General features: G+C 45.5%; 2 protein-coding genes across 2 annotated transcripts; one reads left to right on the forward strand and one right to left on the reverse strand.

Moving 5' to 3' along the window:
* The first annotated feature begins 31,041 nt into the window (after nt 1-31,041).
* LOC124675911 (telomerase reverse transcriptase-like) lies at nt 31,042-41,144 on the forward strand. The gene is made up of 12 exons (XM_047211992.1): nt 31,042-31,362; nt 31,509-31,589; nt 31,930-31,995; nt 32,083-32,262; nt 32,571-33,101; nt 34,480-34,606; nt 35,773-35,902; nt 36,489-36,588; nt 37,332-38,426; nt 39,138-39,640; nt 40,180-40,446; nt 40,743-41,144. Exons 1-12 carry the CDS (start codon nt 31,042-31,044, stop codon nt 41,014-41,016), a joined length of 3,675 nt encoding a protein of 1,224 aa, XP_047067948.1. The 3' UTR covers nt 41,017-41,144.
* Nucleotides 41,145-41,736: 592 nt separating this feature from the next.
* LOC124647502 lies at nt 41,737-42,684 on the reverse strand. The gene is made up of 2 exons (XM_047187441.1): nt 42,062-42,684; nt 41,737-41,962 (listed from the first exon to the last, which is right to left on the reverse strand). Exons 1-2 carry the CDS (start codon nt 42,682-42,684, stop codon nt 41,737-41,739), a joined length of 849 nt encoding a protein of 282 aa, XP_047043397.1.
* Between the last annotated feature and the right edge of the window lie 24,760 nt (nt 42,685-67,444).

Raw genomic sequence — 67,444 nt, forward strand, 5'->3', positions numbered from 1 at the left:
ACCTGAACACCATATAACCTTCTCACAGCAATTGTAACCAAATATGAGCACCTGCAATGATTTGGTGTCAATCTTCTTGAAGGTCAGGAGGTATCCTACCTTCAAGTCATGTGCTTTGACAAACTCCGGCCATCCTGCGTCCATTAAAACATTGCCATCTTGTTGCTTCGGGTCCACAATCCAGGTGCATGCGGTGGACATCTTCGGAGTTGATGGACTCGGACACCCACCGTAAAACCGGGGTAGAACACGGTCGGGGATGGTAATCACCTCTAACTCCGATGTACATAGTACCTTGCGGAAGGCGTCGGCGGTATTCTCCTCATCGATGCGCCTAAACACCTTGCACACTCGGGGCTGGCTCTACGGATGTCTCCTTCCATGATAAGCTCTCTCCAAGCTTGAGCTTCTTGTTTGAACACCTTGCAAAAAAGAGGCCTCAATTAGATAATGCCTCTAGCTTCGACCGTAATTCCAAGCAAATGCATAATCAAAGGCACCTAGCAAAGTCAGCGGATCATTGTTCTTATCGAACACACCGTCTGAACAATAAGCTTCTGAATCTAGCTAGGCTGATATGTACAACCTTGTATCATCAAATTATTCAGCATAGTGTATCATTGTATCGAGAAGCCAAATAGATATAAATAGTAGCTATGAGAATAGAAATCAAGCGAGCATGAGCCATGCATGCTTGCTGGCTATGTCTAGCATCAGAGTAATGCATCCGCGAGTTCATCATCCGCCGGTCACAGATCGACCAAGCAAACAAAAAAAAAATCAGCGTCGGCCTAAAGAGTCCATAAGCCAGACATGCATGCTCGGTGTCCTCATATGTGATTATCGGCCGTGGATTGACCAATATCATATTTGAACGATTATTATTGCACACATTAGATCCGGTCCCAACCTAGCTAGCATGCGTGCATGTGTAGCCCGAGTCTTTACCGGAGGATTAATATATACACTTGGATGAGAGAAATAGTCTATATCAAACAATGCTAAGCAACCGAGCAATACGGCTTAGATATAATAAAGATGTGACCGGCAACCCTAGTGATTCGGGGAAACATACCGCCATTGCAGCCATGGACCGAGAGAATCGGGGGATGCCGCGCCGCCTTAGTGGAGTTTTTAGGTGCGACGTCGCCGCATCCGTAGAGGACGGAGTCCAAGCCGCGTAGTCCGAGCGGTGGTGGACGCTGGTGGTGTAGGGAGAGGACTCAGGGAGATGGACGGCGAGGGATGCGGGGAGATCCGAACATGAGGGGACTGTGAGAAGCGAGAATTATACATCAGCAAGGGAATAAATGCGCATGTCCCCCGGTCAAAAAAAATGCGCGTTTCTTGGAGGAACGAAGCAGGTACGCAGGAATCCACACAGAAAACTTCACCCGGCGGGTCACTGGGCTTTATCAGTATCTGGTGGGGCCCGGACCTACATACCAGTGAGACAGGTCGTGTGGGTTATGATCCGATCAGTGTGCACACAGAAATTGCATTCAGAGCTAAGGGCCTCAGACTACGTTGTACTATACAGTATATCCGTTTCTTTTGGTAAAATGAAAACGATACTCCATCTGATCCTCATTACTTGATGATAAAATGGATGTCTCTACAACTAATATGTGTCTAGATACATCTATATGAGAGCGTATGTGTTTGTACTGTGTATCTCAAAAAAATATGGATCGGAGGGAGCATTAAGAGGTGTCAAAAAAGCGCAAACAAACATGGATGTAAGCAGTTGAGTATTAAACCGGTGCGTAAAATACCTTTATATCTCGACCATGTAACAATGAATATGAGAAGTTTTGGGGGTTTGACCATCTGCACTTGTGTTCGCTACAATCGAGATCAAAAAAATTGGTCACTTTTACACTTCCTAAAATAAAATGTATTTTTCCCCGAGATTTTACAAGCTCGTACAAGAAAGCATTGACTACATATGGGATATATCACATTTACACTTACAAATCTATGAATATTTCAAAATGTTGAGCTCCATGTAGCTAGGTATAATACAAATCATCGGACCGCACATTGAAACTACCGCAGCATATCACAGTAAATTAAAGTAAAATAAAACATGTCTAACATATACTATATTAGCTAATTAACAAAGTCTCATCACGGTGTATCTGATCCCCGGTTCAGCTTAATACAAAAACCAAGTTCAGCATGAACATCAGCAGGGCACTACCCCAGGTCCAAAAGCAGCATCTAGTTAATTCAATAAAATATTGAGGTGTTTCTGATCCCCTCTTCCTAAAAGCACTGCAGATCATGCATGCAACTAAGGGTGATCAGCACAAAATATTACCCTCTGGGTGGAGGTGTTACAGTCGTAGATCAACACATTCATCAAGGAAGTGTCTTTCACCTCGAAGACGAGAATGTCATCGAGCTGCGGTTCATGCGCCTCGCAAACCCGAACCAACCATCCTTCAAGACCAGTTCACCACTGGTACTCATCGATGTGCACATACCGGGCGCAGCCTACGCTCGTCTTGAGCTTGATAGGCACTGGGAAGAATCCCTTTCGAGACATTGCTTGAATTCTCTGGGGATGACCAACATATACATGTCATCGTTGCCATCCAGTTGCACATAGAAGCGCGAGGGCTGAGGAGGGTCCGCCGAGTGACCAACCCGTTTAGGGCGGCCTTTCCCTCGCCCTTTTAATATAAAACGTTGAATTGCTGCATCACGCCCGCTCGTCACCTTCGGCTTTTTGGCTAGTGAGTTTCTTTGAATTCTGAACTCGGGGGGTGCGGAGGACATGTACAAGCGACAGGACCTAAGACGTAGTTGCTCATTGACGTTGGAGCGAGTTTGCTTACGCATCTAGTTAAGCACGGTATATATCAATCAACGAGCATATAAATCGAACGTAACATACATGGAGAAAATGCATCTAGCTATCTCTTTAATTAGTTTGCACAAAATCTAGCGGCGAGCAAGACAATTTGATTTTACAGAGTGCGAGCAAGCTTTCGGACTTTACGAAACAGGTAACATGGAGCATATATTTGTATGTTCGAATTGCCAAACCACTGCTACGTGATGGATACTATTACTTAACATCTTTTTTTGCAGAACTAGTACTTAACATCTACTGTTTCCCGTCATTAAAAAAACATTTGCGAGAAGAATACTAGTTTCCCATCATTAAAGAAAACAGAACTTGTTTAAAACCCCAACTATCATTGACTACTTACACCTGCATGCTAGTGAGTTCGGGACAACTTACGACCACTTTTGGTGGTGCCGCCACCGGAGAAGACCGTGCCGCGGGGGTTGGGGTCGGCGCAGCCGAGAAGCTGGTGCCGCCGCCGGGAAATCGGTGCCGAGCCGGATGGTGCTTCCAGCGGAGAAGAAAGTACCGCGAGAGATGGAACCGACGCTGCCAAAGGGTAAGAAACGGATGTACTCGTAGATCCTTCTCTAGTCACGATCTGGATAGAAGAGACTGGACGTCCATCAAGCTGCTGGAGGATGCGGTGGATCAAATCGGCTGAGTTCAGGAAATATCGGCGATGTTCATATGTGTCGGCGGCCGTTACCGCCAGGCAGCTGCCGGTGGAGGGAGGAGGCGAGCCGTTCATGGCAGTCATTAGTGTAAAAGAGGTGAAGTAGGTGGGAGAGATAGAGGGTTCGGGACTGAAGTAATTGTAGTCTGCTCTCTCATTTTTACAAGCATGCGTCCTCAGGCAGATTTTTTTAGATGCGTACTCAGGCTGCTTTGTCAAACCAGGGCCTCAATGAAGCCCAGTTAACTATTTCTCCGCTAAAAGCGCACTATATCATATCTAAAGGGTCCACGCTTAGTAATTTTGCACTTACTTGTGGCGCTATTTGCGAAAGCGACATGCTATATCGTCCTACTTCATAGTGTTAGCGCGCTATTTTTTCGAGGCAAGTTGCTTTCACTTTTTCGTGGTGATGAACTACAATCTTGTTGGTTCCACTTCTAAGTCGAGAAGATAATATCGCTCATGCTAATATGTTTTAATAAATAATTTATACTATGTTGTTGCCTTGTGAAATGTTGATGTTAGCCTTCTAAAATACTTGAGATCTATTTCTATATGTGGTTATGTATGTATGATTCAGTCACTTTTGGACTATATATATCTATTCGCTCTAGTAAAATTATTTATTTTTAGGCTATATTTAGTATTATTTTGAAAATGCTATTTAAAATATACCACACTATTACCACGATATAGCGTTCATATCGTTTGAAGGAGGCTGCCGCTAATTCATTTAACACGCTATTTTAAACATTGGTTAAGACGCGTTTGGCGGCTGCATCCAGTGCTGGTGGGGAAATACCGTACCCAAGTGCTTAAAAGATTGCAATTTTTAGCGGGGAAAACATTAGGGCACGTCCAACACAGGCGCTACTGCAAGGGGCGTGAAACTCTTTTCACCAGTCCTAGCTACAGCACCGGAACCAACAGGAAGTCAGTCTGCCATCAGCAATTAGCGCTGTAAGGAGAGTACCTGGAGGATTTTACAATCTTTTCACATTCATTTGTTCTCTATTAGCGCCATATAGTATATAGCATTGTAATGCCCTTATACTCCTCTCAACATTAAAAAAAGGTGTGCATATACTAATAATAGTTGCTGAAATGAAACTAAAAATAAACAGACATGCACGGTTTACGAAGGATGGAAATACGAGTTCATCACCATCCGTTTAAATAAGATTAGATTACTTCAATGTGGGCTACATACACACTAAAATGAGTAAACGAGACACCTTTGAAATGGGTCAAGGTATATAAGATTCAGAAAAAAGGAAGAGCATATTAAGATACGGAACGAGTTCTTGAATTGTTCAAATATATCGTACAAAAAGATTATTTTCTCCGAGAAAGATTCATGGCTCGGTTTAGGGTTGCATCAACATGCGGATATTTTTCGGACTAGGCTTAAACCACATTGTCGCTGTCGGGAAATCCCCAACCTTCTTTTGGAAGGGTGATGACTCCCATGAGCTCATTTTCCCCTTGCTGCAGGTTACAACGACAAATACAACTAAATGCTTGGTTCCCGAAATGCATAGTACGCGATGTACACACAATTTGACCTCATGAATGGAGTCAATTTTCCATCAGGAGCATTGCCATCATTTATCTTCGAGGTTCATTGGATAATTCAGTCCAATGAGCGAGAGTGTGTGCCAAGGCTGTCAACTCGACTCCAATTGGGTCCAATCGGGGATAGATCTTTCTCAAAAATATGTATGACGGGGGCAGGACACTCCCGCGGGGATAAGGCCATTACCATCATGCGGAGACACCTGCGGGCTCAAGGTGATCATTGCTACGTATATACCGATCTTCATGGATGATCATCAAGCGCTTGCCATCGGCTGATCGAGCTAAAAACCATATGCCAAATGGATCCTCCATCGGTGATGGGATCACGAATGGCAGGGCAAGGTGTGCATCTGCATTGTAAACGGAGACCAAAAAAAATTAGTGTTTGAATGGCTCAGGAAGACAATAATACCAATAGCTGCAACTTCACATTTGTAGGATCAAATGGAAGATGCGGTCATTATACTTGTATAAAAACTCGAAGAAATAAAGTTGTTCCCATTTGAGATGTATGTTAATTACACTCATATTCATTGATGGTAGATACATGTCTCAACCTTATCTGATCCATGATTGTAAAGCTTTGAGTACATCGAATATTCAAATAAATTGAAAGTTTGCATGCATCAATTGATGAAGAGGCCAGGGCTAAGCTCCTTATTCATATTCGACAAGAGCATGCAATAACTAATTCAGGAATGCATTCATATACTGCAATAAACTGGTTTGGGTTGAGAGATTAGTGCACTTGCATATAGTACTTGTAATTCGTTTGTAGCAATGGTTCGATCGGGTTTGGATAATTAAATGGTGCACAATCATTTGAAAGGTGAAAAAAATCTTATTGAGCAATTAGTTAATTCAGTTACAATATATCATGAATGCGCTTGATATTAAAATTTATTGCGAAGTATATCATATGGATTGAAGAATTACCGGCCTGTGATTGATCCCAGCAATATGTGGTGCCGGTCCACCCATCCACCGCAACAATGAAGCCGTTGTGCTCGATGGCGTCACTGTAATCTACACCCCAACTAGCAAGAGAGAATAACCTCCACTCCTGGCTACCATTAGCCAGGTAAGCGAAGTCGAGAATTGAATAGAGCGATGAGCTTGTAATCTGAGTAATGTCCAGCTTTTGTGGGCACTTCGCAAATTACAATCTTCAACAAAAACATGGCACGCCCATACGTCATGTACCTTTCAGGAGGCAAGTCGGGAAGCCAATCCATTCCTCCCGAAAAATGTTGCAAGTTTCCGACGATGGTAGGGAGATTTCTTGGTGCGTGTAGATGTTCGCGAGGACCGAGTTCCCACCACTGTCCACGCCGGCGATCCAGTCGCCGTTCATGCCAACCCAGAATCTATTGTCCATGAACGGCAGGATGGCTGTGCGCCGAGGATGGTCGAGGGGCACAACGTGGTACACCGTGTGGTGCGCACTACTATCATCATAGTGCCAATGGGCGAGAATCGGGCATCGGCAAGCGGGGTCCATCCCAATGGTGTAGATTCATGTTGTCGGCGACATGGCGGCACGGCGTTTTGGAGCATGCGGCCAGCCGGACGTCGGCGTAACGTCCGGACTGCGGGCAATGAGATTGAACAGCTCGGCGGGGAGCTTCCCCGGTCGCCATACGGCTGGTCGTCGTTCGATGCCGCCATGGAGACGAGATGGATTTAAGAGGGCGGAAGCAAGTATGTGTGATTGGAGATTTGTAGGAGAGTCGAGCGGGAAGGAGGAGTGCTGCGGTTACTGCGGAGGGGTGAGGAGAGAAAGCTATGCAAATGGGAGATCTAGAGGATGAAAAAATTTGCTAGCCGCGCTTGGCGAGTGGAGAACGATGATGGAAGTGGAGAGCCAAGGATGGAAACGATGGAGGTGAAGAGTAGGAGTGGATATGACTTTTTTTATTCTTCAGCAGCTGCATCGATGCGCCGAGTAAAACTTCGGCTAGGATAGCACGCCACTACGTCCTGGTGCTGTTACTGTCCCGTCAAATCAGATTGACCACAGAAATGGTTTCTTTATTAGTACGGTATAACTTAATTTTTTCGAACAATATATACTAATCCATTTAATATACTCACTCCGATTCATATTACTTGTCAAATGATATGGATGAATCTTGAACTAAAATGTGTCTAGATATATCCATATTATAGTCTACTAATATGAATCGGAGTTTGTTTGGTTCAAAGGATTTCTAAAGGTATCTTGTACGGAGTAACCCTCCAAAATACCTATGGATTGCTTTCTCTACAATCCTATCTCTTGGTAATATTGCTATGTGTCTATAACAACTATGAAATGAACTCAATCTCAATAGAAATTTCCTTTGTCTTTCCTAATCAAACAACTAGTTATTTTATGTCTTCGTTTACAAATTAAGATAATTTTTAGGTTATAGGTAATCATCGAGCTTATGTGATCATCTTTTATGATCAAACTTACTTGATCGGCCGCGGAGGCGCAAAGGACTAAAGGAGCAGTGGTGTGCATTAATACGGCCGCATGGGGAAGGCACAGCTAGCGACGATGAGACGTATCGCTAGCATTGGCCTAGGGAACCGTCGCCACCATTAATAAAAGCTATCCCTTTGGGCACCATGTCTCCCACTACTCGTGTCACGCGCGCATGTGGATTACGGATGGATGAGCTGGGGAAGCCGGACAGAAAACATGACAACCAGGGGGAAATGAATAAAAATAATACAAAGTCGAAAATATTTCGAAAAATAAACTTTGTAAGAAACTCCATGCGTTTAGAAAATGCGAAGGTAATATGTTGAAACACGTCTAGACCACGTCTAGAACCACCGTCCCAAAGCTTAAGGATTAAATTGATTTTTCGAAAGTCAAACTAAGTTAAGTTTGACTAAGTTTTTACCAAAAGCATTAATATGCAAGATACAAAATCAATATTATTAGATAGAAAATAAATTATAGTTTCATATGGTGTCTACAAAATATTATATGTGTTGATAGATTCTTTTAAGAGTTTTGTCGAACTTTACTTGGTTTGACTTTTCAAGATAAATATACTAAGCTTTAAGCATTGGAACGGAGGTATTTTTCGAAGCACCTACATGTCTTTAGAAGACAAAAGAAAACATGGAGTAAGGTTGTTTTTTGTGCAAAAGTTAACGTCAAAATCTGGTTATTTGTGTAAAAAGAATCTCAAATTGTGTTATGTGCAAAACCTGCACCAACAAGTGGTGGTATGTGCAATTTCCTCCGTCACACAAAAGGCAAGCCATTGATACATACTTAATTGTGAATAATTACAAAAGTAGTAGGCAACTAATAAGCACACATGATTAAAGCTGCTATGCGAGATCTTCGACCACCGGAAGTCGTTCCGCGCCTCTCTAGCATTAAAAATCACGCGTTCTGCGACTTCCATCAAAGAGACAAGCTGAGCTTTGATCCGTTCTCCCAGATGAATGGCCTCGTCACAACTCCTACGAGCACGGGCCGTGATCTCATCCACTTCTAGGAAAGACACCGCTTTGCACATGCCAGAAATATCTTGATCCCTAACTCTACTGTTCTCCTCCCGCATGCTTGGCAAGATCCAACTTCATCCTTCGACGAGGATAAGCAAGGGGAGTGATCCTGCCAAAGGTAACAACAAACATATCGAGCGTTACCGGCAAGCGAAGGGCACAAATTGGCTGATTAACGAATGTGGTCACAAACATGTAGGACGAGACTTAAGTGGTGTCTACATGTCGGTGACTCGAAGTACCCAAAAACCGGCAACCCAAAGTCGGCTAATATTAACCTCCGTCTTCAGCTCCTTCATCCTCTTGAACGAGCGGGGAAGGCGGCAACTTATCTTCTTCTACGACCTCTCGGCTGGAACACGACGTCGAAGGATGAGAGATCCTGCGAACCGCGGATGATGCTCGCTGGCGTGCGACCAGGGCGCTACGCGTAACTCGGGAGCGCCGAGCTGCGGATTGCGGCAGTTCCCTAGCCGAGACCAGCTTCGTGTACGGGAGGCGGAACTTCGAAATGTCACGGAGGACTTAGTGATTACGCGGTGCAGCTTGGTGAGTGCCGCCGGGTCTCGCCCAGCGGATCTCGTTGGACGACCACACTTCGCAGAATCTGACATGTTACGACACCGCCAATGAGGATGCCTGATCTGCTGATTAATGTTTGTGGCGACCTCGGTACATTCATTAGATCCACTTAGTGCCCATGAGGCACCGCACGGTAACGCCTGTCCGTGTATCAGGATATTCTGCCTTCGACGCGGGTATCACTTCGTTAGCCCGCTCAATACCTGTACGAAGGATGTAAGCGATCTTGCCAGGCATGGACTGGAGGACTGTGATGAGTTGAGGATCAAGATATTTCCGGTGACAAGGCAGGCGGTATCTTTCACATGAGGGTGGATGAGATCGCGGCGCTGCTACGGCAGGATTGGACAGACCATTGCGAGTCGTGGGTCAGGCAGATCAAGAAACTCGAGCGCTCAATCGCTGGATAGCGAGAGTGCGCGATGGTTGTGTTTCAATGCTGGAGAACGCGGGAACAGCCCTGGTAACGAGATCTCTGCATATCATGTGCGCGTAAGTGCGCTGCTATTCATTTGTCAATTGCATGATTAAGTAGCTGTGTGCAATGGCTTGCCTTTTGTGTGACGGAGAGTGCACATGCCACCGCTATTGGTGCGGTTTTGCGCTAACACAATTTAGTTCTGTTACACAAATGGCCAGTTTTGAGCGCCAGCTTGCGCAAACAACCTTACTCCATGTTTTCTTTGTCTTCACAAAGACATGTAGGTGCGTTCGAAAAAACGCACCGTTCCAATGCTTAAACAGTATATTTATCTTGAAAAATCAAACCAAAAGTAGAGCAGAAGACTCATAAATGCGACATACTAATATTTGTATGACGCCATAGAAACTATAATTTATTTTCTATCTAATGTATTGATTTGTATCTTACATATTAATGCTTTGGTAAAGAAACTTAGTCAGACAACTTAGTTTGACTTTCGAAAATCAATTTAATCCTTAAGCGCCTGGGCGGTATTAGGCTGGGCTGGTGTTTCGACATATTACCTTCACGCTAGCGCATGGAGTGCTTACAAGTTTATTTTCGAAATATTTCGACTTTGTATTATTTTTATTCATTTCCCCCTGGGTATCATGTTTTCTGTCGGCTTCCCAGCTCATCCATCCGTAGTCCAGCATGCGCGCGTATACATGTAGTGAGACACGTGCTGAGATAGCTTTATTAATAAGTGGCGGCGAGTTCCCTAGGCCTGATGCTGGCGATGCGTCTCGTCGTGCTATGGCCCTTCCCCTCGGCGGTATAAATCTGCACCCAGCTAGCTCCTTTAGTCACAGCCTCGCTTGATCAGAAAGATTTGATCATAAAGATGATCATAAAAGCTTCGATGACTACCTATAACCTAAAGGTATCTTGAATTTGCAGGCGAACATCGAAAGTAACTAGTTGTTTGATTCAGGAAGACAGGAAATTTCTATTGAGATTGAGTTCATTTCATAGTTGTGCTAGACAATATTACCAAGAGATAGGATTGTAGAGAAGCAATCCATGGGTATTTTGGGTACTTCCGTACAAGATACCTTTAGAAATCCTTTGAACCAAACAAACTCGATTCATATTAGTAGACTATAATGGATATATCTAGCACATTCTAGTTCAGATGGCCATATCATTTGACAAGTAATATCGGGAATGTGCCATGTAAATGGATTAGTATATATTGTTCGAAAGGATAAAGTTATGCTGTACTAATAAAGAAGCGCATTGCGTGGTCAAAGCTGATTTGGCGACGTGATCTGCACCAGGAGCAGTAGTGGCGTGCCATCCAGCGAAGTTGCCCGGCGCTGCCGATGCTCGAGCTGAACGAAAGAATAAAAAGTCATATCACTCCTACTCTTCACCTCCATCGTTTCCATCATCGGCTCTCCACTCTCAATGGATCTGCTCCATGCCAAGCCCGCTAGCGTGTAATTTTTCATCCTCTAGATCTCCCATTTGCATAGCTTCCGTCGCACTCTCCGCGCGAGCGCGGCGCTCTGCCAGTGGCTCTATCACGCATCTCCGTCCGCCTTACGTCCATCTCGTCTCCCATGGCGGCGTCAGCGTGACGATCAGCGTACTGGCCGACAAGCTGTTCCATTGCCGGCAGTACTGGGCGTCGATCGGCGTTGCAAAGCGCGTGTGCCGCCATGTCGCCGACAACATGGATCTACACCATTAAGGATGGACCTACTAACTGTGCGATGCCGATCTACCCATTAACCTACGATGATGTAGTGCGCACACTGATGGCTGCGCGTTGGCCCTCGATTCGCCGGCGCGCATACCTACGCGTTCATGGACAATAGATTCGGTTGAGCATGGCAGCGGCTGGATCGCCGGCGTGATGGTGTGTGTCTCACGACATCTACGCGCACCGAAATCTCCCTACCATCGTCGAAGCTTCAACATACCGGAGAAGAGCATTAGCTACGACCTCCTGAATACGCCCGGCATATGGCGCATGACTATGTTTTGTTGAAGATTAGTGGTTGCGCAATTAGCCACAAAGTCTGGACTGCTCGGATTGCAAGCTCGTCGGCTCTATTCAGTGCGGACTTCGCTACTGGCTATTGAGTGGCCGAGTATTCTCTCTTGACGCTGGTACAGAGTCTATTAGATACGCCATCAGTCAGCGGCTTCTTCGTGGGCGAATGGACGGCACCACATGTGGCGGGATGTCACGACGCGTGCTCTCAGTCATATGACTATGCACGCAATAGATTTCAATATCAAGCATTCATGATATATTGTGGCGGAGCCAACTAATTGCTCAATACTTTTTCACCTTTCAATATGCTGTGCGCCATTCAATGCCTGAGCGCTGAACCGATTGCTGACATGCCAGATCGCGTATATCGTGTCGCTAATCTCTCAGCCCAAACCAATTATTGCGATATGGATGCGTTCTGAATTAATTCTTTGCATGCTACTGTCGAAGTATGAATGAGAGCTTAATCCTGGCCTCTTCATCAGTGATGCACTGTTCAACTTTATTTGAGCTCGATAATTGCTCAAAAACTACGGTCATGGATCAGTCATTGAACGTGCAATATCTACCATCAGTGAATATGAGTGTAATTAACATACATCTCAAATAGAACAACTTTATTTCTTGATTTTTATACAAGTATAATATTGCATCTTCCATTTGATCATACAAATGTGAAGTTGCAGCTATTATATGTTGTCGCTGCGAGCCATTCAACGCTGATTTTGGTGCTCGATTTACAATGCGGTGCGCACCCTGCCACTGCATTCGTGATCCCATCATCGATGGAAGTCCGGCGATGGAATTTTGCTCGATCGATAACTGCGCTGATGATCATCCATGAAAGATCGGCATATGCGTAGCAATGTGTGCCAGCTTGAGCTGCTGAAGTTACGCATGTGTAGCTTATCTGCGAGGGTACTCACTTTGTCATACCATATTTTTGAAGATCTATCCCTGATTGGACAATTGGAAGTCGAGTTGACGGCCCTGGCACACTCTGCGTTCATTGGGGCCGAGATTATCAATGAACCTGAAGATAATGTGGCAATATACTGATGGAAAATTGACTCCATTCATGAGTCAGAATTGTGTGTACATCGCGTATATGCGAGGAACCAGCATTTAGTTGTATTTGTGGTTTACTGCAGCAAGGAAATGAGCTCATGGGTTATCACCCTTCCGAAAGAAGGTTGAGGATTTCCCAGGCTGGCTTTTAACTAGTCACGAAAATATGCAGCATGTTGTCTGGCTAAAGCTCGAGCCATGAATCTTTGCGGGAAAATGATCTTTTTTATGCGATATTGTTTGATGGTTAATTTGACTATTCATATGTATGTGCTCTTCCTTTTACGAGTCTTATATGCCTTGACCCATTTGCGTTGGTGTGCTTTATGATTTAGTGTGTATGTAGCCCACATTGAAGCAATCTAATCTTATTTAAGCGGATGGTGACTGATGTTTACTGTATTTCATCATCCTTAGTAAACACGAATCATGTCATTTATATTTTAGTTTCATTTTCAGCAACTATTATTAGTATATGCACACTTTTTTAATGTTGAGGAGTATAAGGGCATTACAATGCTATATACTATATAGCATAATAGAGAACAAATGAATGTGAAAAGATGTAAAATCCTCGAGTTACTTCACTGCGGCGCTAATTCGTGATGGCGGTGACTCTGTTGGTTTCGGTGACGTAGCTAAGGCTGATGAAAAAAGTTTCCGCGCCCACTTCGGGTAGCATGGTGCGATGTCTTGTCTGCTAAAAATTGCAATCTTTAAGCACTGGGTCAGTGATTTCCCCACCCCGACGGATCGGAGACCGTCATAGCGTGTAACAATGTTAAAATAGCGTGTTAAATAGTTGGCGGCAACCTCCTCAAGCGATATAGACGCTATATCGTGGTAATAGTGTGGTATATTTTAAAATAGCATTTTCAAAATAATACTAAATACTAATACATAAATAATTTTACTAGAGCAATGATATATATAGTCAAAGAAATACGAATCATATATCATAACCGCATATAGAAATGAGATCTCGAAGTATTTTGGAGGTAACATCAACATTTCACAAGGCAGCAACATAGTATAAATTATTTATTAAAACATATTAGCATGGCGTATATCCGACTTAGAAATGGAACCAGCTGGTGTAGTTCATCACCCTTGAAAGAAAGTGAAGGCAACTTGCGAAAAACAAACTAACACTTGATGCGGGGAAATGAGGCGATATAACTTATCTTTATTTAGGCAATATACAACGTCACAGCGTCTGGGCGTGGACCCTCTAGATATGCTATGAATGCTTTGCGTGAGAAATAAGCGGAGGCTCATTGAATCCTGGTTTGACAACGCGATGCATCTAATAGAGACGCGTGCTGGCAAGGCGAGAGCGGCGGGACTACAATTACGCCGACTCTATGTCACTACTTCACCTCTTCACGTAATGACTCTGTTGACTGGCAACTAAGCTCTCCCTCCGCGGCGGCTACTAGCGATAGCGGCGCCGACAACGATGGAGCATGCCGTATTTGCAGACCCGGCGATTGCATCCTCGACAGCACTTGAGCGTCAATCTTCCTATCGATCGTGACTAGAGAGGATCGCAGGTATCCGATTTCTTACCGCTTTGGCGCTCGATTCCATCTCTGTGACACCTCTTCTCGTTGGTCTATCCGACTCTCGGTCTGGCGGAGCCGAGGTTTCTCCGGCTGCGACCGATCTGTCACATGTGCTGATCGATTAGGTATTGTACGCCAAAAGTGGGCGTAAACTGTCCTGGAACTCGCTGGGATGTCAGGTGTGAGGTAGTCGATGATAGTTGGGGTTTTCATTAATAATGATGGGAGCTAGTATTCTTGCAAATGTTTTTTTAATGACGGAAGCGATAGATGTTAAGTACTAGTTACAGCAAGATGTTAAGTAATAGTATCCATCGCGAAGCAGGGCTGGCGTGCAGGCGCACAAGTTGTGCTCCATGTTCCTGTTTGAAAGTCTGAAACTGCCGATGCACATGTAAAATCGAATTGTCTTGGCAACGTGGATTTGTGCAAACAAATTGAAAGAGCAACTGATGCATTTCTCCGTGCATGTTGCGTTCTGATTTATGATGACAGCCGTTTGTAGACTAGATGCGAGCAAACTGCGGCGTCCAGCGTCAGTGAGCGGCTAAGATCTTAGAGCATGTCGTTGTACATGCTCGCACCCCCGGATTCAGGATTCAAAAACTCATAGGTAGCGAGATGACTGCGGCGAGATGTGGCAATTCAACGTTTTATATTAAAGGGCGAGAAAGACGCCCTAAGCTAGTTGAGTCACTGTCGCAGTTCCATCCATCGGCCCCCTATGTGCAGCTGGGTCTAATCGATGACTGTATGTTGAGTCATCCCGGAAATTCAAGCGATACGAAAGACCTTCAGGCGAATCAAGCCCAAGGCAAGCGTAACTACGCATGTGCGCATCGTGCAGTGACGCTGATTTGAAGTGAGGATTAATGTTTCGGCGCTGCGAAAACGCTCGATAATTTGCACCGATCTTGGTGAAAATACTGTCTTATGATGAGTGTTGATCTGCGGCGTAACACCTCCACCCGGTAATATTTTGTGCTGATCACCCTTAGTGCATGCATGTCTGCGTAGGCGAAGGATTGAAGCACCTCAATAGCAGTTATATTGAATGCCTTTTGGACCTGGGGAATAGTGCCACTGGCGATGTTCTTGAACGGTTTTTATATTAGCAGTTTGAGCATAGGATAATATGTGATGAGACTTTGTTAATTAGCTAATATAGTATATGTTAGACATGTTTTATTTTACTTTAGGTCTCTTCTTGTGAGTATGCTTCTCGAGTAATGTCGTGATGCGATGATTGTATTATACCTAGCTCATGGAGCTCAGCACATTTGAAGTATTCATAGATTTGTAAGTGTAAATGTGATATATCCACTATGTAGTCAATGCTCTTGTATCGAGGCTTTAGTAAAATCTGCGGGGAATACATTTTTATTTTAGGAGTGTAAAGTGACCGATTTTTGATACGATTATGTAGGCGAACACAGTGCGGATGTCAAACCCCTAAACTGCTCATATTCATCTGTTATGGTGAGATATAAGGTATTTTACGCTGCTGGTGCAATACTCAACCTACATCCATGTTTGCTACACTATCTTGCATAATGTCTACCCTCGATCCATATTTGAGATACGATACAGGTGCGAACAGGCGCTCATAGATGTATCTGGACATATTAGTTGTACAGGCCATACATTTATCATCAAGTAATGAATCGATGATATCGTTTCATTTTACCAAAGAAACGGATATATGCTGTATAATTCTGGCGTAGTCCGCGAGCCCTACCTTGCAGTGCAGCTGCTGTGTGCACACTGTCCGGATCGCAGCCCGCAGCCTGTCTCTAGCTGAGTCAGGCCCCGCAGACTGGATAAACCCGATGACCCGGCAGGTGAGATACTGCGTGTAATTCCTGCGTGCGCCGTTCACTCAAGCGCGCATTTTGTGAGAAAGATTGCGTGCATTCCCTTGGCGATGTATGATCAGTTCTCGATCCTCCATGTTCGGATCTCCCGGTCCACCGCCAGACTCACTGCATCCTCTGCCCTGCCCAGGCGTCCACCAGCTCATGCTCAACTCCGTACCCTCTGCGAATGCGCGGCGTCGCCCACTAGAAACTCCGCCGCACAGGCGGCACCTCAGGCTCCCTATGCGCTCGGTCCCGTAACCATACATATGGCGACATGCCACCCGATGTGCGGTACATCTTTGTTATATCTAGGCTGTATGTGCAGGTTGCTCAGCATGTTTGTATAGACTATTTCTCTCATCCGATGTATGTATTAATCCTGCAGTAAAACTCGAACATGCCGCATGCTGGCTAGGTTAGGAGCTGAATCTAATGTGTGCAATAATGTCGTTCAGATCTGATATTGGTCAATCGCGGCGATAATCACATGAGACAGGGCGTATGCAGCCCATGGATCTTAGACGAGCGTGATTTTTGTTGTTTGCTGGCTGATGATAGTCTTGATGCTTGATGCTAGACTCTGGCGACGAAGCATGCATGGCTCATGCTAACCCGATTTCTATTCTCATAGCTACTATTTATATCGATTTGGCTATAGCGATACAATGAACACTATGCTGAATAATTTGATGATCAGGTGCACATAGACCTAGCCCTAGATTGGTCGAAGCATATTGTCCGGTATGTGTTCGATCAGAGTGTGATCAGGCTGTTGCTAGGTATGCCTGATCATGTTGCTGGAATGCGATGGAAGCTGGAGGCATTATCTAATTGAGGACCTCTTTTTTGTCAGAACAAACTCGAAGCTCGGAGAATATCATGGAAGGAGATCTGTCCAACAGAGCCAGCCCGATTGTGCAAGATGTTGACAAGGATAATTGTGACATGCACAGGTACTATAGTACATCGGAGTTGAGTGACCATCGATGTTCTACTGGTTTCTGATGGGTATCGAGGGAATCCATCAGCTCGAAGATATCCCGCTGCATGCACCAGATTGTGGACACCTGAAACAGCAGATGGCAATGTTCAATGGACGCGAGATGACGGTTTGTCAAAGAACACATGACTTGGTAGGATACCTCATAGCTCGAGATGACACCAAATCATTGCAGGTGCTCATATTTGGATGTTACAGTAGCAGAAAGGTATATGGTGTTGCGTTATCACCCATGCGTGGGAGCAACAAAATGGTGCGGCTGCGGTAAGATTGTCTTACAAATGTTACGTAATGTAATGATGATGTAGTAATGATGATGGTACCATTCTTGGATTGTGGTCGCTGAAGAAGTGTAAGTGGTGTGCCCTTCCCGTGGTTGGACTTTTTGATTCGTTGGCTGTCATATGAGCTTGGCATGTAGTAGTCTCGAGTCTCGGTTCAGGTTACGGTATCTATAATTGGTAAGTCGTGCGTCGCCCTCCGCCGAGTCCGCGTATATGCCTCTTGAGAGTCTCCGTGTGTTGACCTCTTCTGATTCGTCACACGTGAGGAGAGTGTTAGAATGTAGAGCAGTTGCCTAGCCCGTTCCATCGATCGGACTTTTTGGTTGCGTTAGCTGAAGACATGACAAACCTTATTTATATGTACAGCTCTCTAGTTATATTATATGTATTATGTGCTTATGTTGATTTGATTATGATGAACATGAGATGTTACATTGTTATCGAAAAAGCGTGTTATTTTTTTAATCTGCTCATTTGGATATGTTTGCACTAAGTGAAGTGATCCCGTACGACAAAACATAATCGTAAATAAACGGCCACACCGGCAACGTCGTGAGAGTTCAAGCGTCAAGAGATCCCTGCTGCTGTTGGCTGCGGCAAATGGCGGTTGAACGACTGAATCGAACGGGAGATAAGATAGTAAGAGTAAGCTAGAACGTCATAGCATGTGTGTTCATGGTCTCATTCGCAGTTTGCAATCTACATGTAGCGCCACTTTTTTGGACAGCTTATGCGAACCTTACCAATCAAAAAAGTACTACGCTTACCGCATGGGCCAATTGATTTCGTACTGTTTGCGCAAATGATTGTCCGGCCGTATTGATACACGTGACTGCTACTCGAAAACAATCCAAAATGGAGCCTCAGACTCGTACGTGGGGCCACTTCCCAATTTAGGCTGCTGAGGAGATCTATGATTGGCCTCGAAGCAGCCAAGTTCTGAAATATTAGAATTAAGTACTGGCTATACGAAATATGGTGCTGATTCTTTTTTGAAATGCGCGCTAGCCCGTGCGCATCTATGGGCATCTATGTTTTGATAACATTCATATGGATTGTTCCGAAATTTTCATGGGGAATTATTTGAAGTTGAGATTGATTCTATGGGTTTGCGAGATCTTGGAGTGTATTTGTAGTTGCAAAGATGACAGAACATATACAATACTCGATGGATATTCGAGATAGCGAATGTGTAGTGTTGTGAACCCAAAATATTACATACTTCCTCGTGGGTCAAATTTGAACTAAATTAGATGAACTAATGAGATCTTGAATTGAGTATGGATTATGTGCATGAAGATGCGAAGAACAAATGAATAGGCAATATTCCAGATTTTTCTCACCGAATTGAGAGATGCTGAGGCGGGACCCGCCCCGCCCCGATAGCATCCTCAACATTTGAAGGTGAAGACGACAAACAAAAGGGTCGAAAAACATATTATCTGCATCACCGAATTTAAAACAGCAATCACATATGTCTTTGCCATAGAAATTTTGGCATTAGCGGACCCATACGGCCCGGTCAAGTGAAAAAAATCAAGAAAACAATTATCATCTGAAAGAAAACTGACATGGGACGCATTTCTATTGTCCCTCAACTAACAAAAGCGTGTGAGAAATTCGAAAGAAAAATAGAAGTTCGAAATAAATCAAGAAATGAAAATGTTTATTGTTCATAAGAAGAGTGACATGGACCCGCCGAGCGGCGGCCTCCAGCGTTTCAAGAAGCGGCGAGATGTATATGGATGCCAAAAATAATCCAGGAAAGAAACTGTATGCATAGAGGGTAGTAGGTCCGTTTTCGCAGGCCGTCTCACATTTCAAAGCGGCTGCAGATGAAAGAAGGAAAGGACTATGCGAAGGCGGATGGGACCATGGGCGGCGAAGCGTCCTCTTAGCCCGAAACGTGGCGGGATGGACAGATGTAATAATTAAAGGTCAAAAATAAAATCAGACAAAGAAACTTTATTTATTCATAGAAGGGCAGCGAGAGGTATGGGCGGCGGCATCTCTGCAGCGTTTGGGAAAACGTGCTCTCGAAAGAAAAAGGCAAATACAGAGAAATTATGGAGTCAATAATAAATCAAATAAAGGTTTATTATTCATAGAAGCATGTAGGACCCGGCCGGCGGGCGTCCCAAGCGTGTTAAAGCGGCGGGGAGATCGACTAGAATTAAAATCAGTTGGTAAAAAATCAAGAAAAGAAGACATTCTACGTCCCACGAGGAAGAGCGACATGCGGACTGTGAAAGCGTATCCTCAGCGATTCCAAGGAAAGCGGCAGGATCAAAGAGGAGTCAAAGTCCATCATGGAAACTTTTATTGTTCATAGAGGATAGGACCGACGAAGCGTCCTCGTGGTCAAGGAGTAAAGGGATCAAAGAAAGCGGTAAATAACAGTGGGGTAAAAATGATCCATTGAAGGACACTTTGTGTTCATGGAAATGACATGCGGGACCCGCATGAGCCAGCGGCTTCCTCAGCGTTTCAAGCGATCGAAGAAGAAAAGGAAGTGACCAAATATGGGACAAAAATAATCAAGAAAATTATCTTGTGATGCACCGGGGATGACTAGGTCATTTTGCAGCGGCAATCTCAATGTTTCAAAGTATTTTTATGACAAAGAGGAAGTAATAAGTAGAGGTGTGTTAAAAAAATCAAGAAATGTATATTTCAATTTGAACAGCTACGGCCATGCAGGCCTTCAAACTATTTCATTTGGAATTTTTCTTTTGATTCTGCAATTTCAGCCCATTCCAAGCAGAAATCTTATACCATAAAGAAAAACAAGGAGACCGATATAAGTTGTTTATGTAAAAATAAAGATTTAATTTATCCTTTACGTAGTGAGCAAAATACCTTGACATTACAACACCAAAAATAATCAAAGAGATATCACATGTTTCTATCTGAGGAAACGTATTCTTATCAAGAACAAGCGGCGGCGTCATCAACGGTAAAGCGGCGAGATGGAAAGAAAAATAAACCAAAATCATTGGTAAAGTCAAGGAAAGAGCATTTGGGTTACGAGAAGGATAACATCGAAACCTGAGGTTTAAATAGTAGAGGCGACATGTGGGACGTGGTATGGCGTCTCGCAGCATTTTCAAAAAACGGCAAGAATATCGAGAAAAATAAACCAAAATCATTTAGTATTCAAAATCAAAAATAAACATTTACGTTCGAAGGATATCAAGTTAGACGTATATCTCAGCATTCCAAAGCGGCGAAAGTTAAGAAAGGAAATATCGAGGAGTTCAAATAATCCATCGAAGAAGTTTTATTGTTCATAGAGAATGACATGTGGGACCGACACATGGCAATGAAGCGATCCTCATCGTTTCAAGGGGCAGAAATCAAAAGAAAAGACAAATAATAGAAATTGAAAATTAAAAGGCCCACTTGCTTTAAGGTGGACCCCACCCCTCTTGGCCGGCCCACTAACTAGTTGGAGCCAGCCCAATTGCTTTTGTGGTGGTCCCCACATACCAAACGGGCCGGCCCTTTAAGAGGGAAAGTGGGACCACACCCGTGTTTTTGGCCCGGCCACTAGCGTGTTGGTCACGGCCCACTTGCTACTATGGTGGACCCACATAGTCGTTGATGCCAAAACTCCACCAGGCACGGCACGCGGCACTTGTCACATACCGTAGAGCTCGGGAAGAGCCTAGAGGCACGGCGTCTGAGACCCCTCTCGAGCGACGGCCCGCAATGCTCTTCGGTCACACGCGGCGATGCGAAGTGCAAGGGCGTGCCACCTGACCTATACACGGTCGGGAAGGTGATGGGGATGCCTCGCTTAGTTTCTGCGGGGCATACATGTAAACGTTAAATACGAGCCTCGATCGGCTCTCGAGGTTATCTGTGAATCGGCTCAAGAGCCGATCCACCCATGATTCGTACGGGGTGCACGAATACTTGGTGGTCTGCTTGATCAAGATAAAGCTAATGAGATCTACGACGATTTAGGGTTTTCACCGCATAATCGGATCATCCTACTCCAGGTTGGGCCTCGCGGCCACGCACGGTGCTCGTAAGCCGATCCTAAACAAGGCCTAAAAACCAACATGAAGTTGATCCTCGGAACATCCCGTTTAGGACTTGCGAACGCCACCCTACGTGCCACTTGGATCCTCCCCCTTTGTAAGGCCTAACTATTGCAGATATTAAACTAATCCTTGTAGAACAAGGAGCAATCGTAACGGATCAGATCTACTAAATAATGATCAAGCGGGGTGCCGCCCCCACACCTGAGATAGGCGTGAGGGCGGCTAGATATGCAAGGGTTGCACTACGTAAGCATGCTTAAACGAAGAACAATGCTAACCCTAACACATCTAATGATAACTACGTTGCTCGCCATCAAAAGCGCTTCGGTACGAGCAACGCATGAACAACGTGGGGCTTGTGCTTGCCTAGATCGCAAGATGCGATCTAGGCAGCATGTCGCTACTGATAGAAACCCTCGAGACGAAGGAGTTGGCGATGCGCCGAGATTGGTTTGTTTGGGGTTGAACGTGAGTTGTTGTTTATTCCATAAACCCTAGGTACATATTTATAGTCCGGCGGACTTTCTAATGTGGGCGTGCACTAAACCGTGCACGAGATAAACTCTAACTTTTAATCTAGATACAATCTACCATAATTAAAGATACACGGGCAACTTAGCCCAAATTCTCCGTGCAAGGCCGCTTCATAGATCTTTCATGTGTAATCTTTCAAGCCCATCTTGATCGCGGCCCACCTCCCGATTTAGCCAAAATCCGGTGATAACACATGCCCCCCTGGTTTTGGTAATGATAATTTCAAAACCACTGCATTTTTCCTCGGAGGGGTCGTGTCACGGCGAGAGCGAAGCTGTCGCGAGCATGCTTCATCATGACGACTTGCCTTCCCAACTTCTCCGCACGATTTGACAGTTTTGGCACCATATCCTCGAGAACTGCTCGAAAATTAAAAACCCCCACCTCCTTTTATTTAACCGCATCGAACAGTTCTCTTCTTCACCCCTTCCGCATTAGCACTCCAAAAAACCCTCCCCTGCAACCATGTCCTCTTCCTCTTCATCTTCTTCGTTCGGATCTTTCCCACGTGTCCTCTCCCATCCGAGAGTCGACGCCCTCGTGGGGTACGCAAGCGGCGTACGACATCCTCGCCCCAACGAAGTGGGACAAAGAGGACCATGACTCCTCCGTCAGGTCCGAGGATGACAAATCCCTAACCGACGGGGAGAGCGACCTCCGCTTCCTTGGCCGACGAGGAAGCGGTGGAGGAGAGCGAAGACGATCGCCTCTCTTGGGCGGACTTCACCACCTCCGAGGAGGTGAAGGAGGAGGAAGAGGAGGAGGAGGACGAAGACAGCTCCTCCGACGAGCCGCCGGCCAACGCCGCCACCTCCGGCCCGGGAACCTTAGCGACGTCGACGGTGACGACGACGCCGACGAAGAGGATGAAGACGATGAGGGTCTCGCCGGCGGCCGCTGGAGCAGCGATGACGAGCCGGTAGGGAGCAGCGCCGGCGGCGGCGATGACGGTGACGACGACGACGAGGGCAGCAGCGGCCCCTAGATAGGGTCTTAGCCTAGGGCTAGCAGTAGCAGACGGGGCAATGTATCCCCCTAGTTTTTCCTTTTGAGAGCAATCAGCTCTTCTATGTAAGAACTCTGGCTTATCAATGAAGAAATTCCCCAACTCGATTTTGCCGATTCCCTTTATGATAATTTAGCCGATTGTCCTTCACTCTGTTTCTGCCGATTGCCAATCTAGACAATGCCCAGCAAGCCGATGGCATCGCATCGGTCTCTCACAATAGATTTTGTGATAGATTCATCCGGACCCAAGCTCCTGGTCAAACCAGGCCCAGCCATAAGCGTGCAAACCCTAGGCCTTCGGACATTCTTACGCCACATCCTTCCCTTCCGGATCTTCTTTGTCTCTAGAAGCGCCCTAAGATCGTTGCCGGATCAATTTAAACGCCGAAGCTGCCACTTCGCGGGACGGGCATTACCTCTGTAGTAACGTTTTATAATCCTGCTCTCGTTCTCTTTCGAGCAACCATTGCTCCAAATCAAACTGAGACGCAGAGCCAAACGATTTTAGTGAACTCGGCCTTCTTATAGCAAAGGACCTCTCGCGGCAAGTTGTCCCCCGAGCCTTAACCGGGGTAGCGACAATGATGAAGACCAATAATTCAGGCAAACAGGCCTGGGCTCGACCACGTCCGAGAGTGGATCACCTTTCATCCGCTGACAGTCTACACAGCCGATCCAGGTCGCTGAATCGTCTTGCATATTGAAGCTGATAATTCCGCAACATCAGCACCATTCCTCAGGCCCGTTGTGATGCAGAGTTAGCCGATTCCAACGAAATTGGTCCGCGTAGCAAAGGATCCTTCGGGGCCAGCTGCCCCCCGGGCCTCAGTCGGGCGAGAACAACAATGAGCCCACCACATCGGTCACCCTCGGCTTCCAACTTGTAATGCAGCATCAGCCGACTCCAACAACTATCGGCTCTTCGTTACTGGTAGGCTGGGACGCCTCCCGGTGGGGGTGTCTTTGAATCTCTGATGCCCTCCAAATCCTGGACGCAACACCCCCTAGAAGTGACAGCTACTAAGTCACCATCTTGGTCAAAACGTCGCAGCCGATTGCTTCGTCATCGGCTGTTCTCGCAGTCTTAGGAAGGCTCATCCCTACCCTGACTTGCCGTTTAATCAGAGCCACGACCCTCAAACCTGCTAATGCCGCTGATCTTGAAGGCTTGCCAATGAGAATTAGGGGTCCTTGAAAGGAAGACCCATTTCACGCTCCATTGATCCTTAAGTCGATGTCTGCACATCGGCTATGCTTAAATTTTTTTGAATTTCCGGCCGATTTGTGTATCGGCCCCCATACTCCAATACCCATCGCCACAGGATGGGACACTTCTACTGCATATCCTCGTGTTTTATCCACTTGGGCGCCCCCGAGCCGATTCTGTCAAGAGAATTGATGGTATCGGCTCTGTTGGATCATGAATGTGTTGAACCCAGGCAGTATGGATGGTGAGGATATTCACGGCCGATTACTGGAATCGGCCTCCACGTTGTTTGCTCGGTGAAGGTTTTGTAATGTTCCTTCATAGACCCTTGGGGCCGATCACAAGGATCAGCCTCGCCGAGTTGCACATTGCTTGGCTTCAGCTACATGGTCAGGCCAGTGGATAAAACTAGCTTAACCCTTCCCTTTGTCACATCGATGCGCTCGTAGTCGTCCAAGTTGATGCCTGAGAGGGGTTCTTGGCCTGCTGCTTCCCATGCGTTCATGCCAGCCGTTGAAACTTCGGCCGAGTCATCGGCTTGGACGACCTCTACCTCATCACCATCCCACTGTATTATGCACTGGTGCATCGTGGAGGGAATGCAGCAGTTGGCGTGGATCCAATCTCTTCCTAGCAACACAGCATAACTGCTCGTGCTATCGACGATGAAGAACGTCGTAGGGATAGTTTTTCTTCCTACGGTCAGATCCACGTTCAGAACTCCTTGTGCCTCAGACGCTTGGCCGTTGAAGTCGCTCAACGTTACGTTAGTCTTGATTAGATCCGAATTCGAGCGTCCCAGCCGACGTAGCATAGAGTACGGCATGATGTTAATTGCCGCTCCGGTGTCCACCAGCATCTTATTTACAGGCCTCCCATCGATATATCCTCGTAAGTACAGGGCCTTCGGATGCACTGTAGCTCCTTTCCCGTGGCTTCTCAAAGATAACCGGCCGTGGGCCGCAGATCAAGTTGTGCCACGGATGTCTCATCTAATCCCGGAGCACCGAACTCCGAAGGGAGGATAAACACCATATTTGTGCCAGCCGATGTTTCATCATCGGCTTTTCTCTCGTTCGGGGCGCCACTCTTTTCTTTGTGGCTGACCTTCCTTGTCCGGGGTTCGCAGAATTTTGGCGGCCGGATCAGGCCGTGCCTTCCTTAGCGTGCGCGAGTATAATCTTTCGGCTTCTTCCAACCCACGCGGACGCTGAACTCTTCGCTTCGGGAACGGGCCGAGCCCATCGGGGCACCACACGGGCCGATGATATTTGTATTCTTCACCACCGTCCTCTAGCTCCTCGAGATCTTCCACTCGAGCGGACTCAGCACGCTTGTTCCGAGGCGGGAAAGGCCCTAGACGGCTGAACACGGATACGTTAGCGGCACCCTTCTTCCTTTGTTTGCATTACGGGCGGTCCTCGATTGTTGGCAATCGGCTCATTCCTGAGTCCCAGCAATGTTTGAAGAACGGGCAGTCCCAGTGCCTATCCATGTCACCCTGCCCCCTTGGCCTTCCTTCGGCGCGACGATCGTACCCGCCGTTGCTTCTGCCATGTTGGCGGTACCTTCCGACCTCGGCATCAGACTGGAAATTCCTTTCATCATCTACGTCGTAGCGCCGACGTCGGTCGTGGTGTTGCTCGTATTTGTTGAGGGGGTGCTTGGAGCGTGGGCGTTGATACCGCATGCTTCTTATTCCCTCCCTTGCCGAGTACCGCCTGTCCTCATCTTGGGGTTGGTCGCGCGGATCGGCTCCCTCTTCATCCTTGCCACGGGAGTGGCTGCTTTGTTTCCTCTTTGTCATGGCGGCTTGCGGACCCCGCCATATTGACACCAAAGGAAAACTTTGGCTGACCTATGGGGTGGCTGAGATCCACCGTGTCGACACCGGGCCCCGGACGTGGGTCTCTACCGAGCTTGATATCGTGCGGCCGGGTCTTCTCAGAGGAGCCGATGAGTTCGGCTCCAAGGGTTGCCTTGATCCCGTAATGTTTCCTTCTGAGCTCCTTGGGCAGATCCCCATGCTTCAGCGACCTGGTGCGCTCCTCTGACGGGGTGGAGAGATCTATCCCATCGAGTGCGCCTTCGGGTGTGGAACCCCTCCCCGACGCCATGGGAGTGGGTTTGGTGGGAAGAGCCGATCGTCCCACGACGGCGCGTGCCCGATCGAATGTAGTTGACGATTGGCCGATAGAACCCACCGGCGGGCGTGGACGGCCGCGCCTTGTCAACACCGTAGAGCCGGGAAGAGCCTAGAGCTGCGGCTGGCTGAGACCCCTCCGAGCGACGGCCCGCAATGCTCTTCTGGTCACACGCGGCGATGCGAAGTGCAAGGGCGTGCCACCGACCTATACCTGGTCGGGAAGGTGATGGGGATGCCTCGCTTAGTTTCTCCGCGGGGCATACATGTAAACGTTAAATACGAGCCTCGATCGGCTCTCGGGTTATCTCCGTGAATCGGCTCAAAGAGCCGATCCACCCATGATTCGTACGGGGTGCACGAATACTTGGTGGTCCTGCTTGATCAAGATAAAGCTAATGAGATCTACGACGATTTAGGGTTTTCACCGCATAATCGGATCATCCTACTCCAGAGTTGGGCCTCGCGGCCACGCACGGTGCTCGTAAGCCGATCCTAAACAAGGCCTAAAAACCAACATGAAGTTGATCCTCGGAACATCCTGTTTAGGACTTGCGAACGCCACCCTACGTGCCACTGGATCCTCCCCCTTTGTAAGGCCTAACTATTGCGGATATTAAACTAATCCTTGTAGAACAAGGAGCAATCGTAACGGATCGGATCTACTAAATAATGATCAAGCGGGGTGCCGCCCCCACACCGAGATAGGTGCGAGGGCGGCTAGATATGCAAGGGTTGCACTACGTAAGCATGCTTAAACGAAGAACAATGCTAACCCTAACACATCTAATGATAACTACGTTGCTCGCCATCAAAAGCGCTTCGAGTACGAGCAACGCATGAACAACGTGGGGCTTGTCTTGCCTAGATCGCAAGATGCGATCTAGGCAGCATGTCGCTACCCGATAGAAACCCTCGAGACGAAGGAGTTGGCGATGCGCCGAGATTGGTTTGTTTGGGGTTGAACGTGAGTTGTTGTTTATTCCATAAACCCTAGGTACATATTTATAGTCCAGGTGGACTTTCTAATGTGGGCGTGCACTAAACCGTGCACGAGATAAACTCTAACTTTTAATCTAGATACAATCTACCATAATTAAAGATACACGGGCAACTTAGCCCAAATTCTCCGTGCAAGGCCGCTTCATAGATCTTTCATGTGTAATCTTTCAAGCCCATCTTGATCGCGGCCCACCTCCTGATTTAGCCAAAATCTGGTGATAACACATACTAAATGGGCCGGCCCTTTGACAGGAAAGTGGGACCCACCTGTGTTTTTGGCCCGGCCCACTAGCGTGTTGGGCCGGCCCACTTGCTATACGGTGGACCCCACATACTAAATGGGCCGGCCCTTTAATAGGAAAGTGGGACCCACCAGTGTTTTGGCCCGGCCCACTATCTTGTTGGGCCGGCCCACTTGCTATATGGTGGACCCCACATACTAAATGGGCCAGCCCTTTAACTGGAAAGTGGGACCCACCTGTGTTTTTGGCCCGCCCACTATCTTGTTGGGCCGCCCACTTGCTATATGGTGGACCCCACATACTAAATGGGTCGGCCCTTTAACAGAAAGTGGGACCCACCGGTGCTTTGGCCCGGCCCACCGGCTTGTTGGGCCACCCATTTGATCAAATGTGGACCCCACGTACTAAATGGGCCGGCCCGATAGCAGGAACGTGGGACCCCATACGCATTGGGCCGGCCCAATAACTTCTTGGCCGGCCCGCTTGCTTTAATGTGGACCCCACTTTGTAAATGGGTCGGCCCGATACCGAGAAAGTGGGTCCCACATGTCTTGTGGGCCGGCCCTTTTGCCTGTTGACCGGGCAAACGAGTGCATTCAGCCCGGCCCACATGCTTAGTGGGCCGGCCCATTAAAGTTTTGACCAGTCAACCTTAGAGGTTAGGCCCGGCCCACGTAACTAATGGACCAGCCCAGCCATATAGTTGACCAGGTCAAACTAAGTCAGCTGGCCCGGCCCGCAAACTTAATGGGTCGGCCCGCTTAAGACGTGGCGAGGCCTCGTGTGGGCCTACCATCTACCACGGGGTTTCAGCCGGCTAACGCCGTTAACTCGCGGCTACCGGCGTCGCCACGTGTCGGTCTGCATGACTTCGGCAGTCAACGGGCTCCCGGAAACACTTGGGCAACGGTCCGATTTTCCGTGGCGGAAGGGCGCCAAGCGCGACGGGACCGAAAAAATCGTCGTAGGACTTTGCTCGACGCAAGCTTTCCACAACAGAACCCATATCGTCGGGTTAGGCCCATAGGCGACGAAAAATACCCCTTAGCGGACGATTTTGAGACGTTGTTTATCAGAACTTTTCTTGTAGTGTCCTATGACGGTGTGTCACCTACTATTGGGTCGGCCATGGCTCTATGACCGTTCTGTGCAACACAATGGCCGTGCCAATACATATCACTTGGAGTTCAAGGGCAAGAAAATTAACTTAAAGCCTAAGTCACCACATCAAATTGTTGAAGTCAACTTGGAGGATGCACCTATAGATAGGCGAGAGAATTTTAATACCGTGAGTGATATAACGAAAAGTGAGAGAGTGAATTCCTTAGTCTTATTAGCCACCAAAGAAGATATGAGAGAATTTAGTGAGGATCCTACAGCCATGCCTCTTGTGCTCATGTACAGGGGTACGGTTTTGGTTTCTAACGACATGACCCCTATTCCTCTTGGTGTTTCTAATGTTTTGCAGGAATTCAGCGACGTGTTTCCGGAGGAGGTACCCGCAGGACTACCACCATTGCGTGGTATTGAGCATCAAATTGACTTGATCCCCGGTGCCTTGCTGCCCAATAGGGCGCCATATAGGACGAACCCCGAAGAGACGAAAGAAATACAGAGGCAAGTACAAGCGCTACTCGACAAAGGTTATATCCGCATAAGCCTTAGTCCTTGTGCTGTTCCTGTTATTCTAGTTCCTAAGAAAGATGGTACATGGCGAATGTGTGTAGATTGTAGAGCGATAAACAACATTACTATTCGATATCGTCATCCTATTCCCCGTTTAGAGGATATGTTAGATGAATTGAGTGGTGCTGCTATTTTCTCTAAAATTGATTTGCGTAGTGGTTATCATCAAATTAGGATGAAAGTGGGGGATGAATGGAAAACAACCTTTAAAACAAAATTTGGTTTATATGAGTGGTTAATAATGCCTTTTGGTTTGACTAATGCACCTAGCACTTTCATGAGACTGATGAACCATATTTTGCGTAATTTTATTGGCAAGTTTGTGGTTGTGTACTTTGATGACATATTAATCTACAGCCGCAATGAATCTGATCATACTATTCATATTCGACATGTTTTGCAAGTGTTGCGTGATAATAAACTCTATGGTAATCTTGAGAAGTGCACATTTCGCAAAGATAAGGTCATATTTCTCGGTTATGTTGTCTCTAAGCATGGAGTAGAAGTAGATGTGTCTAAAATTGAAGCTATTCAAAATTGGCCTACTCCCATGAATGTGAGTCAAGTAAGAAGTTTTCATGGTCTTGTTGGGTTTTATAGACGATTTGTGCCCAATTTTAGTACTCTTCTGCACCTTTGAATGACTTGACTAAAAAGGGTGTTGTATTTGAGTGGGGCGCAGCCCAAGATCATGCTTTTGATGAACTGAAACGATTGTTGACTTCTGCACCGTTGCTTGCACTTCCTGATTTCAATAAGCAATTTGAGATTGAATGTGGTGCTAGTTGTATTGGAATTGGTGGTGTGTTGATGCAAGAGGGTCGCCCAATTGCATATTTTTCTGAGAAACTTTCTGGTGCTAAGTTGAACTATCATATATATGATAAAGAATTGTATGCTTTAATTAGAGTTCTTGAGGTTTGGCAACATTACTTGTGGCCAAAAGAATTTATCATACATTCTGATCATGAAGATTTAAAATATCTGAAAGCTCAATCTACTTTGCATAAGCGTCTTGCTAAGTGGGTTAAGTTCATTGAGTATTTTTCATACATTATTAAGCATAAGAAGGGAAAATATAATATTGTTGCTGATGCTCTATCTAGGAAGAATATGCTATTAACTCAACTTGATGTTAAAATTCCTGGATTAGAGATACTATGTGATTTGTATGCTACTGATCATGATTTTGCTGAACCTTATCGCTTGTGTGCTATTGGTAAAGCATGAGACAAATATCACATACATAATGGGTTCTTGTTTAGAGCTAACAAACTATGTGTTTCAGAATTGTGTGTGCATTTGCTCTTATTGCAGGAATCTCATGCTGGAGGTTTGATGGGTCACTTTGGACGTGAGAAAACGATACTCATGCTAGCTGACCACTTTTATTGGCCAAAGATGAGGCGGGATGTGGACAGATATGTGAAAAAATGCATTACTTGCAATAAATCCAAGTCCAAACTGAAGCCTCACGGTTTGTATACTTCTTTACCGGTACCTACTACTTCTTGGGAATACAGTGACCGTACCGTGCCTTCTAAACAAGTTCAGCGACCGTTGGTGCATTTTACTCTTTGTAGATTGGGAAGGATTTGTAGCACTGTCCAAACATTAATTGCTGGGAAACTCGTGACCCAACCAACCAACCACAATACGAGGAGAAACGGCGGGCGGAAACTTTTTTGACCCTAAAACCCATTTCGAAATCCCAGCAATGGCGCGGCGTCGCCGCCGTCGCGCGCTCGGCGGCCGCCCGGAGCTCCGCCTGGCCTACGGCGTGCGGGCCCGCCCGCTGGGCCGCGCCATCCTCGAGCTCCTGCCCGCGCCGCCGCCTCCGGGGACCCCGTGCCCCGCCTGCCGCGGCGCGGCCGCCGGCTGCCTCGCGTGCCGCCGCTGGGCGCACCTCCTCCGCGCCGACGACCCCGTCGCGTACCGCCGCCTCGTCACCCGCGCCGTCTGCGCCGTCCAGCAAGCCCCCGACGCGCCGCCGCCGCCGCGGTACACCCCGGGGAACGCCGGCCACTCGCAGGCCCAGGTAATCTTCGTCCTGCTCCCACTCCTGCCTTTCGATCTGTTTCCTTGCTCGCATTGCGCCTGGGGCGCGCAGATTTCTCCTTTTTCTTTCGCGTTATCTGAGCGGCTGCCGCTCGTCTGTTTGCCTGCATGGCGCTCGACGCCCAGCTCGTCCGGGAGACGACCAAGTGGATCCTGGCGGACCGGTCCTGCAAAGCCACCAACGTCCTCTGCAACGGCATCAGTGAGGTACAGTGAATGGCCACCTTTTATTTTTATATTTTTTTGCGAATAGTTTTTTTTTGTTTTGTTCCATGAAATGTCACGATGATGATGTCTCCTAGTAGCATGTAGAAGAAATCGGGGTAGCCCGTTCAGTTGTCCGAGAATGATGAGTGCCGTGTGACACTTCACTACAATCTCCCTTCATGCAAGTGTTGGCTCCGTGCATTGCATTGTGGTACTACGGTCAGTGTTGGTTTTGGGCCTGGCGCAGTGGAAGTTAATTATGTTGTCTCCAATGATATACATATTTCTTGCTCCTTTGTTATATGTTTTCATTAATGCTTTTAATCCTTATGCTTGCTAGGGTGGCCTGGGTAAACATGCCAGTAACCTTGTTTCTTCTTCATCCTGGGATATTCTTTTGCATAGAGTAAGTGTAATGGAAATCTTTTTTTTTTAATTCTGATGTGTAAAGTTCCTCATGTTCTTTCCCTGACAGAAACTTGTTGTGTTTCAGGTTGGGGATCTTCTCATGTGCTATATTCTGAGGCACTCGTCTGTCTTTTTGCCCGTTAAAAAAAGTGATTATATTCAGGTGACTGGTGTTCCATTGAACATTGTTCTGCAAAAACGTATATCCACAAGCATGGCAGTGAGAAATAAACAATCCAGATCCATAAAAGCTAAATGCCCCACGGTAAGCATTATATTCAGATCTTCTAGTAAGTGATAGACTGGTAGTTCAACTTAGATCAACCATCTCGATCAGTCTCCGTTTGTGCCCAACTTAAACTTGTAGGTTCCAACCTGAAAGCTCTTCAGGTTGCAATTGATTTCAACTTGGCTATGGGATTTCTTAGTAATCTTCTTTGATGCTAAATCTCTAAAATTTGTTTGTGACCTTGCTGCTGAATGTTCTTTTTAGCAAACAAGCACACTCTGAATGTGCAGGTGTTTATTTTCTCTACTAAACTGATGAGATACTGCATGTCTTTTTGTTTTTAGTGCTATGCGTGGCGTAATGCACAGATGGCACAGAGCCTATCTGGAGGCAATCCCATCAGCAATTCAAAAGCTGAGTTTTACAACTCAGATAACACTAAGAAAGTTGATGCTCTACCAAGTTCTGGAAGTTGTGATGCTGTAGGAGCTATAAAGCCTAAATGTTCAGGTGATGGATGTAGCTCTTCCAATTGCTTCACCCAGAAGCCTAGGAAAAGAAAAAGGTTGTACAGTTGGCAACGTCACAGTAAGCAGAAGCAGGTGTGTTATGAAGATAGGTCAACAGAGTTAAGTAAATTAAACAAGAGTAACCAAGCTGCTGAAGTGAAGAATCAAAGACACTCCTTGCAGCCTACTGCAGACAACACTTTTCTTGGAGCGAACAATGGTAATAATTTTCCACAAATCAAAGAGCCAGGCAATGTACCTGTCCTGTCATCTCGGAAGTCACCTGGTTCTGTGTTGGATATTATGCCTTCCCAGGGTCTATCATGTGGTTACAGTACACCAGGAGACCAATCTACAAGGCCCCAAGTAGGACTCTCCAGCTACTTACAACTGTATCTCAGTTCCCTCCCAATCTCCTGATATTTGTTTCCTGCTGTCTTCTTTTGTGCTTACACTTAAAAGTTCTTCTACCCTCCTAAATCATTATTTGTCCTTCATTTTGGTCTTTGTCTACTGTTGTACTTTAATAGTTTCCTTTTCGGCAAAGTTATATTGTCAGGAAGTGTCAAAAGCAATAACTTTGACGAGAGGGATTGACACTTCAAGATTTTCCACTTAGTGTCACACTGACATGCTAATCCTAGCATTGAAGCCACCTCTTTGGAGTAGAAAATTGTATACTTTACTAGCGTGTGGGGTGAACAACAGTGCAACACATGTCTTGTGCCTAACATTGTAGAAAATTGGCCAGAAATACATTCCATTTTAGTATTTCTCAATTTTAGTCATATGAAATCATAAAATTGAATATTTGATAAAATTGGAACTATGAAGTGCTGTGGGATGGTACCATTTATGATCCCAGTCAGGTCCACGTGTTCAGTATTATATGCATTCCTTCCATTCTTTTTTTCATTTGCTACATTTACTTTGCTTAAAAAACGTGGCTAAATGGGGGCGGATCCCTCCGTTAACTGTACGTAGTTTAGGTAGGAGATGCGACCTCCTGTGATTTTTTCATGCGGATAGCATCCCGCGGTTTGAACCTGGGTGGGAGAGTTCACCACCATGAGTTCTATCCATCAAGCCAGCACTTGATTCTCACATCTACTCTGATAATTATGGGTATGTTTGTAGTGATTATTACTGGTTTGGTTACCTTTTTTTTTTGGCAAAATACCCTTGTCATTAGGCTTATAACAGTACCCCTTCATGTTCTGCCCCTATCATTGTGGACACAAGTGAGCCATTCTACATAATTTATATAGAGGTTGGGTGGGCCTGGCATGTGCAATAGAATTCATCAGCCCATCTGATAGTAAATGTTTAAGGTTATCTTCATGTTGCGCTGCTAATATGTGTGCTGCTGCTCGCCCAGTTAGGGCTGGTGACTTGATCTCAAGTCAGCCAGGATATTTTCCGAATTAGTCTGATTATTGGGCGTGTTTCCAAGTAATTAGCTGCTTGCCATGAGAAGGATATTATGCTCCAACCCTAAGTCTGCAATAGTGGTCAGTGATTTTAACCATCCACCACCAAAGTCGACTACTGTACGCCTATGCCCTGAAACTTACCAAAACTGTAGTACTTATGAATGTTGCTATCTGCCTTTTGGTATCTTTGCCAGTTCCTTTATCTCCGGCGCGTTGCTGAAACTCAGAAGCACTTATCAATTGTTTTGCTACACAGCGGAATGAAACTTTTATGTTGCTGTAGTTTCTTCAACATTTTTTTCTACTTGCAGAGTGGTCCTGTCTGCTTCAATTGCCTAATGTTGAATGCTTCAAAATGTGTATCAGTAGACTCTCCCATAAGAAGACATGGTATTTTCTATAACAAAAGAGTATCCAAGAACGTCTTCCATCGCAACAGTATCCTCTTGTTATTTGCGCACCTGCCAAAACTTGAAGTGTGTCAATCTCTGCAACTGCAATCAGAGTTATTGTTAATAAAGTTGTTCTGAACCTGCAGTAAATGAAGAACTAGATTGAGTTTAAACCAACTCTCAGTTTTTTATTTTTCTTGTTGGGGTCTAAAGCACAGGCATCAGTGGAGGGCTGCAAGGTTCTGTGCGGAGGTGATGCAGATTATTGCAATATGGGACCTTTGTTGCTTTTGTGTCTCTAGATGTACTCTATCACAGCATGGATTTAGTGTGATGTTGGTAATGAACACCAGTATGCTGGTGTCATTGTCTTGACAGTTTTGCTGTCGTGTCTCATATATGGTTTACTCACTGTAATGTTTCTAGTTACCACTGATCATACCATCTGAATTCCAGACATTTAGCCATTTTGTAAATAAATTATAGCATTCCTATTTTTTAGAGACATCCTCTGCATATTTTGATTAAATGTGAAATGCATCTCTCAATCTGGATGTAAATAAGTTCAAAATATGAAATACATCTATGAAATACATATTACTTTTGCGTTTTGTCAAAAAAATATAACTAATATCTTGCATTCTTGCTATATCTTTTCCTTGTCTAACATGTTATTTGGAGGAAGATTTCAAATTGTTCAGAACAACTTGTAAGTAGTTCACATATATCAGTTTCTTCGTGTCCTCCGTCAGATGTGTTCTGAAGTCTGATTTTAAGACTAATTCTCTTCTGGTAAAAAGAACTGGCCTTGTGGATATGGTTTCATAGCTCTGGTGTGGTGTGTTTCATTCTATTTCTATATTAATAGTTTGCTGCATGTGTTTCCTCTATCTTATAGGATGTGTTCTGAACGATTACATTTTACGCTTGTACAATAAAATAAAATAAAATACTAGTGTGTTGAATACTGGCATTCGGAGATTCACAGTTGGCATTTTGCAATTCTTACTAGTCCCCCCGATCCATAAGAAGTGTCGTGGTTTTAGTTCATTTTTAGTCAAATTTGAACTAAAACCACAACATTTATTATGGATCGGAGGGAGCACATATTAATATGTTAATTTATTTGTCGTTTCCACATATTTACTTTGTATGGTACTTCAGCATTTTCTTGGTATACCATCTTCTTCAAAATTTCCTTAATACTGTTAGACTTCGCTAGTAAAAGGAAAGGAACAGATGGACTGTTTGTTATAAAGCACATATTTGGAATCAAGGAGTGCTGCATAAACTTCTCCCATTGCGATTGCGATGGATCTCCCACAAGAAATACTAATTGCCTGTGAGTCAACATATTTGACTCGCACTATTTTACCAGTAAAGTTCATTAGCCAACGTGGCTTTTCAGCATTTCGCATAAATTTGCTCATAACTTTAGACTGTACGTGAGGATCTCGATTTCATGATTCACCTTCCTCTGTCGAACACACATTACTACAGAACTTATCTGTTTGAGGCACTACATATTTACTTAACATACTAATCCAAATGTAATGACTATTCTAGTGACCAACTGCCAGGCAAATAAAAACATCTTTTAAAGGTTTATTAAATTTTATCTCTGTACCAGGAGATACCGAATCAGTTTCTCTCTATTGCAGTGAGATACATGTAGACAATTACATGCGTCTTTATATGTTGCGCTAAAGGGTCTATCCGCTATACACATTATACATCACTATCATCTAAAGATTCCATGTGTTTGGTCAGTTGCCAGCCTTTTGTACATCACACATGTTTACACACGCTACTGCAAATGCTTGAATGGAGGCATTGAACAAATTCTTGTTTGTTGTCACACTTATGCAGTTTTTAACTTATCATCTAACTGACTGTTGTTGCTAGTAGCTAACACTTCCTGCTACCAGGTGTCACTGGCTGCTTCAGCAAGTGAAAAATCTCATAAGGAATTCGAAACGCTGTCAGTATAAAAAACTATTTATGAAGCATTGTTCTGCCAATTCTAAGGTAATTTTGGACAGTTAAACCACTTTTGAGTAATATTATTCAGAATCACACAACAAACCAGTTTATGGCTACTTTTTTTTTTCACTTCTCCATTTTGCTGAAGTATGCTACTCCCTCCGATCCATATTACTTGCCACTAAAATGGAGGTATCTACAATTAAACTGTGTGTAGATACATCTAATATTAGTGTCATGTAATATGAATCGGAGGGAGTATATTATTTCCTTTATTTAACTGCTAAAAATATAAGACCTCGTTTGGTTGTTTTCTACAGTTTGTCTTAGTCCAGTGTCAAAGGGCAGCAAACTACTGTTAATGACACTTTGTGCAACATTACCGATTCTACTTACTCCCTCCGATTCATATTACTTGATGCTAATATAGATGTATCTAGACACATTTTAGTTGTAAATACATTGATTTTAGCATCAAGTAATATGGATCGGAGGGAGTATTAACTTTGAATCTTAAAGAGGAAAACCATCTCCTCTACTACTTTTCTTCCAATTAGAATAGGGAAAATAGTACTTTTGTTATGGCATGACATACTTCTATCTTAACAGTTATGCAGATCAAACATGTCGAAGGCGAATTATTGAACCTCATTGCATATTATAGACAGTATATGTTTAGACATTTCATTCCGCACATGCTGATACATTATTTACTTGGTCAAAATAGCTCTAATCTGTTAATGTGAAACTAGAAGAAGGATGTCATATTCTCTTTCAATATAAAGCAGGTTGCAGAGGATGGGTTCCCTTCAGATAATGTGGCCAACGAAAGAAGCATACAGCATTCAATGGGAGGAAAATCAGCATGTTCTGATGGATCTTTTGCTCAATTGGGAGCTTACAGTACACATCAGCAAGTAGTTTCCTTTGTTTGGGCAGTGTTGATACGAATCATTCCACAGCCTTTGCTTGGCAATCCTTCTAGTAAGAGATCTTTAAGGTTAAACATTTGGAAGTTTATAAGGTTACGAAGGTTCGAAACATTTCAAGTAACTGATTGTATTGGTGAGCTGAAAGTATCATATTATTCTTGGCTATCAAAAATTGGATACACTAGTTGCTCTTGCTTAGTACCAATGAGAAAATACACTGAGGTATCAAGTGGCATGGAGGAGCAGAGACAGAACAACCTCTTGCGCTGTTGGATTAGCTGGTTGTTTTCTGATATTGTGATACCATTGATCAATACATACTTTTATGTTACAGAAAGGGAAACAAAGCGATATGATGTTTTCTATTATCCGAAGTCAGTTTGGAGGAATCTTACTAGCAATGCTATTGCTTCATTACATGCGCAGAGTTTCAGGACTCTGTGTGGTACATCAAGGAGAGCAATAAGACATTTGTACCGCTCTTCAACAGTGAGATTTCTTCCAAAAACAAAAGATATGAGACCATTGGTAAATTTTAAATCTCAATCAAAGGATGTCATTCTCAGTAAGTGTCACTTAGTTTTAAAAAAAGTAAGGGATGAGAATCCAGAGATGTTTGGTTCATCTGTTTTTGACTACGATAGTATCTATAAAAACCTCTCCAGTTTTATCTCTTCAGTAAGAACACAGTTGAAGGAGCTGAAGGTATATATTGTTGTTGCTGATGTATCCAAGGCATTTGATTGTGTTAATCATGACATGCTACTGAAAATTATGGATGATGTTCTGAAAGGTGATGAGTATGTCCTGAGGAAATGCAAGAAAGTAATATACAGTAGGTCTAAGAATGCGGTCTACCGCTTTGATTCAAATGTCTCTGTTAGCAACGGAAACAGTAGCCATGATTTCTCAATTCAGCCATCATCAAGTGGTGGCATTCTTGTTGATCAGGTACTGTATCAGAGCTCATTTCATTTGTTCTCCGGGGGTTGCCTTGTTAGTGAATGTGACCGCTATTAAAATATATATGTAACAACCACTAAACAGTACTCAAATGCCTGTCACTGGAAGTCAAATCTGCTCAAATCGTAATATTTTGTCTGTCTCATTTAGTTGTGGCGTTGGTTTTGCATTATCACTCTTTTTTTGTCTATAGAAGTCTAATTTAAAAGTGAAGCTTTTCCGGGACCTTCTATTAACTAGTTTAAATAGGTATTAGTTTCCAAGTTTGTTAGTCTGGCTTAACCAGCAAGGCAAGATCTAAGTCCCTGTCTCCCTGCTGTCCTCTTCCTCCAGGTGCTCTGGGGCGCCGAGTTTCAAGCCTCGACCTCCCATCGAGCACACCTGCAACCTTAGATCAGGATCAGGGGCTACCCTTTCCTCAAGTTCTACCACACATCCTAACATGAGAAGTAGTAAATATAGAACTAACTGGTAGGTAAGCTTGATCAGTAAGAAATATAAGAGAAACCATAACTAATCCTTGCCTCTCGGTATGGTCCTAAGAGTATTTAGCTGTAAAATTGTCTCAAAAGGAGCCTGTAACTCCTTTTATGCTGTTGCTCTATCTTTTGTGACAACCTGTTTACTTCTATTATTTCTGAGATAGAAGTGTCGGTCAGCACAGTGTCTTAAAAGCTTCCTTTCTTTGTGGTAATTCAGGGAACTGTTAGTACAATCCGGAAGGAAGATCTTCAGCGTGTCCTTTTTGAACATGTTAAGTGCAATATTCTGAAGATTGCCCAAAACTTTTACTTGCAACAAGTAGGAATTGCTCAAGGAAACAAGTTATCTCCCAACCTTTGTTCTCTGTATTATGGCCACCTTGAAAATTCCGTGCTATTGAATGTTCTTCATGATGGAAAGATAAATTCAGGAGAGTCTGTTTCAGCACCAGAATATTTGCTGATGAGGTTCATTGATGATTTCATGTTTATCTCTTTCTCAAAGACGCATGCTTTGAACTTCTATAATAGGTTGAGAAGAGGCTTTGTGTACTACAACAGCTACATGAATGACAGAAAATATGGTTTTAACTTCAATGTTGGAAGTAGTGAGCATTGCCATAATAGACTTTACAAGGGTGATGATGGAATCGCTTTCATACCATGGAGTGGTTTACTTATAAATTGTGAAAATTTAGAAATTCAAGCAGATTATACAAGGTATGTCTGATGGTGTCCTGTTTTAGTTTTGTTATTTCAGTTCATAAATACAGTGACGAATTCTGTTTATGAATACCGTCAACCTGTTTATAACCCTGTGAAATAAATCAACCACTTTTTGTTTTGTCATCTTGCTATTGATACCTTGACTAATCAGTACTCATGAATGTCATTTAAGCCAGAGTGAATCATATAAGTTCAAATGTTGATAGAAGATTCTCCTGGACTTTCATGCATTTTTTAAAGTTTGTTGAGAATCAGAATATATCTGTGCTTCACCCAATGCTAATTTGGTTCCTTCTTGGATACTTATTCTAACCTTGTCTTGAAGACAAACTTGTGTGAGGGCGTGCCTTTGTTGTCTTCTGTAGATCTTACTAAGATGTTCATTTGTCTTATTTCCTGAATTTGGTATTTATTTGTCTTGCTGGTTCTGCAGTTCCAACATCCCCTAAGTTTTTTCAGGAAGTATTACCACTAATTTTGCCAACCAAAATATTGTCATAGAACTAGTAATGAGTATGCACCTTTTTTAACAGGTATTCAGATATCAAAATCATGTCCACGATCACTGTGAATATGCATTCTTCCATGAAGGACCTTAGCAGCAAGCTATCCCATTATATGCGTCCGAAGTGCCATCCCATTTTCTACGACTCCAACATCAACTCGCCAGAAACCGTAAGACTGAATATATACCAGGCCTTCCTATTATGCGCAATGAAGTTCCATTGTTACATCCGAAACCTGCCGTATTCCAGCATGAGCAAACCAGAGGTGCTGCATATTATCAAGAGCAGCTTCAGGTATTATATTTTTCTCGAACGTATATTATCATACAAGATTTCCGACACTCAGTATTTTACTCAACCTGTCCTTTTACTATGTATTTAAGTGTTGCATCAAGTATTAACTTCAGCTGACCTCCCTCTTCCTTCCCTCCTTGTACAGACTTTGTAATCCTCTCACTTTTGTACTTTACTGATCTTTATTAATAGAAAATTATGCCATAGGGGACTCCCATGGTAAAAAAAAAAACAAGGTATAATGTAAATGAAATTTTGCCTTTAGAGTGACTTTCCTCTTTTATTCCATTGAATAGATACATGCACAGTCTCATCATCAGCCGCATGCAAGGTGTGGAGCTGCAATCCAATGTTCACCCGGTTCTAAAGCTAAGGCGTAAAGAAACCACATGGCTTGGAGTTTCTGCGTACATCCGTGTTCTTCAGAGGAAGCAGTCGTGTCACAAGGATCTGTTGGCACTGTTGATAGCAGAGGTTGGGGGATATGGCTGTATGGACCGCGATTCTGACAGTTTGCGCTACGCTGTGGATGATTCTCATTCTTCGATGTTCTGGAGGTTCAGATATTAGAAGGAAACTCGAGGGGCCTGACTCCTGAGCATTGCAGAGAACCTTGGCTTTGCGGGGACAGTTTTAGCGGGATGTGGCTTATATGCAGATCCACCAGTATTATCAGGTTGGAGGTGTGAAAAGCTAGTTGTGACTTCTGAAGTTGCAGTCCCTCCCATCAGGTTTGCCCCAAGCTTTCTGTCTGCATCTTGTATGCTAACATGCGTGGGATCATGTGTCTGATCGGCTGCCACATTCATTAGCAAACATAGCAGCATTTGTGCTCTGTATTGTCTAGTTGCGCTTCATCTGGGGCACTTATTTCGAAGAATAGCATCCTAGTGTTTTGGGTGCCTGGTAGAAGGAGCATAGCCATTTTTTAATCTTGGTGTGTACTCAGGTCCAAATATTTGCTCTTCCAGATTGTAATTAGACAACGTACATGCTCAGGCTATATGTTGCCGTCACCACCCGCCAGGCTAAGCTGTAGTGAACTAACGGGTTTCACGTTGAAGAGAAATTCAGAGCACTAATAATCTCTAGACCGCTTATTATCTGACAAATACATCTTTCAGTAACAACCAAACCAGCGACAAATACATCCTGCTACAAAGAAACAAGTTGACGCCACTGCCGAAGATCGAAGTGGGCGTGCGACAAATGCACCCTGGTACAAAGAACAATTAGACGATACAATGGAAGATCGTAGATTGCAAACATTTTTCTCTGGTCACTGATCGATCACTGCCCCTCGACATCGCGCCTATCTGACGTTGCTGGCAGCGCACAGCACGGGCAGCAGGGGCGCTTGCGTCTCTCGTTGGCTCTCTTCCTGCGCTCCTCTGCCTCCTTCTCTGGCAACGATTTAGTCACCACGCCTGCTGGCACTGGGCACCACTTGAGCTTCGCGAGGTCACGCATGCACCTTATCCGCCGCAGCACGAAGGCGCATATTTCGCCCATTGCCCTGAAACATAACATTGAATTTCCAATTTCGCTCGTGTATGTATGCTAGAAGGTAGTAGTAGATTGCATGTTGTAGGGCATCAGGCATATGTGTACTAACTCTCCGATGTAGATGACGCCAACGAATGAGACGCAGGTGATGACGACGATGTAGACACATGATGAGGCGTAGCGGGTGGTACCAGCGATGTAGGCGCCGACGAGGCTGGCGAGGTCGATGAATGTGGCGAACATGAGCGCCATCACCTTGGCCTCCCCGTGGTAGAAGCGCTCGCTCATGAGCAGCACCATGATGACCAGCGAGGTCACGAACGCCGTCGCGTTAAAGTAGTAGAAGAGGACGTAGCGCACCCAGTGCTGGTCCCGAAGCACCGGGTTGCCGGCGCGGTGACCGTCGTTGTTGTCCTGCCAGAACCCGCCCGGAGGGTTCAGCCCCGCCTGGTACGCCACCGAAGCCGCCACCGTCGCGAGCACCATGAGCCAGCCACGCATCTCCCGGAACCACTTCTTCCGCTCCGCCAGCGGGTCCTCGGCCTCCTCCTCCTTCTTGGCCGCCGCCTGCAGGAGCAGGATGCCCTGGAACGACGCGGCGGCGCCGTTGCCTGCCGGTGTGATGAGCACCGGGATGCCGTGATTGCCGGAGGCGGTGATCACCATGGGGGCTGTGTCGCCGGGAGCCGCGTCCACGACGGGGACGGCTCGACCTTCTTCCCGCGAAGACATTGCCGTGCTGATCGTCGGGTTCAGGACACGCGCCTGCTTGTTTAAGAGATGGTTGGAGTGTATATATACATATATTGTGCGAGGTTTGCAACACTTGCTCTTCACGGCCATGTGGGCATCGACTCCAACCCAAGCAAGCAAAGGACGAATCATTATTCCTTTGCTTTGATAAAGAAGAAGATGCATGACGGATCAGTGTGAATGTGCAGGTATGCGTATGGGTACACGGACAAGAAAGGAACCAGAGCGCGGCAGGCGCCAGCTATGCAGATTCTGTCCGAAAACGAACAGTTCAAATACTTGGAGTCTTTTTCTGTTCGTGGACACTCGATTTTTTTAGGACCCGTTGCATGCGGTAGATCGATTGAGCCCCTTGCTTTGTTTGTCAATCTCTTATTTGGCGGTGCAAACTACAACACATTTACATGTAAATCAGTAAATTACTAGCCCGGTAACTATGTAAGTTACATGTGTATATATGCAAATTCAATGTATATACATTGTAAATTGTATGTAAATTACATGTATATATACACACATTATCTTACATGTAAAAATTCGAATTTTGATGAAATAAGAAATAGTCAGATGTCCATGTGTCATCCTGTGATTAGAAGAAAACTTCACTTATGGGACTTGAAAAGCAGCTGGGCGCCAAATGGATTTGACAATCAATTTCCTAATGTTTCTCAATTTCTTTCCATGTAGTAACACTAATATATTACTATTATATCAAGATCATATATACTAATTACACCTGACCTCTGTAGCAACAAAAGGTCTAAAAATAGACATGACTAGAAAGAAAAAAAACAAGAATAAGAAAAAAAAAATCCATGCCTATTGACTTGCAACAGCATTCTCATCATCCAGACTACTGAAAGTGTATTTTGTCCTAAGCGTGTCTTTTGTAATTAATGATAATCTCTATAAACTACTATTTTTAGTGAGTATATTTGAAAGGCTTTCGTATAGGCAATGTCTGAAAGTCATTTGTTGAATGCAAGTTGAAAGAAGAACAAAGTAAAAAAAGATGAAGATTTCTTTTGGAACTCAAAGTAAATCACGCTCTAGCTTGTGTTAGGCCATGCTCTAACTCATATATTCTACCTATCGTGTAAATCCGTGAATGGTGATCAATGTCATGGAAGAGTTTTGGCTGAAGATGGGACACGTGAAAAACATCGTGTACTTTGGACAAGTTTGGCAAAATTTCCACTTAGTTGACAAATTCTTCGAATCTTACAGACCTTGTTTATTTTTAGTCTATTTTAGGAGATTGGAGGAGAGGCCATTTGTGTTTTATGTTTAGATGGCTCATTTGTGCTGAAACTTTGTGTGATGCTTAAGTTGTAAAGTCGATATTTTGAACCTTGCAATAAAGAAAAGCTGTGTGCATCGTTTCGATGCAGAGGCTGGGATGATGCTTCCATTTCGAAAAAAGGAGATTGGAGGGAAATTTGTTAGGATGATCTCCACGTGATCGATCCCAACGGATCGATAACGAGTCCTTGACCTCGTCCGCGCCCTGATCGGGGGCGCCCAACAGCATCTCTGGTTGGTGGGACCCTGTGACCTGCGCTACATAAAGAGGTGGGGGCCGGGGCTCACGGTACGAGGTTCGTCCGCGCCGCCCGTCACCCCACCGACATCCCTACCGATCTAGGGTAAGCGCAGTGCTCACGGGAAGCACCACCACCGTCGCCACCGCACGCTCATGCCACTCGCGCCGTCGCCATGGACAACGGCTCGAGCTCCTCCTCGAAGGGAGAAGGTACACCGTCTCTCTCTCGATCTCTCTCGGATCTCGCAGCATACACACAGTCATAGTATTCTACCGTTAGCATCTAGCCTAGAAGATCCAACGGATACAACATTGGTATCAGAGCTTCCTAGTTCTAGATGTTTTTCGGGTAGATCGACACAGCAAACCCTACATTAGCCCCTGTAACCAAAGAAAAAGAAAAGGTAACCGGCCGACGCCCTCGGGCTCGCCGGCAAAGTATGCGCCGCCGCAAGGCCGCGCCGTTCCTCTCGATCCAGGTGCGCATCGGCAAGCCGAGGCACCTGGAAGAAGAACCACCTCACCTCCACGTGCTGCTGCGGCGGCCGTGCGAGATGGGGCAAAGAATATCTTACCAAAAGGGGCAGTGGGGCTGCGCGCCGCCACCGCCGAAAGACACCGGCTGCTGCCGGCAAAGAAAAGCGCCGCCTCTGCGCCGCTTGACGGAAACGTGCCCACCCTCGGGTGCACGCGCCGCCACCAAGAGGTACAGGGGGGCGCCGCCGCGTCTTCTTCTCCGCCGTTGGCCATCGGGTCTACTGGTGGTGGAGGAAACGAAAAGGGGGAGGGGCTCGGCTCGGACACCTGCTGAGCGCAGGCGAGCAGCGGTGCTACCTCCCAGTGAGAAAGAAAGGGTAGGCAGGCTGGTGAGGGCAAGCCGCCATAGCCGAGCGCGCGGGAGGAGGAGCCTCTCCGTCGCCGCCGCCGGACATAGACAGAGAAGGGGCTCGGGGGAGAAATGAAACTAGGGTTAGGGTTTGGCCGGTTGGCACCGCTTTTATACCGCCCGAAAGTAATGGCCGACCGTCGGATCTCATCCGACGGCCAGGAGCGAGCGGCCCTGGCTGGCAGCGTGGTCTCCGTGGCTGGGCCGCGTGGAGGCCGCGTGGGCCGCGTCAGCAGTGTGGCCAGGCCGCGTTTCGGCAGGCCGAGTCGGCGGGCAGCGTGGGCACCGCGTCGCTGCGAGCCGCTCACCGCGTGCGGGCCGCTCCTGCCAGCAGCGTGGGCGAAGCGTTACTGCGCGTCGCTCGGCGCGTGCAGGCCGCGGGCCACGTGTGCACAGTATTTTTTTACAGTTTTTTACTGTTTTATGAATTACAGAGGCATTTTTAGGCAGTTTTGGGTCATTTTTTGGCCAAATTTTTGTCTAGCTTTTTCTGAATAAATAGGACCAACGAAATATTTGTTCAGAAATTAAAAGGTAAAGGAAATGCCTCTGAAAAGTTCAAAGAAAGTTTAAATTCACAGTTTCCGCTGCATATAGTGAAAGGAGCATTTTAAATGCAAAAGTGACTATTGAATTTTGAAAGTATGAATAAAAGTGATTATTGTGACAATTATGGTTCTGTATTTTTTGACCAACGTTATTAATGACATGACCATGGTTTTGTTGCAATAATAATATGTGCATTTATCTCTATTTTTGCCCAACGGTGATATAGTTTTATTTGCATTAACACAGTTGCATGTTTTAATTCGGACCAACATTGGATTATAATTTGCAACTGTTCTCACTTCTTTGTGGTTTTCAGGAGGGTTCTACTTGATGAGCTGCATCAAGGATGTTCCCACCCTTAGAGGGGATAACTACAAAGAATGGAGGAAGAAGGTGGAATTCGCTTTTGTCTGTGCTGAGGTGGACTGGGTGGTTGAAACACCGCAGCCCATCAAGCCTGCTGACCCTGTCAGAGATGACACGAATACTGATGATGCATGGGCTAAAAAGAAAAGGGACCATGCTCCAGTGGAGATGTCCTACACCTTAGAGAACAGAAAGTGGCAGACTGCCAACAAAAAGTGCATGGCATTTATAAAGAATACAATTGAGAACGCCATCGTGGGCTCAATTACAGAGTGTGCTTCTGCTAGGGAGTACTTAGAAAAGATAAAGAGCCAGTTCACTGGTTCTTCAAAGACATATGCTACCCAGCTGTTGAAGCAGCTGGTGACAGGAAAGTACACTGGAGGTGCACATGGCATCAGGGAGCACATCCTCAGGATGAGCAACCTGGCTCCAAAGCTGAAGCCCATGGATGCTGACCTGGAGCTAAAGCCTGCACTTCTGGTTCACTTGGTGATGGCTTCATTTCCACAACAGTTTGACAACTTTGTTGTCAATTACAACATGAACCCTGAGAAATGGGACATTGAAAAGACCATTGCCATGTGTGTGCAAGAGGAGGACAGACTCAAGGCACAGAATGGAGGTACTCTCAATTATGTGAAGGACAATAAGAAAAGGCCCTTCACACCGAGCAACAATGGCTCTCCTTCAAAGCAATATGGTAAAGCCCCAATGCAGTATCATCAGAAGTTCCAGCACAGGCCAATTCCAGTGAACAAAGATCAGTGTCTTCACTGTCAGAAGACTGGGCTCTACAAGAAAGACTGCCTCGCTTTTCGAAAGAATTAATGGCAAAGAAAGGTAACAATTTAGTTTCCTTTGTAAATGAATCCCTGTATACACAGTTTTCGAAATCTACTTGGTGGATTGACTCAGGTGCAACTGTTCATGTTGCAAATTCTTTACATGGATTCCATTCGACGAGGACTACGAAAAGAGGCGAAGGATGCGTTGAAGTCGCGAATGGAATTCAAGCAGAAGTTGAAGCTGTTGGCGACGTCCTCTTGGAGCTAGCTGATGGCTTGACTATTCTGCTTAGAGATGTCTTATTTGTTCCTTCCATACATTGAAATTTAATAAGTGTATCGCGCTTAGATAAAGACAGTTATCAATGTTATTTTGGACATGGCAAATGTGCCATATGGTGTAATAATTCTTATGTTGGGGTTGCTATACTCCATGATGAGCTTTATTTATTGTCCTTGCGTGAAAAAGTATTGTCTGTGTGTAAAGTGAATGAACAAATATCCTCGTCGGAAAAAGAAGGAAAAAAAAGAAAAAGAACTGATGAATCATCGAAATTATGGCACTGTCGCCTAGGCCATATTTCGAGGGGTAGAAAGACTCGTTAAAAATGATATTCTTCCTCCATTAGAATTCTCAGACATAGAACAGTGCATCGATTGCATTAAAGGAAAATTTGTAAAACAAATTAAAAAGGGTGCAAATCGAAGCACAACAACACTAGAAATAATTCACACCGATATATGAGGACCATTTCCTGTGAAAAGTGTGGATGGCTATGATTCGTTCATAACATTCACGGATGATTACTCCCGATATGGTTATATTTATCCAATAAAAGAAAGAAGAGAAGCGTTGGATAAATTCAAAATATTCAAAGCTGAAGTTGAAAATCAGCATGATAAAAGAATAAAGATAGTCAGGTCGGATCGTGGAGGGGAGTACTACGGTTGACATACTCCATATGGCCAAGTCCCTGGACCTTTTGCAAGGTTCCTACAGGAGACTGGAATAGTCGCCCAGTACTCGATGAATGGGGTAGCTGAAAGGCGCAACCGTACCCTCATGGATATGGTGCGCAACATGATGAGCTATTCCACCCTACCATTGGGATTGTGGATTGAGGCGTTAAAAACCGCTATTCACATTCTAAACAGGGTACCAAGCAAATCGGTGCCCAAAACGCCATATGAGCTATGGACAGGGAGAGTGCCTTCTCTAAACCACCTGAAAGTGTGGGGGAGCCCTGCTGAGGCCAAAGTATTCAATCCAAATATCGCAAAGTTAGATACCAAAACAGTCAGCTGCCATTTTATTGGCTATCCCGAAAAGTCAAAAGGTTATCGTTTCTACTCGTCCGGAGAAATTCACAAAGTTTGTGGAAACGAGACATGCTGTCTTCTTAGAAGACGAAATGATGAGGGGGAGCATGGTAGCTCGGAAAATTGATCTTGAGGAGAAGAGGGTGCATGCACCTAATCCGATGACTCGGGAGCCATTTTTTGCGCTACCATGTGTACCTGTACTGACGATCCCTACGATTGTGGTGCAAGCGCCTGTTGTGACTCCACCCATGACAACGATGAGTGAAAATTTGGAACTTGTCCGTTAGGAGACGAATGAACCATTTGTTGAGCATGAAAGGGAGCAACAACAGCCACCTCCAGAAGCTGAGCCACAAGTTGAGGAATAGAATGCTCTAGAGATTGAGGCCCCTAGAAGGTCTACAAGAGCTAGAAAATCAACCATTTCGACTGATTACAAAGTTTACAACACAGTTCATATGGAAGGTGATCCCACTTCATATGAAGAAGCCATGAGAAGCCCAGATTCATCAAAGTGGGTGGAGGCCATGGAAGATGAAATGAGATCGATGAGTGCCAACCATGTTTGGGACTTAGAGAATATTACTAAAGGAGCCAAAACAGTATGCTGCAAATCTACAAAATAAAATATGACTCCAATGGGAATGTTGAAAAGTATAAAGCACGACTTGTGGCAAAAGGATTTACACAAAGAGAAGGGATAGATTACAATGAGACATTTTCTCCGGTCTCATGTAAGGATTCCTTCAGAATCATCATGGCACTAGTTGCACATTTTGATTTAGAGTTGCATCAAATGGATGTAAAGACGACATTTCTAAACGGGGATTTAGAAAAAAATGTGTACATGAAACGACCCAAGGGTTTTATCATGGAAGGCAAGGAAGAAATGGGATGCCGCCTAAAGAAATCCATTTATGAATTAAAGCAAGCCTCCAGACAGTGGTATCTAAAGTTCAATGAGACAATTAAGAGATTTGGATTTAAAGAAAATATTGAGGACAATTGCGTTTATGCAAAGTTTAAAAGTGGGAGATATATTTTCCTGATCTTGTATGTGGATGATATTCTGCTTGCCAGCAGTGATATTAGTCTACTGCAAGAGACAAAGAAGTTCTTGTCCTCAAATTTTGATATGAAAGATCTTGGTGAAGCGTCATATGTTTTAGGCATAGAAATTCACCAAGATAGAAACAATGGAGTATTAGGACTATTGCAAAAGGCTTATTTAGAAAAGATTCTAAGTAAGTCTAATATGCATAAGTGCAGTGCCACACCTGCCCCTATAGTCAAGGGCGACAGTTTTGGGAAACATCAAAGTCCCCAAAATCAATACGAGCTCGATAAAATGAAAGCGGTTTCATATGCTTCGGCCATTGGAAGCCTACAATATGCACAAGTGTGCACTCGCCCTGACTTAGCATTTATCACCGGAGTACTCGGTAGATATCAAGAAAATCCAGGTTTTGAACACTGGAAAATGGTAAAGAAGGCATTGCGTTATGTGAAAGGCACAAAAAATTACATGCTAACATACAGAAGATCTGATTCCCTAGAAATAAGAGGGTATTCAGATGCAGATTTTGCGGGGGATAAAGATGATAGAAAATCCACATCTGGATATGTATTCACCCTCGCAAGGGGAGCTATTTCGTGGAGAAGCTCCAAACATACGATAGTTGCATCATCCACAATGTATGCAGAATTTATAGCATGTTATGAAGCCACGGGGCAGGCATTATGGTTAAAGAAATTTATACCCGACTTGAAAGTGGTAGATTGTATTGAAAAACCACTAAAGATGTACTGCGACATTGAGCCTGCAGTATTTTATGCTCACAACAACAAGTCGAGTAATGCTACGAAACCGATTGAGGTTAAGTATTATGTTGTAAAACACAAGGTCCAGGATCAAACAATAAGTCTCGAGCATATAAGGACAAAAGATATGCTTGCGGATCCGCTAACGAAAGGCTTACCACCCAGCGTGTTCAAGGAGCACGTAGCTGACATGGGTTTAAGGGAAAGTCTTACCTATCCTGGATCATAAGAGGCCCAAAAGAAAAAGAATTTGTTTCAAAACAGAGAAGTGTATTGTGGCTGTCTGATTCTATCAGCAATATAGCTGTGACGATGAAACATGCCCTATGGACTGATCCAAAATGAAACGCATAAAGTGAAAGTATAAAGTTAAAAGAAAAGTTGAGATCAAGGGGAAGAATGTTAGGATGATCTCCACGTGATCGATCCCAACGGATCGATAACGAGTCCTTGACCTCATCCGCGCCCTGATCGGGGGCGCCCAACCGCATCTCTGGTTGGTGGGCCCCTGTGACCTGCGCTACATAAAAAGGTGGGGGTCGGGGCTCATGGTACGAGGTTCGTCCGCGCCGCCAGTCACCCCACCGACATCCCTACCGATCTAGGGTAAGCGCAGTGCTCACGGGAAGCACCACCACCGTCGCCACCGCACGCTCACGCCACTCGCGCCGTCGCCATGGATAACGGCTCGAGCTCCTCCTCGAAGGGAGAAGGTACACCGTCTCTCTCGGATCTCGCAGCATACACACAGTCATAGTATTCTACCGTTAGCATCTAGCCTAGAAGATCTAACGGATACAACAAAATTATACTGAATCCCAAAAATTTCGAGTAGCCTGTTTACTTTTCTCGGTTTGTATGGGATAATCCCAAAATATCTCCACAAATCCCATTATTTTGCATAGATTAAAAACTATCTCATTAGTATTTTTTAAAAGATTTAATGAGATGGCAGTTCCTAAATTTCTTGAGAGTGAAATACGAGAGAAGTAAACAGGCTTGAGGGAGGGGAGCTTGAAGGGGAAAATGCACCTTGATACATGTTTTCCTTTGACATGTAAACAGTGCATTCCTTAAAATGGCATGACACACAAATAGATGAATTCTCGAGCTTCAAAGGTTAGATAGCGGAGGGTTAACATAGCTTTCTTGCTGTGATTGGGCGCCCTTTAATTGGTCTCGGATGGCCGAACTTGCTCTTCTGCCTCACAGAGTATGTCAGTACGAAAATTTGACTCTCTTCGGCTCCCGACCAATCTGAGCGGGATTAGACGTTTCCTTTTCAAACGGGGCCATTGTAGACTCGACTAATAATCTCTACTAATAAGTTACAAATCGGTGGTGTTGGTAGGTCAAAAAAACCGAAACAAATTTTCGTCCGTAAAAAAACCCGGAGAAACAATCGTCCCGATCGGGAAAGAGATCCTCTATCGCCCCGATTTGGAAAGAGATCGAACCGATCAAGACTCTACTTCCTGAACCAGAAAGGAATCCCGTGCTTTAAGATCAAGACCTACCATGTCGTCGTGGGGTAACTACAGATGCCATAGGATGGCTTAAGTTGGAGCCGAATGTGCGCTAGAGGATCCGGGGGAGGGTTTGGTTAACAGGGAAAAGGGATGAAAAGAAACCGGTATGTATTCCTTAACTTGACCCTTGGCCAGAGGTAGAAGATGTACAGTACACGATCTCTAAACAATGGATCTCGTAATGTGAGAACTCAACCTCCCGCGCAGAGGTGTGCCCCTCTCCTTATATAGGGGAGAGGGTGGCTTACAAGGGAAGAAACCCTACTGGAATCTAGGATGAGCTAAGCTACTTTATAAAGCTACTTTGGTCCACCTAGCACCGGTTATGACTTTAATGAGGGAGCGATGACCTCCGCCGGTATCTTTTACGTCATCTTCTGCTTTGGCGCTAGGGCTTCATTTAAAGCTGAAGTGCTTCGCTCATCCTTGTCCTCTAGTACTTGAAGGAATCTTTGACCAAAGTGTCGACTGGCTACAGTTGCCCCTGATACCGGTTTCCCGGTACCCTTTCTTCTGAGCTCCGGTAGCTTTGTACTTAGCCTCACAACCTCTTGGAGCCGGTACTTTGGTATACCCCTATGGGGATACCGGTTCGTACCAACTCCGGTTTACGGAACTTAACTTTAGAATCCGGATCACTCCTTGATCCGGTTTATCACCACCATGTTATGGCTAATTTGCCATAGTCTTGGCCTACCGGGGGCCATGCCCCCGACATTAGTCCCCGAAGCTGGTATAGTCTGGCGGATTCTATCCGACGGGCCATGCCAGGTTCTCACTTCAAACGTACCGGATTAATCCTTCCGGTTTCCATTTAAAAACATCTGGCACCTTGCCGAATCCACTCTACATCAAATCTCCGGCTTCTTTTCTCCGGTTTCTTCCTCATTAAGACTTGCCTCGATGAGGTCGAGAATATCCCCAAGTCTGTGCCTGTCAGAGACATGCGCATTGTACCTGGCGCGCCAGTGTCAGACGTCCAATCCTTCGACTCCCGCGCGCAGTTAATGTGCCGCAGCGGATCCCTGTGGCCTCCCGTGTGGCAACCTTCTGCGGCGCCTGTACTCCCGCGACACGTGGCGGCCCACGAGGAAAAGTGTTGCGGGCCTGGCCGTTTTCGGCCCACGACCCTCCTTCTCCATATAAGGGCGTGACGGTTCCTCGTCGCCCCCCACGCTCTCACTTCTTCTTCCTCCAAACTCTCTGTGCCTCTTGCCATTCGAGCTCTCTGCGCCGCCGTCCTCCGTCGCGCTCAAGCTCTCCGGCAAAACTCCGCAGGATGCCTCGCGGAGCCCGTTAGGCCTTCTTTGTCGCGATTGAGCACCGTCGCCTTTCCTCAGCCGAAGGACGCACCACCGCGCCCAACTCTACTTCGCCATTCACCGCCGCCGACCGCCCTCTTGACGAACTTCGTCGAGCTCTCGGGCCCGCCGACCCTCAGAACTTCCGCTGCCGCCCTCAGGTTAGCTTTCCAGATTTGATCCTTTTTATCTCTTACTGTTTGTCTCGAATGCGGTAGGGTATTTATCCCCCTTTTTCCTTTCTTTTTCTCTCTTGCGTAGATCTTCGCGAAGCGGTAGACTTTGGGGAAATCGTTTTTAGCTAGTTTCAGATCTTAGGAACATGTCTTCCGAAGAAAGCGAAGGGCAGCTTTCCGGGGGGACCCGGCTCAGCGACTCTCCCGAGATATCGTTGGGGGAGGAGCAATCTGAGGCTCAAGAATCCTACGGGCTTGAGGAAGAACTCGCCCGGATGGACGAAAGCTCCGCCGCCCTGGAAGAAGATACCAGACGGGGCCAGGAGGCCAGCAGCTCCGGCCAGGGTTCCGGCGTGAACCTGGCCGTGTACACTCGCGGGGCCTGGAAGGGCTTCGATGTAAAAGAAGCCGAGATCGACTGGCTCTATCGGTCTCGGAGGATACCGGAAGGGGTGTCCTGCCGGATTCCTGGCAAGGAGCTGGAGCCTACTCCCAAGCCGGGTGAGTTCGTGGTCTTTAACGCCCATTTTGAGCGCGGTTTCGGCCTTCCGGCGTCCAACTTCTTTCACCGCTTCCTAGACTTTTACGAGCTCCAGCCTCAGCTCCTTCCCGGCAATGCCGTCTTCTACCTTTCTTGCTACGTTTCTTTTATGGAGGCCTTCGTTGGCCTCCTTCCCACTATCGATACTTTTGCTCGCTTCTATAATCTTCGGATCAATTCGATCCAAGATAAGAAGCTTCCGAACCCCAAACCTCCTGTTCAGTGCGGGGCGTGTATCATTACGCTCCGCCAGGCGAGCCCCTTCTACCGGTTCGCCGGCTTGGAATCCTGCCGCACCTGGCCGCAGACTTTTTTCTATGTCAAGAGTACAGGCGATGCCGATCTCATCAATCTGCCGGCATACGCCCCTGGCGCACCCTCTCGAGCCAACTGGAGGTTTAATCCAAAGGAGACCCACGTGGATACTAACCGGATCATCCGGTTCATGAGGGACCTCAACAAGAATACCGGCATCTGCTTCGACGATATAATCCGTGCGTTTGTCTCGCGCCGGGTTCTTCCTCTACAGCGCCGATTCCATAAGATAGGCCAAATGGGCGGCCGGAGGGATCCAACAAGGATCAGCAGCTTCAGCTTGAGCAAGTCTGATGTGGTCCTCAAGGCCAAGCAGATTTGCCAAACTGACATGCCGGCGGACTGGACCTGGGGCCTCCAACCCCTTAGTCGCAACCGCCCCCCTTCTGATGAAGTAATAATTTGGGGAATCCGGAATGATGTTTCCGGTACACTTTTGATATGTAAACTAACTTGCTTTTTTCCAGGCACTGGATCGCTTTCCTCGCATTCTTGAGGAGGTACCGAAGTCCTTCACCGGCAAGCGTCCCTTGGACAAGGAAGATCCGGATCCTTACGTGGTTGGCAACAAGCACAAGATGGGTCGGACGCACACCCCGCGCCCCGGTAACTCTTCTGCCTCAAACTTGGACAATGTTTCCGACTCCGATGATGATGTTATCGTCCTCGAGGTATTTCATCCGCTTTATTTGACTTATACACTTTCTTTGTGAGGCGAGCTTCAGCTGACCGGAATCCTCAGGTCCTGGAGCGCGTGACTGTAAGGGTACATTGCCCCTATGTGTGGTTTTGGTAATTAATGACAACCCCTATGGACTAATGTTTTCATTGAGTTTATATGAAGGAATATTCCATAGGTACTACTTGCTCTCCATGTGTTGGATTCAAGTATGGATGCCATGAAGATAAAGGTATACCTTGTGTATTGGCATCAAGATCATCGGTATGAAGATATATATGTGATATGATCAAGAAGAAGAAATGAAGATGGAGTTCTTATGTGGAACTCAATATTAGCCATGCTCTATCTTATGTGAGTATGAGAAGATACAAGGTTGAGTTGGGCAAGTTCAAGATGAGCATCTTGAGCGGATCACATGCTTGAAGCTTGCCGTCCATTTGGTGATAGTGGACATGTGAAGATGTGCATCAATGAAGCTTTCCCATCATTGTGTATGGGGGAGCATTTGTGAGTATACACGAAGCGACAATGAACAAGTGATGGGATGCGCAAGGCAAAGGTATGACCTTGATAGGTTTTCCTTTTACCGGTCTCGAGGCGGTTGATGGGAGACCGGATTATAGGATAGATAGCCGCACTATCAAGAGGGGCTTCCGGTTGGGTAACTTGATCACATCGTCTTAGGGAGCTCAATCCTTGCATGCGTTGCATATTCTTATTGCTTCTTGGTATTTCTCGGTGTGAGGTTCTTGAGCTTGTTGCTAGCTTTACAACAAGCCCAAGTTCATCGAAAACGGAGTTCACATGCATCTTCTATTGCGTTTTCGAGGTTGGGTGATTTTACCGGTTATTCATGATATAAGGTTCTACCTTTTATATTCATGATAAAATCCCCTCCTACAGATTCTTGGGTTTTCACTTTCTATAAGATAGCATTCGTTGTTATCTTCCAAACAAAATTGGTTTCATGCGATTCGGAGTTCGGGAGCACTTGTTTTTAAAGAAAAAGGAAAAAGGAGAAAAGAAGAAAAAGAAAAGAAAAAAAGGGAGGTGCCAGCCGGCCGGACCGGGCCAGGCGCCGGCCCACCCGGTCGAAAACCGGCCTGGGCACCGGTGCCATCCGGGCGGAGTCCCGTGGGCCTGGCCGCCCCATCCGGCCCAGCACCCGGTCACCGACCGGCCCGCCCGGTGCTGGCCCCGGCCGGACCGGCCACTCTGCCGGCTGGGCTTTGCCCCCGCGCGGCCCGTCTCTCCCCACACCGTAACCGGGCCGCCGCCCCGTCCGGCCCACGCTCCCGTCGCGCCCCCGCGCGGCCGGCGCTCCGCGCCGCTCAGCGCTGCTGGGCCGCCGTCGCCCACGCGGCCTGGGGCGCTCCCCGCGCGGCTCGAGGCCGTTTGGCCGCACAGCGCGCTATCCACCGCTCCCGGTCGGTGGGCCGGTCCGACCGGGCAGGCCACCGGCCTCTCCGGCCCGAGGCTCCGGTCGGCCGGCCTGCCGGCGGCCGGGCTGTCTTTTTACTCGTTTTTGAGCCGTTTTTCACCCGGTTTTCTCCCCAACGGTTATTTTTCTCCCTAGACTATAAATAGCCCTTCTTCCACCTTGAGCAACGAGTTCTTCCTATTCTCTCTCCTCCATTGCTACTATTTGAAGAACTTGCTCTCCCCCTTGATTCCTCCAACCATTCTTGCTCATATTTGAGGTTTTGGGAGAGGAGATCTAGATCTACACTTCCACCAAACCGTTTCTTCTCTAAGTGAGGGAATCTCTTGGGATCTAGATCTTGGAGTCTTTGGTTGACTTTCCCCTTGTTCTTCCTCTCCAATCTCATCCTAGCATTCGTTGCTTTGGTGGGATTTGAGTGTAAAGGACTTGAACACCTCCGGTGTTCTTGCTTTGCATCATTGCATAGTGTTGAGCTCTCCACCACGATTTGTTCGAGTGAGAGACCGTGAGCTTGTTACTCTTGGAGGGTGACCTCCTAGTTGGCTTGGTGATTGGTGCTCCGGTGATCTCTTCAAGAAGATTGTGAAGAGGCCCGGGCTTCTCCTTCGTGGAGCTTGTGAAGTGGTTGTGGAGCTTGCCATCTCCGGAGCGGAGGAAAAGCTAACCATAAGGAAAGGGCCATTATCCTTCGTGGGTGTGGTTCGGAGAATAGGGTGAGCCTTCGTGGCGCGGGGAATCCTTCGTGGGACCTCCACTCCTCCAAACGTGACGTACCTTGTTGCAAAGCAAGGGAACACGGGAATACATCCTCGTCTCCGCGTGCCTCGGTTATTTCTATACCCGAGCTCTCTTTCCTTGTGATAGCCATCGTGCTTGAAGTACATATATCTTGCTATCACTTGTGCTACATATATCTTGTGCCTATCTTGCTTAGCTCTAGTTGCTATTGTTACACTTAGTTGAGCTTAGCATATTTAGGGTTTGTGCTTGTAAACTAAACGATAGTTTAATTCCGCATTCATACAAGACAAATCCGCAAGAGTTTGTAATTGCCTATTCACCCCCCTCTAGGCGACATCTCGATCTTTCAATTGGTATCAGAGCAAGGTCTCTCCTTGTTTTAGGCTTCACCGCCTTGAGAGTAAAGATGTCGGCTAGTAATTTAGTGCACAATGACACAATTATCTTTGTTGGCACAAATTATCATTTGTGGCGAAATTGCTTGCTTTGTAAACTTCGGACCTTGTGTCCAAACATTGAGCAATTTCTAGATGTAGGTTTTTCTCCTCCGATGGATCCTCAAAATCTATCTTTAGAGGATGAGAAAAACTTACATCTTGAAGCTCAAGTATCTAATGAGCTTTTATTCTCCTTGAGACCCGATTTTCGTAGGTTCTTGATATATATAAAGAGAAAATCGTCTCATGAGATGTGGATCAAGCTTAAGGAAATGTTTGGTGGATCCACTTCTCAATTGGTCGGTGGTGACTCCAAGGAGCTCTCTTCCCCTTCACATCATGAAGAGCTCCAAGTTGCTTCCACCTCCGGTCGTGATGGTATATCATCTTCTTCCACTTCACCAACGTGTTGCAAGACACAAGGTAATGATATGGTGAGTGGTGAGGGAAATTGCAATGTTGATATTGTGCTCATTAGTGATGACTCTTCATCTCTATCTCATTGCAATGGTTTCTCTTTGGACTTAAACACATCTTGCATTGAAAATAATCTACATGCTTGTGTTGATAGTTCTTGCATATCATGTGTAAATTTCTTACATAGATCTCATGAGGATATGCTTGCCTTGTCTTGCTCCCATAATCAAAATGCTTCTATTTCCTCTAGTTGCTTGTTGACTAACAATGTAGAGGAAACCGAACACTCTATGGATCAAGACATGATTTCAAATGAGGATTCAAGAATACCTTCATCTTCATCCTCCGGTATGCACATGTGCCTTATGGCAAATGGATCAAAGGTATCTCCTACTTTGACTCCTAACACATCCTCTAATGATGAGAGTGATGATGATGATAATGATGAAGAACATAATACCTTGGTGCATGATATGGCAATGGTATATGCTTCTCTTCGTGGTAATAAAGAAGCTCGTGCTTATCTCGAACACTCTATGGATACCTTGAATAAATATAGGGAAACCATAGTGGAGTTGGAGTCCCATATTGAAAATGGGGAAATGAGATTCACTCTCCTCAAGCATGAGCTAAAAGATGAGAAGCATACTAATTTCATGCTTACACAAAAAATTGAATCCTATATGCATGAAAATGAGAAAACTATTGTTGATGCTTGTGCTACTAACTCTACTTCTTGTGAAGCATCTATCTTAAAGGAGAATGTTGAGTTAAGGGCTCAACTTGAGTTGCTAACTAGCAATTGTAGGGAATTGGAAGAAAACAATAAAACGCTCTCACACTCTCTTGAGGATCTTCTAACTTCCTACGATGAGCTAAAGTTAGCTCATGAGGCTAGTGTCAGTAAGGTAACATCTTGTGAGCCTCATGTGGACATTAGCATAATCTCTACCCAAAATGTTATATTGCCATGTGCTAGTCCTTGTAATCCATCTAGTCAAACTAGTGATACACATTGTGTTGGATTACTTGATTTGCCTTTTTGCTCTAACAATGAAGCTTCTACTTCCTCTAGTACTTGTATTTCTACTAACCATGTAGAGGAAATAAAAGAGCTCGAGGCTCAAGTCCTTTCTTTGAAGAAAGACTTGGAAAAGCGTCATGAAGGGAAATCCGCACTTGACAAGATGCTAAGTGTGCAACAATCCCCCAATGACAAGAGTGGACTTGGATTCAACTCCAATAACAAGAACAAGTCCAAGGGCAAGAACAACAAGAAGAAGGGCCAAGACAAAGTCAAGGATTCGGCCAAGTTGGTTTGCTTCAAGTGCAAGGTTGAAGGGCATCATGTTAGATCATGCCCATTGAAGAAGAAGAAGCACTTGAGTGAGAAACAACAAGGGAAACGGCCACAAGGTCAAGGTCAAGCTCATGCTCGACCTCAAGTTGAAGATAGGCCACTTCCCAAGAAGAATCAAGATAATGTTCTCAAAGAGAAGAAATCAATAAAGAAGAGAATGGGGAACACTTGCTACTTATGCCGTGAGAAGGGGCACTTTGCTTCTTCTTGCTTAGGTGGTACCTTATCTAACCCTATAATTGTTGATGATGATTATTCTCTAGGGAAGGATAAGGATGGCAATGTGTTTGCCAAGTTTGTTGGAACTCAAAGTGGTTTCAAGAAAAGAACCATTTGGGTTGCCAAGCCTATTGTGACTAATCTCTTAGGACCCAACTTGGTTGGGGACCAACAATCTCAAACTTGATCAATAGGTACAATTGGAGGGCATTGGAGACTTGGCTACTTCATGAAGAATTAAGGGATCTTCATATATTATATTTTTACCAAGCCAAGTCGTATGGATTATCATCTATATCTTATATCCAATGTTCCTCTTTGCGGTAACTTATACTTCAACTCTTCATGTTTATTGTAAGTTACTTGCCCCTTTGCATGTTTGGTTTTGTACCAAATATGTGTATGTATGTGTTGTGTCTTACTTGCTTATCTTGTGTATTCAAGTATGTTTGTTTGACTCACCATATACTTGTGTATTGTTTTGAGCCTAATGCACCTTGATGATATCTTATTTGGCTCTCTTTGAAGTGGTTAATGGAACATCCCATTTTGGGGGAGTGATATGCTTTGTGCATCTCTCTTTCTTTAAAATGTGTGTACATGGGTACCACCACTTAGTATTGATATTGCAAGATTATCTAGTCACTATGTGGTGTGCCATACTCATGAGAAATTCAAATTCTAAATATCCATTAATCATCTCTAGTTGAATTTTAGTTGCCTCTTATTCAAAAGAAATGTTTTATCACATTATGGGGGAGTAATATGTTTTGTACATATCACAAGCCTAGAAAATGTGAACATATGAGGTTATGCCACTTAGAGTTGATGCTCTTAATTATCTTGCTCCTAGGTGGCATGTTTGCTCAAACAAGCTCCATTCCTAATAAAAATATTTTATTACTCATCTTGTGGGCTCTTGTTTGAATATGAAATTCTTGGTGCGGTTTTTCCTCAAATACATATCTCTATATCTTATTTGGGACACCGTTTGCTTCAAGTTATTCTAATCATTGCCGTGCGTGATTGTGTGACTAGTTGAAGTTATCAAGAATCTTCATCCGTGCATAGTGCATAATTCTATATACTTACCCTATGCCTTTTATTGTGAAGTTGATCCTTACTATCATTGTCAATACTCCACCGGAAATTATTTCCAATATACTCATTGTCTTTGACAATTGATAACCTTGTATGTGGTTGAATTTTTGGATCATCCTCACCTTGGATTGTTTCTTACTTCCTTATTTTATTCCAAGAAATCTTTATAACTCCCATATGTCTTCCTTGTTCCTTTGGAAAATCTTTTGATAAATCCCCTTGATTCATATCAAGTGTTTGTTTTGGAATACATACCTTTTCCTTACGGTACATTGTGCCATTGTGAAAAGTGAGGGTTTGGTTTATTTGTTCGAACCTTGCTCTTTTGGGGAGTTTGCTATCTCATTCCTTCTTACATATTCTATTATCTTGAATGAGATAAATCTTTGAGCATGTTTGCTTTATTTCATCCTCTATGCTCAATGGTTTCTTCTTAGTTCACTTGTTGAACTTTGTTGAACAAATCTTTTGTGATTTGCCTCTTAGATATAATTTGGACAACAAATTTGTTTTGTGACACCTCTATGCCTTATTTAATTCTTTTGGTGTTTTGTCCAAAGTATATCTTTCTTGGATCTTTAAAAGTTTTGGTGCATGCTTATATGTAATTTGTTTATGCTTGTAGCATGCTTGCTTTCTTTCGATCCATTATGTAGGATATACTCCATCAAATCCTAAATGGCTAAGATGTGCATGAAATTCGAATTTCATCTAAATATGCACATGTTTATATGGAGTGTGTTCTATATATTGTGGTTAGTCTAACCATGTTGGACCCAATAAGTTTGGGGACCAAGATGTACTTGAATGATGTTTTAGGTACATTGGAGATGCAATGGAGGCTTGTCTCATCTATAAGGAAGGTGTTGTCACCATATGAGGATTGGAGTCAAGCTAGGATGATCGATGAACTCTTATCCACTACATCAAGCCATTGCCATCTCGGTAACAAGTATCTTATTCATGCACTCTCATATAGCATCCAACCTCTTGTAGGTTGTATCTTGGCATGAAATTATTTATTTCGAAAATATTGCGGTTCTTGAAAAACCCTTTTAAAGTAAAACTTCTTATTGAACACTTGAGTAATTTGAGAAGATGCATATGATAGGTTATATATATATATATCATATTTTATGATTCACCTATCACAAATATGCCCTCTAGCAATTTATTGCATATCAATTCCTCAAAGAGCTCTTGTGTACAATATTGATGAAATTGTGAAATAAATCCGTATTTGTGATACTTGTTGCCTCTCTCAAAACATTCCAACTAGCTTTACTTCCCTTATTGTTAGTTGTAATGTTTTTGAGGTTTAACTTGGTTGATGTTCATTCATATACCATAAGTGAAAATTGGAGCCATAGGCTATATATGCTTCTTAAGCAAACATCCTTTGGTATATTTTATGACTACATCTTGGATATCTTGTCTTATCTATTTTGTTAACCTCTTGTGTGTGCATGTTTCTTTATGGATCACTTTGTCCACTTTAGAAACTCATATACATAAGAGCGTTAATCCATCATCTTGATATCCTTGCTCTTTGCCGACCATCTTTTACCCCTTTTGTTTTTAGTGGGTTGGTAAAGAAAATTTATGAGTGCTTGGTTTATTTATTTTCTTCATGCACTCATATCTCGTAATTGTTGGACTAAAGTTGTTCTTGATAAGCATACTCTCTTTATCTTAGTTGTGCTCTAAATGATATATAGGGAGTGAGGATTCCATGTTTGTGCATATTGTATTCAAATGCAAACATTATAAATTGTGCACGAACCTTGGGGAGCTTTCTTATTTCTAAGAGCACTATATCTCTCTTATCATGATATCTTTGCTTGTCCAGTTGGATCTTTGATTGCTTGCTTTATTTGTTGAAGCTCACTTCACCATGTTATCTTTATGCAATCTTTGATCCTCAATATAGTTTGATTTCCTTCAAGTATTCATCATTGGATATGTGCACTTGATTCCGCTCAAATTATGAGAAGTGCACACTTTGGGGAGGAACTCACATTATATTGGCCTTCTAAATTTTTCACCCATTTTGACAATCGATGCCAATGGGGGAGAAGTTTAGAGGGTTTAAGGGAATGGTTTTATACTTAAGTTTGGTTTGTGCTTAAGTGTTTTGCCTCTCATGCATTCCACATTTATATGTCTTGCATGGTTGTATATATATAGTGGAAACTATCCCAAAGGTTAATCTTGACAATGTATGCAATGAATTCATGTTCATCACACGTGCATACATTGTGGGGGAGTTTTCTCTATATATATTGGTTCTACTCACATCCATTGCATTTGTTGTAGTTGTGTGAGTAGAGCCGGTTTTGATATGGGCTAGTAGCTTTGTGTTACTTGACCATATCAAATACAACCTCTTGTATACAACTTATTCTCGGATAAGTTGCGTACTTGTCACTAATATTCATTATATAAACCCTCTTATTGTGGTTGTCATCAATTACCAAAATGGGGGAGATTGTAAGGGTACATTGCCCCTATGTGTGGTTTTGGTAATTAATGACAACCCCTATGGACTAATGTTTTCATTGAGTTTATATGAAGGAATATTCCATAGGTACTACTTGCTCTCCATGTGTTGGATTCAAGTATGGATGCCATGAAGATAAAGGTATACCTTGTGTATTGGCATCAAGATCATCGGTATGAAGATATATATGTGATATGATCAAGAAGAAGAAATGAAGATGGAGTTCTTATGTGGAACTCAATATTAGCCATGCTCTATCTTATGTGAGTATGAGAAGATACAAGGTTGAGTTGGGCAAGTTCAAGATGAGCATCTTGAGCGGATCACATGCTTGAAGCTTGCCGTCCATTTGGTGATAGTGGACATGTGAAGATGTGCATCAATGAAGCTTTCCCATCATTGTGTATGGGGGAGCATTTGTGAGTATACACGAAGCGACAATGAACAAGTGATGGGATGCGCAAGGCAAAGGTATGACCTTGATAGGTTTTCCTTTTACCGGTCTCGAGGTGGTTGATGGGAGACCGGATTATAGGACAGGATAGCCGCACTATCAAGAGGGGCTTCGGTTGGGTAACTTGATCACATCGTCTTAGGGAGCTCAATCCTTGCATGCGTTGCATATTCTTATTGCTTCTTGGTATTTCTCGGTGTGAGGTTCTTGAGCTTGTTGCTAGCTTTACAACAAGCCCAAGTTCATCGAGAACGGAGTTCACATGCATCTTCTATTGCGTTTTCGAGGTTGGGTGATTTCTACCGGTTATTCATGATATAAGGTTCTACCTTTTATATTCATGATAAAATCCCCTCCTACAGATTCTTGGGTTTTCACTTTCTATAAGATAGCATTCGTTGTTATCTTCCAAACAAAATTGGTTTCATGCGATTCGGAGTTCGGGAGCACTTGTTTTTAAAGAAAAAGGAAAAAGGAGAAAAGAAGAAAAAGAAAAGAAAAAAAGGGAGGTGCCGGCCGGCCGGACCGGGCCGGGCGCCGGCCCACCCGGTCGACAACCGGCACAGGGCACCGGTGCCATCCGGGCGGAGTCCCGTGGGCCTGGCCGCCCCATCCAGCCCGGCACCCGGTCACCGACCGGCCCGCCCGATGCTGGCCCCGGCCGGACCGGCCACTCGCCGGCTGGGCTTTGCCCCCGCGCGGCCCGTCTCTCCCACACCGTAACCGGGCCGCCACCCCGTCCGGCCCACGCTCCCGTCGCGCCCCCGCGCGGCCGGCGCTCTGCGCCGCTCAGCGCTGCTGGGCCGCCGTCGCCCACGCGGCCTGGGGCGCTCCCCCGCGCGGCCTGAGGCCGTTTGGCCGCACAGCGCGCTATCCACCGCTCCCGGTCGGTGGGCCGGTCCGACCGGGCAGGCCACCGGCCTCTCCGGCCCAGGCTCCGGTCGGCCGGCCTGCTGGCCGGCTGGGCTGTCTTTTTTACTCGTTTTTGAGCCGTTTTTCACCCGGTTTTCTCCCCAACGGTTATTTTTCTCCCTAGACTATAAATAGCCCTTCTTCCACCTTGAGCAACGAGTTCTTCCTATTCTCTCTCCTCCATTGCTACTATTTGAAGAACTTGCTCTCCCCTTGATTCCTCCAACCATTCTTGCTCATATTTGAGGTTTTGGGAGAGGAGATCTAGATCTACACTTCCACCAAACCGTTTCTTCTCTAAGTGAGGGAATCTCTTGGGATCTAGATCTTGGAGTCTTTGGTTGACTTTCCCCCTTGTTCTTCCTCTCCAATCTCATCCTAGCATTCGTTGCTTTGGTGGGATTTGAGTGTAAAGGACTTGAACACCTCCGGTGTTCTTGCTTTGCATCATTGCATAGTGTTGAGCTCTCCACCACGATTTGTTCTAGTGAGAGACCGTGAGCTTGTTACTCTTGGAGGGTGACCTCCTAGTTGGCTTGGTGATTGGTGCTCCGGTGATCTCTTCAAGAAGATTGTGAAGAGGCCCGGGCTTCTCCTTCGTGGAGCTTGTGAAGTGGTTGTGGAGCTTGCCATCTCCGGAGCGGAGGAAAAGCTAACCATAAGGAAAGGGCCATTATCCTTCGTGGGTGTGGTTCGGAGAATAGGGTGAGCCTTCGTGGCGCGGGGAATCCTTCGTGGGACCTCCACTCCTCCAAACGTGACGTACCTTGTTGCAAAGCAAGGGAACACGGGAATACATCCTCGTCTCCGCGTGCCTCGGTTATTTCTATACACGAGCTCTCTTTCCTTGTGATAGCCATCGTGCTTGAAGTACATATATCTTGCTATCACTTGTGCTACATATATCTTGTGCCTATCTTGCTTAGCTCTAGTTGCTATTGTTACACTTAGTTGAGCTTAGCATATTTAGGGTTTGTGCTTGTAAACTAAACGATAGTTTAATTCCGCATTCATACAAGACAAATCCGCAAGAGTTTGTAATTGCCTATTCACCCCCCCCCCCTCTAGGCGACATCTCGATCTTTCAGTGACCCTCCCTCGCCGCTGAGGTGGGTCCTGAGTGGGAGAGCAGAGTCCATGCTTCCAGGGTCCGGAAGGCGCCGGAACCGGCAACGGATGTCGGGCCCAGCGGGGCTCCACCTGCCAAGTGCCAGAAGAAGTCCAGCCTCGGGCCCTTCGAGCGGAAGCGCAGGAACACCATCCCGATCTCTTCCGGGTAAAATCTATTTTCACTCTTTCTTGGATTTCAACTTGATATCTTTCCGTCTTCATGGCCAACTTTTATCTTTTCTCTTTCAGAGCCACCCTGGAACTTACCAGGAGCGCGCCCGGAATGAGTCCGGAGACCCCCGCTGATACTTGGAGAGCCATTCCTCCTCCTCGTCAAAGTCCGGCACCTTCTGGTGCCGGGAAAGCTCCATCCTCCCTTTGGGGAGGTAAAATAAGTTCGGGGCGCGCGGCCCCCAAACCGACAAATTCCCGCGCGGAGGAGGAATTTTTCTCCCCTCCGGACTTTGAAGATACCGGCGCCAGCAACATGGGCGCCGGCTCAGACACTGCCGGGCGGTCGGAACCTCTGGTTCCGCCCGTCCTCGAGAAGAAGAAGACCACTGCTTCCCCCTCCAAGACTCCAACAGCTACCTCCTCTCCGGTTAAGAGCGCAACCGCTCCGACGCCGGCGCCTACCGACAAGGCTCCTCCTGCACCACAGCAGAGCCCGCTAGAGGGCGCCATAGTAACCGCATAGCAGCTTACTACCGCGGTGAAGGCGGCGACGGCCCCTGCCTCCGGCTCCCAGGCCCAACCCCAGGCCCAATCTCTAGTACTTCATACCGGGCGTGCCGCCATAGCCGCCGGTGAGAATGCCTCATCTCAACTTGGTCGGGTGGTGGAGCTGAACCGCGGCGGCGCTTCCTTGGGTGCGCTGCAGCAGCTGGTGGACCGGTGGAACCGCGCCGATCTTACCGACGACACTCTCGGCGTTGGCAAGGACGACAAGGCAAAGCTCGACCCGCGCGGCCCCCGCACCACAGTGCAGCACTTCAGCCGGCTCAAAGCCGCGGTGAAGGAGTTTGACAACGCTTGGCACGACGCCAATGGCAACATGCTGGTAAGATCTTACCGAAACCTGAATCTTTTTCTTACACCGAACCATTTTTTTCCTTAGAATCCATATGTATATCCTCAGTCCCCGAGTTTCGGGTTAAGCACACAGTACTTAGCGCGAAACTGCAAAAAACCGGCATAGCTAGTCCCCGAGTTTCGGGTTAAGCACAAAGTAATTAGCGCGAAACTGCTAAAAACCGCCATAGCTAGTCCCCGAGTTTCGGGTTAAGCACACAGTACTTAGCGCGAAAATGCAAAAAACCGGCATAGCTAGTCTCCGAGTTTCGGGTTAAGCACGAAGTACTTAGCGTGAAACTACAAAAAACCGGCATAGCTAGTCCCCGAGTTTCGGGTTAAGCACGCAGTACTTAGCGCGAAACTGCAAAAAACCGGCATAGCTAGTCCCCGAGTTTCGGGTTAAGCACGAAGTACTTAGCGCGAAACTGCAAAAAACCGGCATAGCTAGTCCCCGAGTTTTAGGTTAAGCACGAAGTACTTAGCGCGAAACTGAATGAAACCGGCATAGCTAGTCCCCGAGTTTCGGGTTAAGCACGAAGTACTTAGCGCGAACTGAAAGAAACCGGCATAGCTGACGATGTTTTTACTTTTGCAGAGCTTGTTGGACACCCGGAAGCAGGTCTTTGAAGAGCTGCTGTGGGAGCACCAGGGCCTCAACGAGGCGTTCGCCGCCCTCAAGCTCGAGCACATCAACTTCCAAGGTTTGCTTGAACCCCAGGCCTCTTTTGTACCGGTACGTGCCTTTATCAAGTTTTAACAACCAGTCTCTTTTTGGGCAGCTGCTCTGCCGGAAGCCTCTGCGGAGGACCTCACCGCCCAGGTTGCTGCGCTCAAGGGTAAGCCCCGTTTGATGGTTTGTCTTTTCACTTGTTATCTTTCGTACTAAACTCATGCTTTCCGGATTGTAGTTGCTCGGGAAGAGCTTGAACTTCAGCACCAGCGCGAGCTCTAGGCCCAGCGGGATGAAACCGCTAAGCTCAAGGATCAGCTGATCCAGGCTGGGTCGGAGCATGCCAGGGCAGTGAAGGAGGCCACCAGCGCCGGCAATGCCCAGGTCGAGGAAATCCGGAAGCAGTTTTCCGAGACCGAGGAGCAACTTCTGCAGGAGCTGGAGGAGGCACGGAAGCAGCTGCAGGACGAGAAGGAGCAC

This window comes from Lolium rigidum, chromosome 1 (genome assembly GCF_022539505.1).
Source record: "Lolium rigidum isolate FL_2022 chromosome 1, APGP_CSIRO_Lrig_0.1, whole genome shotgun sequence".
In the NCBI taxonomy this organism is placed as follows: Eukaryota; Viridiplantae; Streptophyta; class Magnoliopsida; order Poales; family Poaceae; genus Lolium; species Lolium rigidum.

What these genes read in the sequence shown, in the direction of transcription:
- LOC124675911 (XM_047211992.1), top strand. Translation starts at nt 31,042, where the DNA reads ATGGCGCGGCGTCGCCGCCGTCGCGCGCTCGGCGGCCGCCCGGAGCTC. An exon ending in GAACGTCTTCCATCGCAACA is followed by an intron (nt 34,607 to 35,772) that starts GTATCCTCTTGT and finishes TAATACTGTTAG; the next exon opens with ACTTCGCTAGTAAAAGGAAA. An exon ending in GTGGCATTCTTGTTGATCAG is followed by an intron (nt 38,427 to 39,137) that starts GTACTGTATCAG and finishes GTGGTAATTCAG; the next exon opens with GGAACTGTTAGTACAATCCG.
- LOC124647502 (XM_047187441.1), bottom strand. Translation starts at nt 42,684, where the DNA reads ATGTCTTCGCGGGAAGAAGGTCGAGCCGTCCCCGTCGTGGACGCGGCT. An exon ending in GGCGTCATCTACATCGGAGA is followed by an intron (nt 41,963 to 42,061) that starts GTTAGTACACAT and finishes GTTATGTTTCAG; the next exon opens with GGCAATGGGCGAAATATGCG.